We start from the raw sequence: 72,089 nt of genomic DNA on the forward strand, positions 1-72,089 counted from the left end.
TCTCACATTTTGGTTTATCCAAGAAATTCCAGCCTCCCTTGGGCAAAAAATGGGACTTGCTTCCTCGAGGGGTGGGGAATGCGGCGACAATGCCAGAGTCTGGAAAAAATAAAAAAGAACAGGATAAGGGGCACCTGGATGGCTCCATTGGTTGAGCGTTTGACTTTGGCTCAGGTCATGATCTCAGGGTCCTGGGACTGAGTCCCATGTTGGGCTCCTTGCTCCGCGGGAAGCCTGTTTCTCCCTCTTCCACCGAAACTTCTCCCTGTTCCTGCTTTTGCACTCTCTCTCTCTCTCTCTCTCTCTCTTTCAAATAAATAAATAAAATATTTTTAAAGAAAGAAAGGATGAAAATGTGCCTGTAACAGCAGTTTCCTTTTGTTTAAACATGACATGGCACTTTCCAAAGTCCATCTTAAAAATCCATCTTCAAACACAGAACCAAAATGTTTCCCCTTTTTTTGTTTTTCGTTTGTTTGTTTGTTTTTTGTTTTTTGATTTCTTCTGTGCTTACTCACTACTGGGCTTCCTTAGAATCTAACATGAAATCTATTAGATTTCAAAGAGATTTGAGTCTGAAAACTTGTTTTTTGCCTGTTATCTCACCTGTTATTAATTGATAAGATTTTTGTTTGTTTGACAAAAAAAGAAAAGAGCCAAGAAAAGAGCAAATCACATGTTTCCCTAAGCTCAGAAATCTGGGAGAGGAGGATAATTTGAGAAAAAGCTACCTTAAAATCATATATTATATGAAACAAATTATTGAATAGAAATCTTTACACACCCCTAGAAACTTACGGAGATGCAGCAAAAGGCAGCGCCTCTCCATTCCAAAATTGGGGACAGGGGAAATTAGAAACAATTGAGTTAGCAGATTATTAATACTAATGTTTAGACAATGGTAGGGACTCCACAAATGCCTTGGGGAATTTACTAGCGCCTAAAATCCTGCGTTCTGTTTTGTTTAAATGAAGGCTTTCCTTTTTTTTTTTTTTTTTTCTTTCCCTTAATGTGCACAACATTACCAGGAAGGAGAGACAGCACCAGACCTTAATGGTTTAATACACTGTGTAGAGGAAAAAAGCCTAAAGAAAAAGCAGATGGCAACCCCTTTTGCAGGAGCCATATAATTTCATGGTGCATTTTCTCTTCATGGCTTCACTGAAATTCAAGCCCAGGGGCCAATTCTTTCTGGCAGTGGGGATGGGCTGGGGGGGGGGGGCACGGAGGAAGCAGCAAGGATGGGGAAATCTTAACAAAAGGTGGGAGAGTCAGATCTCCCCTTCCTGGTGAATGTCCACTGTTTCCTTGATCAGTGGCTTTTGCCCAACCAAAGCCCCTGATGAACACGCCAGCCCCGTCTCTGCTGGCCAACAATCCAGCTTCCCTCCATGTCACTTCATGCAAATCCCTGGAGGATTGGTCGGCCTCACCTTTGGAGTGAGGTCATACAAGTCAAAGGTCAGCGGCCAATGTACAGATGGATGCCCCTTTAGGTCAGCACCTGGTCATTTAGGAAAACAAAGGCTGTGTATGGTTAGATCCCCCAGAAGAATAAATGGGCCGGTAGCCACCCTACAAGATATGGTAAGTAACACTTGGATAATCAATGAACTGAATCCCTTCAACAGTGGTTCTTAAAGTGTGGTCCCTAGACCAGCGATGCCCACACCAACTGGAAACTCATTACAGAGACAAATCCCCAGACTCTGTCTCAGACATAAGTGAATCAGGAGCTCTGGGATGAGCCCAACAACTTTTTTCAAAGCCCTGCAGGGGACTCAGAAACACATTCAAGTTTGAGAATTAATAGTCTAGAATGATCCCCACGTGTCTTCAAGCTCAGTGCAGCAGCAATGAAGGTGAAGACAAATTTTATCCACTTCAGAAGACCACAGACTAAGGTCCATTGATAGACAAATGGATAAACAAAATGTGGTCTGTACATACAACTGGCTATAAATTAGCCTTTAAAAGGAAGGTGATAGTGATGCATGTGATAACATGGGTGAATCTTGACAACATTATGCTGAGTGAAATAAGCCAGACACAGAAGGAAGTAACTCAGACCAGTCAAATCCATAGAGATAGAAAGTAGGTAGAGGGTAGCCTTACCAGGGTATAGGCAAATGGAGAGTTAAATGGGCACAAATGGTTTGGGTTGTTTGCAGGGTTCTGGGGATGAATGGCAATGATGGTCACACAACTGTGTGAATGTAAGTAACACTACTGAATTATACACTCAAAATGGTTTAAGTGGTACCGTTGATGTTATGTATAATGCATTTAAAAAAGAAAAATAGAAGAAAAATCAACTATGGACCAGTGGCACCTGGTCAGCCAGTTAAGCATCTGCCTTCAGCTCGGGTCATGATCTCAGGGTCCTGGGATCAAGCCCTGTATCAGGCTCGCTGCTCAGAGGGGAGTCTGCTTCTCCCTCTCTTGTTCCTCCCCCTGTTTGTGCTTGAACACTCTCTCTCTCAAATCAATTAATTAATAAAAACAACAGCTCTGGATGGATACAGCGATCCAGCCAAGATGGCTCCTCTCAATCTGCACTCGGTGGAGACAATACACAGACATGATGCCAGAGGGATCTATAAGAAGGGGTAGGCTGTGTTGGTCAGAAGAAGGGGCCGTGAGTGACTCAGTAACTCAAGGCAGCCACACCACACCCAGAAAGGAAGCATTTGTCACTAACGGCACAACTCTCCCTGAGTGTTGTCCTCCTCACTTGTTGGCAGCCCAAGAAATTCGAAAACCTGCACGTGCGCGCTTCCTATCTGCAAGTGAGGGTCTGACTGGACCTTCGGATGGCAGGCAAACCTCCATCTTGGGAAAGATGTGAAGAGAGAACTAGTGGGGGCCCACAGCAAGGCTATCCTTGGCTCATCGGTCCCCCACCCTCATTTGGGATGGATGGATTTTGAATCAGAAATGCTGCATCTCCACGGGGCTACTGAGGACATGCCGGCTGGAGAAAAGTTTACCCTCATCCGTCACCACAAACACACGGAAGGAACCATTCACCACAACGGCGACGTTCCTGGTTGTACATCTTCCTTAGCTGGTAGAAGCTTTCTGCCAACACCTCACCAATGACTAGAGACCACACTTCACAGCATGCAGACTCTGCTTTTCCCACCTGAACATTAGAATCTGCACACCTACAGTCTAGATGTCACCACTCACATCCCTTCTCAAGTAAAGATGAACACACAGAAAAATCACCACACCTCAGAAGACATTTGATGACTCAAAATAAAGAGGGCAATTCAAAGGTTCAGTACAAACTCCACTTCTTCTGTGACACTGAATAATGCCATAAAGTTTTTTTTTTTAATTATTTTTATATTTTCAGTGGAATTTGACTAAGTATTGCATTGGCCATGTGAGCCATCTGGTCATCAAAAAATGGAAGAACTGTGCTAGGAAAAACAAACTTGTCATCATTTCTTAATAGATTTAAAGACCCAGGAAAAAAGATAAAAGATTTTTTTAAAAAAGGAAAAAAGTGAAGTAAACCCACATGTACTCACCACCCAACTTAAGAATAGAATGCGACCCGAAACACACACCTCTCCGACATGTCCCTCCCCAGGCACCTCTGTCCTCTCTCCAGGTTGAAGCACCTGCTTACAATCTTAAATTGTGACCATCCAATTTTTAAACATGGAAGGGACAGGAAATAGGTCATATAATCTAGAACCTCAAGAAATACTTGCAAAAAAAAAAAAAAGGGGACAATGATTTGTTGCAATGTTTTCATATTTTATAGAGACTTAACTCATTTTCAAAAATGTTAAAAGATGGTTCTTGAACAAGTAAAATTTGCTTCAGAGATATAACGGATTTGTTTTGTTAGAAACCCTATAAAATTTCTTGGTAGTAAGTCTAACAATACAAAATGTTCATTGATTGTGAAAATGCCCATAAGAAATATCACTAAATTTAAAGTCCACTTCTTATTTAAAAAAAAAAAAAAATCCATCATAAATCACCAGTCAGAGCATTCTTTTTTCTTTTGTGAAATATGGGTTATAGTAACATCATTTGACAGAATTCTAAAGCACCAGTCAATGCAATAAACACACAAAAAAATAGCTATAAGAAATCTAATCTTATTTGTGGATGGTAAACACTCAGAAAATCAAGGAGAATACACTAAAATTAATTGAAACTAAAAATAATTCAATAAGATGGGCACTGGTAAAAGCAACATGTAAAATTTAATAATGTTACCACATATCAACAATGGCTAATTGGAAAATACAGGTTTTATGCTAAGTAAAATAAATCAGAGAAAGATAAATACCATGATTTCACTCACATGCGGAATTTAAGAAACAACAGAGATGAACATAGGGGAAGGGAAAGAAAGAGGGCGGGGAAGAGAGGGAAACAACCCCATAAGAGATAAGTCTTAACTATAGAGAATGAATCACGGGTGGATGGAGGTAGGGGTGCAGAGGAAGGGCTAAATGGGTGATAGGTATTGAAGAGGGCCCTTCCGATGAGCACTCAGTGTTGTATGTAGGTGATGAACCACTAAATTCAATACCTGAAATCAATTTTACCATCTCTGTTAACTAATGAGAATTTAAATAAAAACTAGAACTATGAATGAATGAATCAATGAATGAATCAATGAATAAATTCTCCTTGAATATAAAAAAGGGGATAGAATGATGGAAATACATGTGTCCGTTATGCTAGCCTTTTTGCTTGGATTTTTAGAATATTTCAAAATTGTGCATAGACAGACAGATGGAGGTATAATTTGAGGATTCATTTGGAAGAAGCAGCTTGTCTTATTGCCAGCACCTGTCAACTTGAACTGGAATATAAACTCACAGAAAGAAAGTGCTGTTTGAATGTCGGTGTTGTTGCATGGAGTTGGGGACCGAAAAACGAGGAGTTGGGGCTTGAGTTTCTACCTTCCTTAAGATAGGTGGTACACCTCCTAAAACCTTCCCAGATTGAGAGGGGTCACCTACCCTGCTTTCTGCTTGAAGTTAAGAAACACCTGGGTCCATAGAAGAGTGATCAAATTCAGCATGTGGAAGATGTTCTTGAATTTAATCTCAGATGACATCTATCATTCCTACTTAATTATTCCCATTTATTTAACTAAATGGAAGGAACAGACTTATATCACAAGCTGAAGTTATGGATATGGGTTATGGCTTAAAGATGTGGGGGTATGCCAAATCCTGAACTATTTTATAATAATTTGAGCTTCGTGTGCTAACCTGGACCCCATTTTTTTTAAAGGACTTTATTTATTCATTTGACAGACAGAGATCACAAGTAGGCAGAGAGGCAGGCAGAGAGAGAGGAGGAAGCGGCTCCCTGCTGAGCAGAGAGCCCGATGTGGGGCTCTATCCCAGGACCCTGAGATCATGACCTAAGCTGAAGGCAGAGACTTAACCCACTAGGCCACCCAGGCACCTCTGGACCCCATTTTTAAGTAGAGAGATACCTATGTCCAAGAGGGCTTGTAATGATCATGTCTCTTCTGGGACTTCTCCAGTCACTTACATTTCCTTGTTTCCAAAGTCATTGTCTATTTTTCTGAAATGATCACTTCCAGAAATTAGAAGGCACTTCTTAGAACTTCAAATTTTAATTGTCTTTCCTGGGCATTCAAGTCTTCTTATTTCCATTTTGGGGATGTTTGAGACTATCCATGTTTTCCAACCTTTGAAATTTTCCAAGTCTTCCAGTTTTAGAAGTCCCAAGGTGAAAATATTTCAGCCCTGAGGTCTAATCCACTAACTGGATGAGTTACGGTTCTCCAGAGAGGTGGGACCAATAGGATATGTATAGAGATATACATAAGAGGAGATTTATCATAGAATTTAGTTCATACAGTTACGGAAACTGAGAAGAATGCTGTCTGTAAGCTGGAGAACCGAGAAAGCTGGTGGTATATGTAATTCAGTCAGAGTCTGAAGGCTTGACAACCAAAGGACTGCTGTTTTGTTTCCTGGGGTCCAAATGTCTGATGCCCAAGGTCAGGAAAAAATGGACATCCCAGCTCAGGAGAGGGAACTCATCCCTTTTTTCCCTCTCTTTGGGATCTTCAGGATTGGATGATGCCACCCAAGCACAGTGGTGGGGATTAATCTTCTTTACTCCAATGTTAATCTCTCCCCCAGAAACACCTTCACAGGCATATCCAGAAATAATGCTCTACCACCTATCTGGGTATCCCTTACTCAACTTGAGCCCACTCAAGTTAACAGATAAAATTAACCATCACAGTAACCATTATACTATATCCTGTGGTAAAACCTAGATTGCATTAAATTTTTACATGAGCTATGAAACACATTTTAAGTGCAGCAATTATATTTTTATTGTTTGAAACATATTATTTTCTGTAAACTTTATTGGAAAATAATGTATCACACACCTCATATAATCTGTTCTCTTAAACATCTTAAACTGTCATGGTTCCCACAGACCTAATTTGTATCAGTTAACCACAATTATTGTCTGCACTGTGATCTTGGATAAGGGGCAGGGATAAAGGGAGTGTGTAAGCTGGCCCCTTTGTCATTTCAGGTCTGTACCATATATCCTTGATACCTGGGCCTACACTGATTTTCTCCATGCTAAAGTATGGAATCAGTTACTTCCCAGGGAACCCTGGCTACTACATGCTGAGTATCAGCATTAATGCTCAACACCAGGTCCTTCTGTGTGTCTACGATTATCCCACATGAAGACTGGGGATAGACACTCCTCCTAGATTTCCTTTATAATTGAGAAAAAAAATTAATCCTCTTCTAAAAGGTAAATTCATATTGATGTTTGTTATAGCTGATTTTACTAAATTCTAATTTAGTCTTGTTCTAAAATCTTTTTACTACCCGTTTTCAGCAATCAGCTTCTCAACAGCCATTTTATATCAAGTTCAATATACCATGCATTTAAATTGTACATCATTTAAATTTTAGGAACTTCATTTTCTAAGAAATACTTGGAGAAGCTTAAATATGTAACCCTCTCACCTAGACTAAAATTGTGCCCATACTTTCCATAATCCTTTTATGTCTCATTTATCACTGTTCCATAGCATACACTGTTGACAGAAAAAGAGCAACAAAATAATGCCAAAGAAAGAGGAGGAAAGGATTTAATAAAGATAAAAGGAGAAATTAATAAAAAAGAAAAAAAAGCAGAACAGGTACTCAATAAAACCCAAGTCTGGTTCTTTGAAAAGAGCAACAAAATAGATAAACCTTTAGGAAGTTGAATCAAGGATAAAAGAAGAATAGACTATTTATAATAAAGAAGGAGATATATCTGAAAACAGATGGACTTTGGAGAAATTTTAAATGATAGTTCTGATTGACAGTGAAGGACACAGACTCTGGAGTCCAAATGCTTAAGTTCACATGCTGGCTCTGGTTTTTTGCTGTATATGGCTAAAAGTCACTTAACCTCTCTTTGCCCATTTGTTTTTATGAGAAAAGGGCAGATATTTATATTACCTACTTCTTAGAACTGTAGCAAGAACCAAATGAGTTAATCCATGTAAAGCTCTTAAAGCAGTGTCTAAAATATAGTGAGTGCCCAAATTGTTCCTTTCCTTGGTAATTAGCACCTCCATTCTTCCAGTCTCCTGATGACTAAAAAATTCTAAAAGCTATCCAGCATGCAATTTCTCACCCCTCCACTACTATTACCCTACTTCAGGTTATCTGTCAGCTAGATTATGGATTATGTAATTAATAATCAGTAACTTCCTATCTGATGATCACTTAGTCTCCTGTATTCTATTTTCCATGTAGCAGTCAAAATGAACCTTTTGAAAAGTAAGTCAGATTAATGTCAATCCTCATTTCAAATCATTCCTTATTTCTCAAAGGTTTTAGCCAAAGTTTTTACAACACTATCCAGAGGCTTATCTGATTTTGCTTTAGGCTATCCTTTGACCTCACCTTCCACTACTTTGAGGTCTTTATTCACTCCACTCCATTTTTTTTTTTTTTTTTTAATCCTAGCTATTTGCTGAAATGCCAGCCTGAGACTTTCCTGAGGGCCCTTACACATGATCTCCCATCTTCCTGGAATGCTGTTCTCCCATGTAAATGTATGGCTGCCTCTCATCTTCTTCAGATCTCATCTTCAAAGTCACTTTCCCAACAATATAAAGTAACTTTTCATTCATGATAAAATCTCTTAGTGAACTAGAAATAGAAGAGAACTTCCTCAACCTGATAAAGGGTATCTACAAAAGCTTACAGCTAACATCATACTTAGCAGTGAAAGAGTAAATGTTTCCCCATAAAATTGGGGATAAGGCAAAAATGTACATGTTCACCACTCACTATTCAACTGCCAACTGAAAGCCCTGGTCAACAAAACAAAGCAAGAAAAAGAAATAAATGCATACAAATTGGGGGAAAAAAAGAATTATGTTGTATTTATTTGCAGACAACATGATTATTGATGTAGAAAATCCAAGGAATCTATAATAGAAAAAGTCTCTTTAAACTAATGAGTTTATTGATTTTAAAGAATAGAAGGTAAATACACAAAAATCAATCAAATTACTATTGACTAGCATTGAACAATTGGAAAATGAAATTTAAAATAATACATGTACAATAGCTTATCCAAAAATGACATAAACTTGGGTGTAAATTTAACAAAACAAGATCCATATATTGAATACTGAAAAAGACAAAAAAAGAACTAACCAACTATATGGAGAATCATACCATGTTCATGGATTGAAAGATTCAGCAAAGTATTGACATGCATTCTCCCCAAATTGATCAAGAGATTTAAGATAGCCCCCTCCAAATCTCAGCAGGATTATTTGTAGGTATAAAGAAGCTGATGATAAAAATTTATATGGGAAGACAAAGGAAATAGCCAAAACAAACTTGAAAAAGAACAACAAAGTTGGCTGAGTGACAATACTTGATTTTAAGATTTAAGTCAGATTGGTAAAGAATCAGACACATAGATCAATGGGACAGAAGAGAAATCTCACAAATAGACCCACACAAATACTGTCAGTTCATTTTTGCCAATGATGGAAAGGCCATCCAATGGAGAAAGGATAGCCTTTTTCAGCACTTGATGTTAGAACAATTGGATATATATGGGGGAACAAAGAACAGCCATCTAAGCCTCAACCTTACATAGAAATTAAATCTGAATGGATCATAGCTCTGAATGTAAAATGCAAAGTATAAAACTTCAAGAGTAAAAGTATGAGAGAAAACTTTCTGACCTGGAGGGGGCAAAGAGTCTTTCAATATGACACAACACATAATCCATAAAAGAAAAAATGAAACACTGAATATCATCAAAAGCTACAACTTTTGTCCTGGAACATGTGTTGTTAAAAGTATTAAAGGACGAATTATAGAGTGGGAGGAATACTGGCAAAGTGCAGAATAAACAAAAGACTTACACCCAAAACACATAAGGAACGCTTGAGACTTACTAATAAGAAAACAAACCGCTTAATTAAAAAATAGACAAGAGATATTTCATCAGAAAGGATATACAGGAGCAATTAAGCAGACGAAAAGATGTTCAACACAATTAGTCATCATAGAAATGCAAACTAAATCTACAACGGATGCCTCCTCATACCTACCTGATTCACTAAAACTAAAACGTTGACAACACCAAGGGCTGGTGAGGACAGGGAACACGTAGAATTCTCATACACTGCTAGTGGCAATGCAAAATGGAACAGCCAGTCTAGAAAAGTACTTTTGCAGCTTCTTGGGAAGTTAACCATATAATTTCCAATGACTCAACAGCCTTACTCTTAGGTATTTATTATAAACCCAGAGAAATGAAAACTTAGGTTCACACAAAAACCTGTATGGATGTTTTTAGGCTCTCGGTTCATAATTGCTAAAGAATTACTGGAAACAACCAAATTGTTCTTCAATCAATGAATAGGCAAAAACCGTAGTACGTCTACCTGTAGAATACTATTCATCAATAAAGAGGAACAGACTATTGATAAACTCAACAGTTTAGATGACTCTCAAAGGAATCAAACTGAGTTAAAGAAACCAATCTTAAAGATCACATCTTGTGGGATTCCATTCACGTGAAGGAATCAGTTTTTTAGAGGGAGGGAACTATCATTACAAAGGGATAGCCCAAGAGAGTATTTGGGGATGACATTGTTCTGTACCTTGATTGTGGAGGAGCTACCACAAATTGCATATGAAAAAATGTCAAATTCGTGTGACTTCAAAAGTAAAATTTAAAAAGAAGTGTAGTGGGGCACCTGGGTGGCTCAGTGGGTTAAGCCTCTGCCTTTGGCTCAGGTCATGATCTCAGGGTCCTGGGATCGAGCCCCACATCAGGCTCTCTGCTCAGCGAGGAGCCTGCTTCCTCCTCTCTCTCTCTGCCTGCCTCTCTGCCTACTTGTGTTCTCTCTCTCTGTGAGATAAATAAAATCTTTTTTAAAAATATTAAAAAAATAAAAAATAATAAGAAGTATAGTATGGGGACCAGACCCAATAGTCTTTACAAACATTCAAAAAATAGAAAATTTCCTAGTTATGTAAATTTTGTAGAAAGTCAGGAGGAAGAGTTCAAAAGATTTCCAACTCATTCAATGTTGTAAACCTAACCTTTAAAAAAATCCCAGAAAGATCACAGGAAAACAAGAGAGTAATGAGCGCATGTCATTTTTAAACAGAAAGAGAAAATATATAATTAAATTATCCTAATAAACCTAATAAATCCAGTGAAGTATTTAAAATATAATGCATCATGGGCAGCTGAGTGGCTCACTTGGTTAAGTGGCTGCCTTCAGCTCAGGTCATGATCCCAGGATCCTAGGATCTAGTCCTGCACTGGGCTCCTTGCTCAGCAGGGAGTCTGCTTCTCCCTCTGCCCCTCCCTCTCCCCCTGCTTGCTCGCTCTCTCTCTCTCTCTCTCTCTCTCATGAACACATGCAAAAGTAAATAAATAAATTTTTTAAAAAAATAAAATATAACACATCATAAATAATTTGAGTTTATTCCAGATATGCAACAATGTGTTATAATAGAAAAATGTTATTCACAATGCATATGAACAGATTGAGGAATAGAATCAATACAGTAATTTCAAAAGATGCCAAACATACTTAATAGAACTTTACAGGGGAACTTGTCAGAAACCTACATTAACCATAGACTATAACTATCCTTAATAGAATTCCACATTCTACTGTAGGTACTAACAGTGAAATTAGGTTTTAAATATGTGTAATTAGGGATGCTTACCAGACAAGCCGACTTAAACATCAAAGAGACACAGCTAAAAAGCAGATTATGAGAGATCAACGGTGGCAAGGACCAGGTAGACGTCTCTTCCCTGTGCACAAAGCTGGAAAACATTTGTTAAGTGGGTCGATGTCTGAGGCAATGGTGTGGGAGGAAAGGGATATAAGCATCTTCTAAGCTTTGCCAATAAACTTATCCTTTCAACACTCCACCTTCTCTCTCACTTTGTCCATCTGTAGCCAGATGCAGAGGCACCAGTAGAGGACTCCAAGGACCTAGGGCATGACAGGGATATAAGAGAGAGGGGCCTAGATCCCTGAATGACTCCATGCAGCAGAGATCCCACCCCTGCCCCCACAGACCGACTTATGGACATGAGTGCCAAACGAACCTTTATTGTAAGAAACGGCTGAGATTTTAGAGTTGTCTATGACAGCAGTTGGTCTGTCTTGGCTAACACATCAATAAAATCACTCGATATAAAAGCAACAAACAAATATTTGTGGCTTTTCTATATACTAGCAAAAACCATTAGAAAAAAATATGATGGACAGGGATGCCTGGGTGGCCCAGTTGGTTAAGTGTCTGCCTTCAGCTCAGGTCATGATCTCAAGGTTCTGGGATCAAGCCCCACAGTGGGGAGTCTGATTCTCCTTCTCCATTTGCCCCTCCCCCTCCACGTGTGCCTTCTCTCAAATAATTAAAATCTTTTTTTAAAAATAAGAATATCACAATTATAAGACCCTCTAAACACACACACACACACACACACCCCAAAACTATTGTGTACTTGGGACTAACTTAAGAAAAAATGTGTATAATCTATATGAAAACAATTATAAATTTTGGTGAAAGACATGAAGTAAGACCTGAATATATAGAGGAATCTACCATGGACATAGATGGGGAGATTTGGTACTGCTACCTGATTTGTAGGATTGTTGATGGCCCTCATGCTATTAGCGTGATGTCACTGATCACCGAGTTGAGAAGAGATGTGTATCATTGGCTCTTGAAAGTTGATACAGTGGCTCCCAACACCATTGAACCTGCCCCACCAGATACCTGAGCATGACATAAAGCAATTTAAGCCCTGTGATTTCAGTGGAGGTTTAGACAAATAGATCAAGGGAACAAACTGAAATCAAACCATGCAAATAGAAAAATTTAGTTTGTAGTTGATTTGGAAGTCAAATCAAGACATAGGCAGGCTGATTGGTAATGGAGTTGAGACAAACATATCCTGATTAAGAGAAAAATCAATACAGAGTCTTATTCCATAGCATACATAAAGAGAAAGGATAAAAGAATATATTTATGATATTGAAAGAGAAAAATTTTTCTAAAAATAAAACATGTAGAAAAAAAGATCAAAAAGTCTATTCCCATTAAAATTTAAAACATCTACCACAAGATACAAAAGTTAAAAGATACAAAATACATGGAAATGTTTGTGACATTTAAAACATATAAAAGATTAATATCTATATAAAGAAGCTCTGAAAGGAGAGAGAGAATGAAAACAATAGGCCCAATGGAAAAAATGGGCAAAGAATAAGAACAAAAAAGTAGCCAAGGGGGAACAAAGCCAATAAACATGTAATCAGGAAATGAAAATAGGAACATAAAACTGTTTAAAAAAATTTTACTAATCATCTTGCTAAAATATAAGTACATTAATAAAATCTCAGGTTGGGGATATGTTTTAGTGATTTTTTTTATATCATTGGTAGACATCAAAATAATACACATCTTTTGAGGGTTGGAAGATGTAACTGAAACTTAATTATAAGTATTAATCTAAGAAAACATCAGAGGCATGGAGAGGTATGTGTGCAGATTTTTATCTCAATATTGTTCATTATTTTAAAAATGGAGAAAATATATTTATCTGAAGGTGAATATTTTACACACTATTAAATATTTTACTGGCCTCACAAAAAATAAAGTAGGTCCACATTTTTTGCATGCATGCAGAAAGATTACTGAGAAACAGCATGTAGAATAATTTATAATCATTCTAATTATATAAAAGTAACGAGGCAAAACAATGTATTTCTAACTATATTTTTATGTGAATGTAAGTAAATAGAAAAAGTGAGAAACGTTGCTCACCAGACTAAAAATGAGTGGGATGAGGAAGTTTTGAAATCTCTTCATTTAAAAATTCCTTTTTCTTTTTTTTCTTTTTAGGGAGTAGGGGCAGAGGGAGAGAAGGAATCTCAAGCAGACTCCAGAGCCCCCTGTGGGACTCAATCTGACTACCCTGAGATTGTGATTTGAGCCAAACTGAGAGTCAGATGCTTAACCAACTGAGCCACCCAGGTGCCCCTGTTCACAAATTCTTGTAAAAAGAAAGTACTTGTGAATTATGGATGTAGTAAACAAAGAGCCAAATCAGAAGGAAAATGGAACAATGAAAAAAGGAGCAAGTCAACTGTGTCATATGAGCCTTCCATAAAGCCCCAGCTACCTTCATGCAAGAAGGTATTCAACCTTCTGCTGTTCATAGAAAGAGAAACTTTTTGTCTAAACCTAGATTAAGACACAGAAAAAGGAGTGTGACCTGGTGATGGAGAGCAAGCTATTACCGCTGGGTTCTCTGTGTCCTCAGCTCCTCCATAAACTGATGGGATTGACCCTATAGTTTGGGTTCTCAAGACATCTATCTATTGCGGTGGGGGTGTGGGGAGGGGAGGCATTGAGGGTCCCAAGGGCTCTACTAGCTAGGCACATGGCCGAGCAGCTACAGCCTTTTTGCTCCCTAAATGTGCCTTCAAATAACTCCACCATTTGCAGATGTCCTGGCAGGAGACTCTGGACTGGGCATGGTGCAGGGGCCACACCGCACCCTTCAGGTGCTATAGACACCAACCAAAATCCCCCTCAGAGGTGTTTATGGACACTTTCCCGAACATACTGCAAATGCTGCCCCAGAGAAAACTTGTCTGCTGAGAATATCAAACTTGCCAGAGTCTGCAGAAGACTCTGCAGATACACCAAAATCAAAATCTTAAAATCAGAAGCCACAACCAAACTATTTTATTCTTTTACTCAAATGATATGAGAATGTATCTTTCTGGAAGTTTCACTAGTAGCTATCTATTCAGATCACTGTCTTTGTCTCTTATCAAAATATTTCATCAGAATTTCCCAGAGTAAATTTCCTAGGGGAAATTTAAATAACTCTTATCCAAACATCATTGTAAACTAAATTATGCAGCACACCCTGTATAACATTCCAGGTTAAAAAAAGACCCATTTGCTAAGTACCAAATTCATCCTTTGTCCTGCCTTTAAAAGCTTTCCTTTAGCTGGGTCTGCTTTTCAAGATCACTTCCCAAATAGCATAGCACCAAAGACTTCCTCCTTAAAACATAATTTACAGCTTCTGCAAAATCATGCCATATTTATTTAAATTCCTTAACTCTGTTATTTAATTTATTCTGGTATGTGTTTGGACTTAACTTGCTCACTTTCCTAAGCTCTTAGGGTCTAGCAAGAATGTATTCTTTATAGCAGAGTAGGAGGCCCATGGTAGTGACTAAACAGCATTTTGATGTCGTTCCAAACACATGATCTGGCTGAGAAAGTTTGGGTTTTTTTTTTTTCTTATTATTTTAACTTTTTGCTCTTTGAGTGACCAAAAAGCTATCTTAGGAGTAATGGGAGGAGGGAAGGAGTAGCGATCTCTTTAAGAAGTAAGCAAAGAGGGGCGCCTGGGTGGCTCAGTCAGTTAAGCAGCAGCTTTCCACTTAGGTGGTGATCCCAGGGTCCTTGGTTCGAGCCCCGCATCAGGCTCCTTGCCATGCTGGAAGCTTGGTTCTCCCTCTGCCTGATCCTCCCCCTGCTTGTGCTTGCTCTCTGACTCTCTCTCACTTTCTCTCTCTGACAAATAAATTTAAAATAAAAAATCTTTGAAAAAAAAAAAGAAGAAGAAGAAGAACCAAGCAGAAGTCCCAAACAGAAGGAGAAGGAGGAAGAGAAGAAAGGGGGAGAAAGAGAAGGCTGAGGAGGAGGGGTAGGAGGAGGGAAAGAAAAACTTAGCTGAAATTATTCTACTCTTGTCCTTCATTCTGGTTGGTGTTCAGCCAAGAATCAAACAAAGGGTGGTATGTCCTAATCAATTAAATATCAGGGTGGATATTCTCTATTGCATCATTGAGTCTCTGATTCATGGTGCCATAAAGTTACTCAATCAAGCTTGCTCTGCCTTTTCCTTTCTTCTCTCCCTCCTCTACCTTTGACTAAACAATTTTAAACAGTATGATGGACATGGTGTTTGATTCCACTCCTCCATTTTGTAACATCCATGGCACTTCAGGAAAGAATTCCAGCTTCAGGAATGAGAAGAGTATTGATTAATCAAAGCCAAATGATTTCATCAGATGGTTTGAGGAACCTGGAGGAAATCTATCAGTATATGGCATTCCCCTAGCAGCAGGTATCGGTCCAGAGTGTGTACATAACAATCACATGGAAGGAAGGAATTTTATTTCTTGCCTGGAAGAGAGGCTCTTTTTTTCCCTCTACGATTGGATCCTATAACTGTGAGGGGAGCTACCCTAACAGAAGCCAAAGATGGCCTTTGCATGGCCAAAGAAAGGAACCATGAGAACCCATGTCCTTGGTGACAATGTCAAACTGCTGGATTCACCAACCCTAGATTCTGCTCCCTGTTGTTAGACTTCCAGTTACATGGCCATAAATTGCTTAGGATTTAGGCCAATTTGTGTGGCATCTTCTGTTTCTACTAAAAGTACCCTAACTCATGAAACCAACATCAGTGGACTTATTGAGTCAAAATGGTCTAGTGTCAATTGCCTAAAGAGTTTGGGCAACATGGAGAGACAAGGCTGGGTACATAGTTGCAGTATTTAGGTTCTGAATCTAGAAAACATTATTTTGCACATGGGTTGAATGAGTATGTCTTTTCTCTGGCCACAGGCCAACTCTCGGTTCTATGTTTTCCTTGGAGCATTAGAGGGAAAGACCAACCGTTGAGCTGTAGACTCAAGTTCATCACTAACCAAACATCGCATCTCAATGGTGGAGCTGTGATTTCCTTATTTTTATCCACAGTAAAAAATAGCGATTAGCTAGAATGTAAGCTAATGAAATGAGCAAGGATGTCTTCCTGTAGAAGGTGACCGTTCCTTTATTACTGGTCAATTCCACGCAAGCAGCACCTTCCAAAATGTAGGCTTCTCCCATGAAAGCATAGCTTGGGCCATGCCCTCCGTTGCTAATTTGTGTCTCTGCTAAGTCAGCAGCAATTTAGAGTTGAAGTATAATTTATTACAAGAGATTTATGGGTAAACAGCTAAGTCACAGGGCTTAACCTACCCCTCCCCTGGCGTTTCACTCCCACTCTGCTTACTTCCTGCTCCACCACCTGAATCCCTGTCCTTCAGCTGAACTAGAAGCACCAACTCCTCCCAGTATTTGAAAATGCTTTCTTTGGAGGCTACTTTCAGTTTATGGCTTAGTCTCAGATCTGAGCTCATGAACAAAAATTACAAGATACACAAGAAAACAGTCCTTAAGGAGAGTGAGCAGATGAGAAACCAAACAATAAACCCAAGGAACAAGAAACAATCCAAACAGAATATTAATTAAACTTGTTAAAATTGTTGAAGGAAGTAGAAAGAAGTGAATTTCATAAGCAATAATTTAAAAAAAGATCATTTGAAAAAGTGTCTGAAAAACCAAAACTTGCAAGCCCGCAAACAATAAAAAGATAACTAATATAACATAAAGCTCGGAATTTTGCCTAATGGAATATAATGTATGTGAAGATAGAATTCGTTTTGTCTGCCTTGTCTAGTGTTTAAGCCTTAGCACTTGAGATAGTATTTGCATACATACGTAGATACATATGTAATCGATAAATACTTTAAAATATAGTGAATAAATAATTCGGTAGGCTAAACAGTAGAATTGGCGAAGATTAGTAAATTGGAAGATAGAACTAAAATAATATCACACAAAACTTGCGAAGAGGTAAGACATGAGAAAGAAGGATGAAGGAACTGAATGATGGAAGGATAGAGAGACAGAAGGATGGAAGGATGGACAGAAGGAAATTTAAGAAACCTGCACAAGGGAAAGCAGTATTTCAACAACCACTTAATAGGGATTCAAAAAAAAAAAAACTCTGAATTGAGCAGAGACAATATTAAAAGGGACGTTCTTCAGTAAGTTTCCAGTATTTACAATGCATAACAAACTCCTTATAAAAAATTAATAAGAACCAACCTAGCAAAGAGAAAAATGGGGGAAAGCTAGTAAGAGACAACGCAATAAAAAAAGACCCAACGGGTTGGTTAACATATGGGAAGATGCTCGGGCCCATTAGTAACCAGGAAACTCAATTGAAAACAGTAATTAGATAGCGTATCGTTCCCATCAGATTGGAAATAATTAAATAATCTGATAACATCAAGTGTGGGAAAATGGCAACTTTTATGCATTGCAGGGATGGAGAAGTATGATTTGGAACAATTAATTTTGACATTAATTAGCCCAACTAAAGATGCTCACCCTACAACACAACAAATTTGTTTCTAGTTTCTACCCCAGAGAAATTTTCATATATGCATCCAAGGTCACATATATAACAGAATTGATTGGCACATTGTGCAGATTTGTGAATGTGCAAACGGGCAAACTGCCTTGGGTGAGGGAAATCAACAGTTAAATTCTATCGTGAGACTCTTATAGCAGCAAGTAAAATAAATGCACTAGACCTGCGTGTGTCAATGGAGATAATTTCAAAGACACGTGAGTAGAAAAAAATGCATGTAGGCTAGATACATTAGGACACGAAACAATACTCTACATTATTCACAGAGACAGGGCATATATAGTAAATATATAACAATGTGCATGAGAATAATACACACCTACTTCAAGACAGTGGTTTTGTCAGGAGGAATAGGCAGGGCAGGGAAGCAGGGAGAGGAAGAATGGGAAGTGAGATTTTAGATGTATTTATACAGACTTCCAAAATATAAGAAGCAAAAATGGCAAAATGTTAACTCAAACTCAGTTATGTTACTGGTTGTGCTTTCTGCATCTTTAACATATTTAATAATTCAAAGTTACTTTTAAAAGAATGAGAGCAAAAGAAATGGCAATCTGAAATAATAATTAGAATATTTATATCCAGATAATAATATTTTCAAGTCTGCAAATATGGAGAATTTAGAACATAAAGATCCTCGCTGAAATGTTACTGATCATGTTGGAAAATTTAAATGACTATGGACAGTAAAAAAAGTGATTACTACCATTAATTATTTGCTGTGAAATAAAACATGAGTAAAATAGTAGCTAAAAATCACCTGAAAGAAGGGAGAATGGAAATCAGAAAAAAAATAACAACTGGTTTATTTCTTAATGTGTTCAGGGGAAGGACCGATATATTACCTTTAGAATTTGTTAACAAAACATAAGTTCAGTATATGTGGTAGAAGACCTAAGGTGATAGCTAAAAGCATATGAATAGAAGAGATGATTTCAAAATCAATACCAAAAAAAAAAAAAGAGGGAACTCTGAAAGGCTTTATTAATTCAACTGAAGGCAAAGAGCAAACAAACACAAACTAAACAAAGACAAAATACAAATATAATCACCCACATAAATGTGAGTAGGTCTAACTCACACTTTTAAGAATCTGAAATTTGATACAGAAAAAAAAGTATTGTGCTATTTATATGAGACATCACACCACGACTAGAACACCATACTTGCAGTTTTAAAGCAAAAGACCAGAAGGTTATACCATGAAAAGAGAAATGAAATAAAGCAAACAGGTCAACAGCAACAGAAGAACCCCACCAACAATTACAATAAGACAGAAGGAGCAAAAGAGTAAGAAATTGGTATAGCATTAATAACTTCACATAAAACAGAAAGCAAACTAAAAACACTAAGAAGTATAGGGAAAAAAATCTAAGTTGTGTACAATGCCAACTGCTGGTAACAGTCACTATTATTATTTGTACATGTGTCTCCAAAACTGAAATTCCAGCAAACATGTTTTTATTGCTTGTCTTAGCCATTTATTGACCTATTAGCATTTCATCATTCCTGGAAGTTCTTCAACGCCATAGCGTTTACTCTTGTCTACCATATGGATGGTCTATTGTTTACTTATTATTTTTGGGTTTTGGATCCTTTTTTTTTTTAAGATCCTTTCTAAATTTTTTTGGTGGTATAAATAACATTGTAGTGAACACACCTTTGCACAAATCTGTACGTAGTCTTCTGAACTGTTTTCCATGCCTTTAGCAGACAAAGAGTAGAAGGAGCTAAATATATGTAGGTGGGAAATTATTTCTGTTTTGGCATCTTCGGGTTAACCCTTGTGTGATGCCTGGGTCTGACCTGGTTAGGTAGAGGGACAAACTTGATTTAACAAAATGTTCCCCTTTGCTGGTGTAATGCCAGAAGGAACAAGAAGAACCATGTTGGCCCTTCCTCCCAACAATGGGCTGAGGAGTTGCTTTGGTCCAGTCATCAAGTCAAGGTCTCTGCAGACACAGAGATGGAAAGACAGAATCCTGGTCCTCATAGAGTCCAGACCTGTCTAAGAAGACAGGAAGAACAACATGACAATTGCTGCAAGGGAAGGGTCAGATCACTCCAACGTGGCTTTTCAGGCTTCTGGTTTACCTTTTACTTAAATCAGGGGCAGACTTCTAACATAATTGAATTATTGATAGTACTGATTAATACATATAAAGCACTGAATGTTAGAAGTACTCTCTGCATATTTGCATTCTCTAGAAGCATAATCTTCTAAATAAAGCATAATCTTCTAAATAAACGGCAATAACCATATTGCAGTTTCTCAAAGAGCAACCTGTGTCTCATTCTGCCCTTCTACTCTAATCTACCTGCAACCTGAGAGCAGCATGACCCTAAGACTTACACAGTTCACCCTGGACCTGTGTGACCAGCCCCGTGTAATGGATGCCCCAGCAACGTCCCACTGCAAATGAAATTTATGAATGTTACACCTGTCCTCATGCCTCTCCCTTTCCTGAGAATAGAGACTGCCCCCCAGTGACATGCAGGGACATCCCAGGACACATTGCATGTTTTGCTAACAAGATAGTTCCAGGAAATGTGAAGACAAAACCAAGATTTAGAGTAAAGGTATAGACTTTTATCACCACAGTGGATTTTTACTGCAATTGCCTTGCCAGCAAAAAGGCCGATGATGGGGTGATGGGGGGAGCAAGCAGTGCCAACAATGGCTTCACCATAAACACCCCCAAAATGTGGTCCATGTACTTGTAGACCAGCCTTCCAGAAACCTGGGCAGCTCCCATCACAAGTTGGAGAAGACATTCACACACAACAAGGAGAGTTCTTGACTCATTGAAGCGGTGAGGAATATTGGTGCACAGCTGTTAGGGCATCTCGGGAAAATAACAATATTCCCGTGATGTTCTGTAAACTAAAAGCCAGTCAACAATCCTCCGGGCACTTCTGAAGCATCAACTATCATTAGCCTGAAAGGAAAGGCACATGTCGGACAATGCTGGGATTGGGGCTGAATTGATTAACTTGCCAAGCAAGGAGAGCTGCCTTGTGGAAACAATCCGGAGCAGGTTCAGCAGATCTCCCCAGATGTGCGTGGGATGGGGCAGATATAAACAAAGGAGGATTCTGCAAAGTCCTTTCTGGCTGATGACTGAAAATTGAAAAGTCTCCCTTGGGACCGATAGTTCCTACAGTTTGACGTCTCTGGGGCATCTATTACATACAGTCCAGGGTGAACTGTGGAAGGCTCAGGCAGTCTTGTGTCTTGCTCACACAGTCCCCTATGCACACTGTCCTGGGACTGAGCAGAGATTCCTTTTAGTACCCACAGGCAAAGGGGAGCTACTGAAGCCTCTTGAGAAGGGCAGTCAAGAGAGTATTTTAGAAATACGGCTAAGTTCATAGCCCATTGTTGCCCATCATGTACCTTCTATTTATCATAAACATATGACCGGTATGATACCAATGTCAGTTTTAGGAATGACTTCGGTTTGCTTGAGCCAGTTTCCATCCCTTGGTTATGTTTCCGTGCCCTAATTATTTATGGATCTGGGACTACCTCGGAAAACAGATCCTGTTCACTATACATCATATTCTAGAATTCTAACGTGGTAAGTAGAAGAATCGAGTACACACCTAGCATCCACCAGCTCTCTTCCCTGCAAGGGGAAGGGCAAGGTTGTGGGCTGCTCCTCCGGTAAGGGACCCTCTAGGCTGGAGCAAGTTCAGGCCAGTGCCTGGAGGAAGTGGGAGCAGGGGGCATCCGAGCCAGGAGGCTGAGGCAGGACTGAGGCTCCAGAGCATGGGGGAGGATGAGTTTAAGGAATCCTGGAACAATGCTCGCCAAAGTACAAAGTCATTCTTGGTAAGCAGGTGTGGGGCTGGGTGTCCATGGCTAGCGGCTGGCTTTATGAAGCCCCAGAGGGCTCCAGCTTCATAGAAAAGACATGGGGTGAGGTGAATCATGATTTCCATACCGACTCTTCTTGGGACCAGACCGACCACTTCTTCAAAGAAGTTTTTTTTATTCATCACATATCCCCAAGCATCTGGCACATTGAGTCACAACCTTGGATCCTCAGTGCCTCTCAGTTACATTTTATTAACAGGCCTCTTTCTGCCACAGTTGGAAACCACAGGAGCTTCAAGGTCAAGGCTGTATTCGCAGTGTCAAAATCTCCAGTTGGCATTTTCTCCCTTCCCGTCACTCATGCCTCAAATCCCGGCTTCATGCTTACCTGCCGGCTCTCTTCCTCCACTCAGCCTCCTCCTCTGGGATGTCTGTTCCCTGAAGATCCTGCTTCTTTTCGAAGGAGCCGTGTCCCCTTCCCGGTTGCAAATCTAAACCATACCAGAACACAGATTACTTATAAACACAACTCAGCCAACCTGAACAAAGGCTTTCCATCAGAGATAAAAATGGCAATGTGGTTTTTCCACATCTGTCCTGGCTTGGGGTCAGCTCTGCTCCCATGGGCATGGAAAGGTCTGGCTGGATCTGGATCCAAAGAGATATGCCTCCCCACCCAAGGGAGCAGGCTCCAGAGGCCCTGCAACCCAGCCTCTCCTACCCCGCCCTAGGACTGCAACCTCTGAGGCGCTTTCTGATTGGAAACTTTGAAGTCCTGTGTTCTTTGTGATTGCACACTGCCCGTGTCATTTGGGGCATCTTACTACTTTATGTACCACCTCTATTAAGGTATAATTTGCAAACAATAAAATATGCCGATGTTAAGTATACAACGCTGTGAGTCTTGACAAATGTATGCCTGTGTTCCTACCACCATGATCAAGATAGAGTATGCATCCATGACCTTGAGGGGCTCCTCGTGTCCCTTTGCAACCCATCCCTACTTGAGCTCCATCCCTGAGCATTCACCGTGTCTGCCTTTTCCAGAGCTTCCTACAAATGACATCCTACCATGTGCAGCCTTGTATGTCTAACTTCTTGGACCCATTCTTATTCATCCGTATTCTTGCTTATAATGGTACACGGTTCTTTTTTTTTTTTTTAAGACTTATTTATTTATTTGACAGACAGAGATCACACGCAGGCAGAGAAGCAGGCAGAGAGGAGGAAGCAGGCTCCTTGATGAGCAGAGAACCCGATGCGGGGCTCAATCCCAGGACTCTGGGATCATGACCTGAGCCGAAGGCAGAGGCTTTCACCCACTGAGCCACTCAGGTGGCCCTACGTGGTTCTTTTTTTAAATCCTAAGTCATTTTTCAGGATATGGATATATACCCAAATATTTACCTGCTAGTGGCCCTCTGTGTCGTTTCCAGTTTGGAGCTCTTACGGAATAAAGCTGCTATGAACATTTATGGGCAAGCTTTAGTGGATGCATGTTTACAATCCTTGGGTAAATATTTAATGGAATTGTTCACTTATATGCTAAGTCTACATAACTTTATAAGAATTGATAGGTTAGCAAAGTTGGCCGTTCTGTTTTGCATTCCCACCAGTAATATGTGAGTGTTCATTTGCTCCGTACAATCGTCAACAGTTGTTATGGTCAGTCTTTCCATTTCCTTTCAGCTAGTGTCTTTGTGGGCTTATGTTGTGTTTCCCTGGTGCTCAATGCTGTTGAGCATCTTTTTTTTTTTTAAGATTTTGTTTATTAATTTGACAGAGAGAGAGAGCGCGCGCATGAGCAGAGGGGAGGGGCAGAGGGAGAGGAAGAAGCAGGCTGCCCTCTGAGCAGGGAGCCGATGCAGGGCTTGATCCCAGGACCCAGGATCAGGACCTGAGCTGAAGGCAGATGTCCAACTGACTAAGCCACCCAGACGCCCCTCTTTGTATGCTCTTATTGGCCATTCATATAATTTGTGAAGTGTCTATTTAAATCTTTGAGAAAAGTCACTTTTAAGAAGCCCTGGGGATCATGGGAAGACTCTGAATTGGGAGCCAGAGGTCTAAGCCTTGAAACTTAGCCCTATAAAACAGCTGTGGGACTTTGGGACTCGAGGTTATGGGTGTCTTCCATTTACAATTAGGAAAAATGACTAGATTAGCCTTAAAGATTTTTCTCTGCTCCAGAGACTATGGTCACAATCTCCTTTTTTTTTTTTTTTTTTTCCATTTTTAAAACAGGTACATCCCTTGGGTTCAAAGAAACACACAGTCACACAATGTGAAACTGGAAAGGGACATTGGAGATCATGCAGCCCATACCTGACTTCATGATTTCAAAGTTTCCGATCAAAAATAAACTCAGTGTCACATGTCCAATAATCACGATGAAGCAATGGCAAGGATACAACTAATCCCAGGTCTCCTGGCTCTGGTAAGTACTAAGATGAGTTGGAGAAAAAGGCATATATTCTGCCTTTCACTTCCAAGACAATCCCTGGAAGTCAGACCTGGGCAACATGGTCGTGTTTTGTTTTGTTTTGTTTCTTACCCAAACTAGCACATGTCTATTTGCACCTTTGGTGTTCATGCCAGCAATCAAAGGCAGTTAACGAAGGATCTGGAGGGGTCCCGAGACCAGGCAACCGTCTAGGGAAGTTTCTGCACCCTGGTTTTGCAGGTGCATTCCCATTAAAATGCAAACCCAGCACCCCCAGCCCGAGCAGCCTGCCTGTTTGCAGAGCTGTGACTGCTATAAACATTTCCACGCAAATTACATTTACACTCCAGTCGATAGACTGAGTTCTGTAAACTGACAAGTACATAGGGGTCAGAGTATATTCCTCCACAATTACAGCACGCCATTCCCATGGGTGTTAATGTTTATAGAAGGCTAGTTAACCTTGCACAGGATCTGGGATCACAGGGCTGTGTGTGCCGTTCCACTGCAGAGCTGGAGTGCATTTCTATGCCAGCAATTTCCAATGCCACGGTGGGGCAGAGCGGACAGTCAAGGCTTGTTCTCAGGGCTAGCGCAAGGCCCTGGCTTGCATGGCCTCCGGTCCCTTGACTGCTCGACCAAGGCTTGGAGCTTCACTTTTGCCTGAACAGCCCCAACTTAATGGACTGTGATGATTGGTCTTACACTGTAACTCTGTTCTGTGACTTGAGCAAACCATGTAGTTACACATTCGTTTGTAACTTTCCAAGACCCCCAGGAAAGAAGGGGCCATTGTAAACCTTTGAAACAGAACCCAGACGTGCTGAGTGCCTTGGAGATTGTTTCAAGTAACAAGTAACTGCTTTTCATCATGTACTCAAGGGGCTCCAAGAGGGGCAAGGCCTGGTGCTTTTGTTCCCAAAGTTTACAATCTATAGTTTTTGGTAGACAAGGCAGGCATACAAGAAAAAAGTCAATAAAACCCAAGAGGGAATGTGCTTCATCTTGGCTGGAGCGTGTGGTTGTCAGTCCAGGAGAGATTCAGAAGAGGGTGAGACCGTTGCAGTGTGGCCAAATGGAGGAAAACTTCAGGATAAGAAGGGAACGGAAATGGCCTTTGGCAAACGCTGCTGTTGGGGTAGAGAGTGGATCGGGCATGGAAATGGGTGGAATGTTCCGGTTTGACCAGAGAGACTGGTCTGAGGGAGGGAGAGCAGAGCAGTGAAGAAAAAGCCAGCAGATGCCGGGCACCAAAGAGAAACAAACGTAGAGGTTAACCAACGTCTTCTTAACTCTCTCGCAGTAGAAGTCTAAGTCCTAACGATGGCCCTACCTTGTTTGTCCCCAGCTCCCGTGACTTCCTGGGTGCCAACAGTTACTCTTTTCTCCTTTGTTCACTCCCTTCCAGCTACACCAGCTCTCTTATTCCTGCCACCCTGGGGGCAACTTCCTACTGGGGGCACTTTTGTATTTTCTCTTCCCTCTGCCAGAAATACTCTTCCCACTGGTAGCCACCTGGTTCTTGATCTCACCACTCTGTCCCCTTAAATGTCCCCACTGGTGACCCTTCCCTGGGAACTCCATTTATTTTTTTTTCATTTTTTTATAAACATATAATGTATTTTTAGCCTCAGGGGTATAGGTCTGTGAATCACCACATTTACACACTTCACAGCACTCACCATAGCACATACCCTCCCCAATGTCCATAACTCCACCCCCCTCTCCCAACCCCCCTTCCCCTGGCAACCCTCAGTTTGTTTTGTGAGATTAAGAGTCTCTTATGGTTTGTCTCCCTCCCAATCCCATCTTGTTTCATTTATTCTTCTCCTACCCCCTTACCTCCCCATGTTGCATCTCCACTTCCTCATATCAGGGAGATCATATGATAGTTGTCTTACTCCTATTGACTTATTTCACTAAGCATAATACCCTCTAGTTCCATCCACGTCATCACAAATGGCAAGATTTCATTTCTTTTGATGGCTGCATAGTATTCCATTGTAGATATGTACCACATCTTCTTTATCCAGTCATCTGTTGATGGACATCTAGGTTCTTTCCATAGTTTGGCTATTGTGGACATTGCTGCTATAACCATTCGGGTGCACATGCACCTTCAGATCACTACATTTGTATCTTTAGGGTAAATACCTAAAGTATTTAGGTAGTAGTAAAATTGCTGGGTCGTAGGGTAGTTCTATTTTCAACTTTTTGAGGAACTTCCATGCTGTTTTCCAGAGTGGTTGCACCAGCTTGCATTGAGAACTCCATTTAAAATGGCAACAGCCCCCACCTTTGGCTCTTTCTATCTTCTTTCTCAGGTTCATTGTTTTCCAGAGACATTTCATCATCAAGCATCTTGTGTATACTTTTACTTTATGTATTGTCTCTCTTCCCACATTAGAATGAAAATTGATGAGGGCAGGGGTGCGTGGGTGCCTCAGCTCAGGTCATCATTTCAGGTCCTGGGATTGAGCCCCACATTGGGCTCTCTGTGCCCAGAGGGTTCTCCCTCTGCTTCTGCCCCTCCCCTTGCTCATGCTCTCCCTCTTTTTCAAATAAATAAATAAAATCTTTCAAAAAAAGAAAATAAAACTCATGAGGGCACAGGATTGTGTCAGTTTTATTGATACATGCCCAGCACCTACTGGGATGCCCAGATATTCAGTAAATATTTGCCCAGTAAACAAATGAATAGGTGACTTTTAAAAGCACTGATCTGATAAAGGAGTTGCATGGTGCATGGAGGGGCTAGAAAAAGATGATTTCAGTGGTTTCCCTTATTAGACAGGTTAGGGCAGGCATTGATTAGCATGCCTTCATTGTAAGCAATGGAAATTAAATCTATATTAGGCTATAAGCAATTTGTACAAAAGGGACAGGAGCTCCCAGAATTGACAAGATGCCAGAAGACCAGGCAGGATGTGGAGAAGAAGACGGCCCTGGAGGCCAGGGTTCAGAGAGCATGACATGCATGGGAACAAGGTAGTTAGGAGGTTGCTGCCTAGTGGAAGGGAATGCCCACTGTTTTCAGTCTGCTTACTTCTCTACTCAAGAATTAAATGCCATGGAAGGAACATCCAATTGACCTAGCTGGGGTCACATGTCTGCCCTCACCCCTCATCGTGAAGATCTATTGTGTGTTGGTGGTCCAGTATCATCTCTTCCTAATATCATCACCAGTCTCTTCCTGGATTTCTTCCTCCCCTAGACACCATTTGAGGGGATTATAATTAAGAATTTCTCTCTCCTCTGTCAAACATTTGAGCCTGCTTTTCTTTTTTATGTTTCCACTCAGAAGGTATAACATGGGCAACCAAAGATATTTCACTATAGTGATCTTTTAAGAGTTTAAAGCAATACAAGTAATGTTGAGGTTCCTAAGATATTACTGTAGAGAAAACACTTCTATGTAGATAGTCTCATTTGAACCACAACATTTCTGTGAAGTATGTAGGCAGGTGTTACTATCTTCATTGTATAGACGTGCAAATCGAAGCTTGGAGACTTTAAGCAAATTATTCTAGTTCATAATGCCAAGACTGCTTTAAGGTTAAATTCTGTTGTAACGGTGGCCCACATTGATGACTCCTTATGGTCTTCAACACTCCAATGCACATTACCTGTCAACACAAAACTCACTTTCACACTAACCCTATGGAGTGACTGCTAATATTCTAGTGAGTAGCTAAGGAGACTTGAGGTCAGTCCATGTAACTTGCCCAAGGTGACCTATTTATAAAACTTTTTTTTAAGATTATTTCTTTATTATTTGAGAGAAAGGAGAGCACAGAGGGAGAAGCAGACTCCCTGCTGAGCAGAGAGTCTGACGCAGGGCTCAATTCCAGGACCCTGAGATCACAACAGGAGCCAAAGGCAGATGCTTAACAGACTGTGCCACCCAGACACCCCAAGGTGACATATTTACAAAGTGCTAGAGCCAGACTCTTGCCCCTGAGTCTGTGCACTGAATGCTAAGCTGTACTGCTTCTCAGGGTTTATTAAATAAATGTCAATGGCTATATGAGACATCAACAAGATGTATCTTCAGCCAAACTTCCAGGAAAAGCCATGCATCTGTGGCTCAAATTAAAGATTCTAAAGATGTGCCATGCCTGTTCCATAGTGGTCATTTGGCAAATATAAGTTGAATAAATGAGCAAACGAATGCAGGTCTTACTCTCACAGATGCTTTGCAGCAAGAGGCTTTGTCTTTCAAGTAATGTTGCAGAATTGAGGACCCGAGAGGGAGGTTTCATTAGAGCAAGGATTGGGATATTTGATCTTCCACTTTGTACGCATAGGCTGGGCACAAAAGGGAGGCAGCTCCTTTCCCTTGCTTTCCCTCCCTATGCTGTGTCCAGAGATACAACGTGCTTAGGAAAGGAAGTAAAGATATCTTCCTTCTGATCTCCTGTATCTGGTCCTGCTCTGGTCTTGATCATGGTTGTCAAGTAGGGAAAAGCTTTCTGATTTGGAAAATAATTAAGTAGCACCTTCCATCCCAATGGCTGTGTCAATGTGCCAACTTTAGAAGCCCCTACTGGTGAGTTTTTCTATCTGTGAGTGCCCTTTGCTGATGAATATCGAAGTCAGGTAGAAACAAATCCATTTTCATTTTTTTAAGCACTTGGATTTTTATCCTTTTTAGCATCATGTTAAATTGGCCATGAAACCAGGGATGGTATCACTGAATTATAAGAGGGCCGAAGCACTAAGTAAAAGTTTAGGAAGCAGTCGAAGTGAGAAGTATATGTATCTGTTCATGTGGAAGTCTTGCTGGCTGTATGCACCAGGCACGATGCTGGACTCCAAGAACACAGAGGTGAGCAAGACATGATCCTTACCTCTAGGGCCTGCTGCTGTTGCCTCTGTTTGAAAAGGTTCAAGCTGATCCATATAGAAACCATACCTTTGGGGAATATCTTTTGGGGAACATGCCAGCAAAGTGAACCTGACTCAGAACTACTCGATCAGGATGTCAGAAATTCAATTGGGAGGCTTCAGTGAGTGTATATCCATGAGAAGCTGAGGGTCTGGTAGAGTGGTCCTCATGGAAATGAGAAGTGAGGACAATCTGAAAGATGCTGAGTGAGGGCCAGGTGTTCTACATCACCCCAAATCCTTTAATAGGTATCTACTATTATGTAGTGCTATCAGACGGGCAGAGACAGAGACCTGACTGGTGTGGAGTAGGGGAGCAAATAATCATTTGGATTACTACATGCCTTTAAAAGGCTGCAAATGGACTCAAGGCTCCCTGCATGGACGATATTACAAGCTGTGGCTATAAAAAGTTACATCTCAAATAGCGGTTCTATTTCAAACAGGTATGACTGCGGGTAACTGGATGGATTGGGAAGGGAAGCTGCCATGTGGGGAGTTACCAGCCCTATTCTGTCCTAATCATTCTCAAAAAAAAACCTCAGACACTAACAAGTTAATGTGGGTTTCTCTTTGGTGATGGAATTATTTTTATTTAAACTTATAAAAAATATAGCTAGAAATATGCTCCTGAATTGCAAAATTATTTCTGACCAATTTAAACACAAGTATGTCCTTGCCAAATTCACCACCTGGATAGGTTTAAAATCTGCCTATTTCCCTGTGGAATCTAATATCAGTGTTCTATTTAGCAGATATATTTGAGTGAAGAGCAGTGACTGATCTTTAGAAGCCCCAAGGGGTGGGGGCAGCTGGCAAGCCGGCCCGAGATGCTGTCCATGGCTTTGAACTCGCTTAGGACCTGCACAGGGTTCACGTGCTTCTTCTGAGGTGCCCGTTTAATCTTGGTCAGTTGCTTTTTTCAGACGAGAATGTTGTGATGCCCTAATCAGAACATGCTTTTTTCCCTTTCCTCAGCTTCAAATGCAAATTCATCATTGGGGTTACTTCTAATAATTGCAGTGTTTCCTGCCTTGGGCTTTGCAACAGAAACCTGACAAAAAATAGTGTTTGCTTAGGCAATAATTTAAACTTTACCTTATTTGTGATTACTATAGCGATTACTATAGCTAAAAGGTATAATTTTGCTGTCTTATTTAAATTTTATGAATTTAAATGTTTTTTAAACTAACTTTTCCCAATAAAGTCCAGTATGAAACCAAAAAAAAAACCCTCAGACAATAGGTATTTCGACAGCTCCTTGAAAGACAGAATCAAGTCATTTAGCTCCATTCAGATCAGGTACCAAACATCACTTAAAATGCAAATCTGCAGCTTCAGTGTGGTTTGTAGCTTAGACCAACTCCCCTGTACTCACTTGGATAGAAATCAACTTAAGCAGATATTTTCTTCATGCTGAAGGAATGGGATGAAGAATGGAGGGACACAAAGAAAGTAATGTAGGGGAGATGGGTTGTGACCCAGGAGAGGTCAGACAACACTAAATCTAATTCAAGATTTCCATGAATTTTTTTTTTTAAGATTTTATTTATTTATTTGACCGACAGAGATCACAAGTAGGCAGAGAGGCAGGCAGAGAGAGAGAGAGGAGGAAGCAGGCTCCCTGCTGAGCATAGAGCCTGATGCGGGACTTGATCTCAGGACCCTGAGATCATGACCTGAGCCGAAGGCAGCGGCTTAACCCACTGAGCCACCCAGGCGCCCCATGAATTTTTTTAGATTTACTTTTCATGAGGAAAACCATTGACTACAAATCTGAGTCATTGAGATTTTCATATGGAAATGCACAGTTTGATTCTGAGAGGTATTTCTGCATTTTCAAGTTGTTACGGAGAATAAGCATCAATGGGGGACACAAGATTTGGATGTTCGTGTTCAAGAACAGTTTTACTCCAAGGATGGCCCTGAGTTTATTCCTGGAAAAACACATGAATTAAACTTAGAGAAAGAACCCCCAATAATAGTTCCAGATTTTATGAGTAAACCCTTCCATTCCTCAGGCCTGCAGTTTCACACCTCTATGGGCTCTCCAAACATCAACAAAAACTCCAAGGATTTGATGGAAAATGGTGTTAAGTCTCATGTTGTTTCAGGAATTTCCCAATATGCACTAAATTAACTTTGGGGCCATATGAGGCTGAGTGGTAGGAAATCGCTCCATTGGACACAGATGGCAGACCTAATGTTCCCAACAGCTGTTGTGCACACATGAAATCAGATTGGGATTAACACTTACCTTCAACGTGGTCACACCCGAATGGGATGGCTTCTCTGTAATGTACACCAAGCTTAGCTTATGTCTCCAAAACCACATGACCTCACGGGCCTTGGGAACATTTGATCCAGGAAATCTGAACCTGGGCAGAAATCATAAAGCATCAGGTACATGTTAAGCAGGAATTTATCTGCTTTTTGTCTGAAGTGGCCTCACATCCATCCAGCTTTTGTCTGCCTCAGAGTGAAATATTTATAGGCAAGCTGCTTTCTAAGGCAGAGTTACAGACCTATTCAGGTTTGGTGTGAAATGTCTCTGCCCGTTGACCACCTGCTGAAACCTACATTCCAAGCACAACCAGAACTAAGCTCTTTTGTATCACTGTGAGTTTTAGCACTGATACCAGGATGGTAACCCAAGTAGAATTTATAATGAAATCTAGCTGGTCTGTCAATATAAGTTGTTGTTGGCAAGCACAGTAAAACTTACCAGGTTTGTGATCATGTTAAGGCCCCCAAAGACCTCTTTTGTCTCGTCTTGGGAAGAGCAGTACTTCACTTAGTGGGGTTGCAGTTGTACAACTTCTGAAATTCTCCTGGACTTTATTTTCAGAATTGTGGCTCAATCATTCAAATAAACGTAAAACTATATCCTTGGACAATAGATCTGATACTCAGAAATGACCAAGGGTCATTCAGAGCTAAATCTGATGATTTAGGAAAGGAAGCAAGTTGAGTGATACCAATATATGTCAAAATGAAGTGTGACTTTTAATTAGTAAGCTGGATTTTATTGTATGGCTTATACATATGGTCTTAAGGCAATTCCAAAAACCTCTCCTTTTAATAATGCCTATATTGTAGCAACTTGAATATTTAAATTTTTCAATGTTTACCTAAAAAACTGTTTTATTAATCTCCTATTACAGTTTGTATGTGACCCTAATGAGAGCAAACATATGGCAGGATATCAGAAACCCTTCCCTTTGGGGTTAATCACAAAGAACTAAGCAACTCAGAATTCCTGACACTTAACTCTGATAGTCTTTGCTTTTAAGATTATTAGAGTTCCACATTTCCTTACTTTTCTGTCTTAGGAAAGACCTAATAAACAACTTTAAATTTCCTTCTATTATTTCCTTTCATTATCCCAATGTATATGGCTTATGTTTTGCAAAAAGACCAGAAGACCAGTAGCTGAAACCCAGCTGAGGTTTGTTTCTCTCTCATCCCATTCAAGTTTAAGCAGTCTAAGGCTGATAGGGTTGGAGAATCCAGAGTTTTGGAGGCAACAGATCCTTCTGTCCTTTTGTTCTTCTTTCCTTCACAGATGGCTTCCATCTTGTTATCCAAGATGGTTGTTCCAGCACCAGCCAATGTACCCACATGCCAGCCAATGGATTAGGAAGAAAGAGAGATCACTTTTTTTCAAGGATTCAGACTTAAAAGCAGCTATATATACTACTTTCATCACTTTTGTTTAGATTCCCCTGGCCAGAATTAATTTGAAAACAAGGCTAGAAAAAAGAGTTGAACTCCCAACCATGTATCCAGTTAAAACTTCTGATTTTGTTCTTAAAGTGAAAAAGAAAGAATGGATAGTGGGTAAAACAAGCAGTCCCTGACACACAAAATCTGGCAGGGTTTTACTGAATGTGGCCAATGGTTTTAGCTGTGCCTTGAAGAATGAGGGGCGTGGAAACATCCAGTTGGGAATGAGCAAAGCAGCCAAAGACTAGCAGTGAGATGACAAGAATGCAGTGGGGGAGCACATGGTGGAGGTGAGAAGTGAGAGAGCCAGTCAGGATGGATTTGTGAGATGGCTACTTTCCTCAGGAAATCGCCAGACTGGTTCCCTTGAACTTTTGCTGTCTGTCAGAAGGGCACAATGTATTGGTATTTAGATATTAAAGGAAAAACAATGCCAGAAAATGAGAGAATGCAGGGACAGTGAGGCTTAAGCTCATCCTCTCATTTACACGAGAATATTCCCAGTTCTGAAATAGCAACCCTTCATTCGTCAGAGCAGAAGTTCATTCTGACATGTCTGCTTTTTAACAAATGGTAACAGACCAGAAAGCGATCATGGTTAAGGGAGAGAATAATTTAAGAGCATGTGGGATTACTAGAAAACAAGTTGGAAGGAATCATTAAACTCCCTGTAGTACTTCCTTGGCAAGTGCTTGAGAGCTAGCACTTTAATTATTCCGCAAAGTGGATAGAGCATTTAATAAACTTAAGATCAAGAAATTCCACAGCATCTGGCCCCGTCACCACATTATGTGGATTGATGTCTCGACTCAGGAAATACCACTTGGCTGTCAGGCAGGATTTTTCTCCTCTGGCATCAGTTCCCAAATACTTCTGAGAATATCCCTCTCATCACTGGGATCCTTCAAGTAGCTGTACACAGAAGCCCGGAATAGTGGGCTGACAATTGTTCTCAGCATGTATGGGTTCATCATCAATGTTGCATGTGGTTTAGAGTCCTCCTTACAAAAAGACCCTTTCATGAGAGATGGAAATCAAGAGAGATGGTTCTCAATTATACACCTTAGCAAACATCAAATACCAACACAAACAATCAAGTCAAGTTGGAGAGATACATAAAGAGAAGCAATTGCTTTTGAACCATGCAGAAAAGTCAACTGATATGAAGATTTTCTAGAAGGCTGTGATTAAAAACTCAATCTTGCAGAAAGCCAACCAACTGGTAATCAGATGGTGGCAGAGCATCCAATATAATCCAAGCCCTAGCCCAAGTCCTACTTAAGGAGAAGGAGATGAAGGAGGAGGTGGAGACAGAGAAGGTGGAGAAGAAGATAAAGGAGGAGTAAGTGGAAAAGGAGATGAGGAAGGAGGACGAAGAAGACACTTTTAACAGTGTTGGAGAAGATAGGGTGCCACCAATGGATCTGTGGACCAGAAACGTTTAGGAATTCCTGAAATATACAAAGCAGTTAGACTCAGAACATATATAAAAAAACCAAACAACAAGCAAAGTTGGAAATCACAGCTCAGGAAATATGCAAAAGGAGCCTTCTTTGGGGGAAAAGCAGTTCTGAAGGACTGAAGCTAGAGCCAATGGTCACAAGAAGCAGGAGAACCTGCACAATTAGGGTGCTTGCTGTCATGGTGACAACTGGAGCAACTTATTCTTTGTTCCTCTCCTGTGGTGATCAGAAGGCAGCCGTGATAAGGGTATCAGGGACAGAGAAACAAAAACAAAAAAACCCAAATTGCAGTAGCCTCAGAAGACCCAAGGAAGCCCTACACCCGGAAGACAAGCAAGCAGTACCCCTTCCAACAACATAGGAGATTAATAGCTAAAGGATATGAGATTTCTTCCTGGGGTGGTGGAAAAGGTTCTGAAATTGATTGTGGTCACACAGCTCTAAAAGCCATTGAATTGATTGTTTTCAATAGTGTATGGTATACAAGTTAGATCCCAATAAAACTGTTTTTAAAAAAAAGAAAAACAGGGGTACCTGGGTGGCTCAGTGGGTTAAGCCACTGCCTTTGGCTCAGGTCATGATCTCAGGGCCCTAGGATTGAGTCCCACATCAGGCTCTCTGCTCATCAGGCAGCCTGCTTCCCTCTCCCTCTCTCTCTCCCTGCCTCTCTGCCCACTTGTGATCTCTGTCAAGTAAATAAATAAAACCTTAAAAAAAAAAAAAAAGAAAAGAAAAGAAAAGAAACAAAGGAAAAAAAGAAAAAAGTCCTGAATGAACCAGTAACAGAAGAATGCACCCTAATCTAATAAAGGGTAACCATCAGAAAACCACACACACACACAAAAATCTAATGAAGTTTCCATAAAGGTCAGATGAAAATTAGAACGTCAGTTCCCACCACCACCCAAGACTGAACTCAGTGTACAGTCATATCCATGCATAAAGAGGAGAAACAGAAATATTAATATTGAGGAAGAGAGGGGGCAAAAATACTCTCAGTATGTTCAGATGATAATATTATCTGTTTTACAAATTTAGGGGAATCTGACAAAACCTCTTAGATCAGGGGCAGTTGAGTGTCCAACTCTTGATTTTGGCTCAGGTTGTGATCTCTGTGCTGTGAGATCGAGCCCTGCATTGGGCTCTATGCTGAGCATGGAGCCTGCTTGAGAGTCTCTCTTTCCCTCTGCCTCTGCCCCTCCCTACATCCCACTCTAAAAAAGCAGGGGAGGGGTGAAGCCCAAAAGCTATTAGACAAATAAAAATATTCTGCAGAGCAGATGGATATGGTATCAACAGACAATAATTTTTTTAATATATTAACTTGCTAGAAAACAGTTCAGGCAAAAAACATTTCCTCAACCATAACTATAGGAAACCTAAGACCCCTAAAAGTTAATACATAAGACCTGTATACATAAAAGTGTAAAGTAGCACCAAAGAACATAAAAGAACTAAATAAATAGAAGGATACATCATTCATTGCACAAGACAATTTTATATTGTGAAGATTTGAGTTCTGCCCCAATTAATATACAAACTCAAATAAATTTTATCTAAATCACTGCAGAACTTTATGGACTGTAGCTAATTCTAAAGTTCATGAGGAAGAGAAAACGTGCAAAAATAGCCAAGAACAATGTTAATGAAGGAGAACAAGGTAGGAGACATGACCTATACTATATTAGCTTCACAGAATGTGGATTTGCTATTTTGTTTGAATGTTTAGATCTTGTTTGGCTCCTTTAGAAAGTGAAGGTGTTCATGTATTACTTTTAATGCGTATTGCCACTTAGCTTATTCCCCAAAATATTTGCCTGGAATTATGGTTGATATCAACTTTGACATCACTTAGCTTCTGAACTACATTTTACAGGCGATGCATTACTAAAAATTTGGGTTAGGGGAATAAAGAAAAAGAAAGAGCACCAGATCACAAGGGACACAAGCAACAGTCAAAATGAACCAAGAAACTCTTAAGAAGGCCAGCGAGTGTGTGACTTTTTCCACAACCCATTACCTTCCCTGAAATCCGGAGAAGTCATCTCTGATGACCGGTTGTGATGGTCCATCTTATCACCACTGTGTGTGATGGCCAATGTCATTTGTGTCACTGTTATGCCAGGATTGAGGTTGTACCTACATAAAACTGTACTCTTTGGGGGCACCTGGGTGGCTCAGTTGGGTAAGCGTCCAACTCTTGATTTTGACTCAGGTCATGATCTCAAAGTTGTGATCTTGGGGTCATGAGATGGATCCCCATGTCAGGCTCTGAGCTGAGTGTGAAGCCTACTTAAGATTCTCTCTCTCCTCCCTCTGTCCCTCCCCTTTCACTCTCTCTCTCTCTAAAAAATAACAGTAAATAAAATTTTTGGCATACTTCTAGCCAAAAATCTTTTTGCATTCCCCTGCCTCATTACCCCAGATGCCAGCAGGTGTTGGATGTTTAGGTGACTTTCACTAAGCAGGCTAAACCCTTCCACTTTATCTGAAACAGATGCATAAAATGAACCTAAGAAGAAAACAGATTTCGTGGTTTATGAAAAGATTACCTTTTGTATACACATTCGTAAGAAACTAAGTATAAATAAGCAATAAATGGAAGTGGTACGTGTTCTCAAGGCATTCTGTTCAGAACTCCATTATCAGGCTTGTCCATGATTATTTTAATTATCTGTTTACATGGACTAGCCTCATGTGGGTCAAATCACTAACAATCCATAAATACTTATCAGAAAGATGAAAACAAAAATGCAAAGGAGATGAGCACCATGACAAAACAACCAAGTATTAGTTGATCACCACATTTGTCCTTGGTTTGAGCCTATTATTTAAAGATGGATTGTTTGTCTAAAACCATCTGTGGTCAGTGGGGAACCTTCAACACTGACAATGGGGTGCCCTGCCCAAGCTACCATTCCACGATTTGGTAAAATTCAGAGGATTCATTAACTCTGGACGTCTTCTCATTTCCTTCAGCCTATGTAGGGATTGCTTCACACAGGGAGACAATCATCCCACACTCAGCGGCACTAGTCCAGCACACTCTGCCCTAATGGGAGGTCATCTTTCTCAATGTTCTCTGTCAATGCCCCAGTCAAAATATACTTGGTAACGTGCTGTTTGTTAACCTATCTAGTTTCATTCCCTTAACTAGGGCTACAGGTATCCCATTACTGTTAAGGTTAACCTGTGGCCCCCAGTGATCCTTACTCCCAAACTGTGGTCTTCTTCTCCTAGGCTAATTCACCAACACTGAGGGAACAGATTTCTTTAGAAGCAAACTCCTGCTTCCCAGGTTAAAATTGTTTCCAGTTTTCCATTAAAATATCCTCCAAAGGAGGTGAAAGACAGCACTCAAAGTGCTATAGACCAGAATTGACAGGCCACAGAATATAAGGCTCCAGGAGGAGTCTCTACTCCTGAAGCTGGGTACATAGAAAATTCTATGTACAGGACACTCTTTTCCTAGTATCCCTCTTCCACCACCTTCTTTTTATTATTATTTTACAAATGACTTAGTTCCATTCAGATGGATGGACCCCTGAGTTGTCATTGGCCACGCTTAGAGGACTCCTAGGTGTCAGCGAACTCTTTCGGCCCTAAGAACCCTCAATGAGGCAAAATAATTCCTTGAAGGCCTAAGGTACAGACGGGAAAAGGAAAAGAAAGAGTAAAGTGTGAGGAACAGAAAACTAGATCTCATTTCCTTACTCAACTGCCACCAACTGGCCCTTCACATACTCACAGAAGTCCCAAAGCCTTTGCCTGATATAAGAAGGTTTTTTGGTGAACCTATGTGTGCATTCCTCTTGGGTATATTCCTCTGAATCAAACTGCTGAGTCATAGAGTGCACACTGGATTAGCTTTAGTCAGTATTGTGAAACATTTTACGAGGCAGTTGTAGCAAGTTACACGCCAACCAGAAGGTTGCTCTACATTCTACCAACACTTGGTATTGTCAGGGCTTTTAATTTTACCAACACTGGAGGGTGTGGTGTAATAGTAACACATGATGGTTTTAATTTGCATTTCCCTTTTTATTAATGAAGATGAGCACCTTTTCTATAATTAGTGGCCATTTGGATATTTTCTTTAATGAATTATCTGGCCAAGACTTTTGTCCATTTTTCTCTTGGACTTTCTCATCTTTTCTTAATGATTCATAGAACTTCTTTTTATTTTTCTGACTGAAGTCCTTTGTTGGATGACAAAAAACGAGAGAGGAAAGAGAGAAAAAGCAGTGGAGGTGAGAAAATTTCTTCTCACTCTGTGGGTGGCTATTTCATCATTTTTATGATCTTTTTTTTTTTTAAAGTCCCTAATTTTTTTTTAAATAGTTTCATCTATTTCTTTTTCCTTTAAGGCAAGCACTTTTTGCATTCTGGTTGAAAAAACCTTTTCCTACATCAAGGTCATGAAGGTGTTCTCTTGAGATGCTTTTTCCCTAAAAGCTTTATTGTTTTACCGTTCACATTTAAATCTGTAATCCATCTGGAACTGATTTTGTGTATGGTGTGAGTTAGGGGTCAAGATATTTTTCTTTTCCATATGGCTACCCAATTGACCCAGCACCATATTGTGAAAGACCACCTTTTCCCCACCATTATTTTTTAATTTTCATACTGCTGACTCATGTTGAATTTGTGGTCAAGCGAAGAGTACAGGTGCTTTTCATATGGACTGCATTATCGGGTCTCTCCCATCCTGCGTATATTGCACAAGTGTTTTATATTTGTGTTTGTTTGCTTTCACCTAAACAGGGAATTTGATATTTATTCCTGACAAATCTCCTCCTATCTTTTTCAACCTATTATTTCCACTGATCAGGAAATTTATAAAATTTCTTGTCACCATTTAATATACTTACTATTTCCAATGAGTTTAAGAAGTATGCCTTTTTTTTCTCTCTCTTATCCAAAATACTAAAAATACTGAAGAGGCCAGCGGTGCCTGCCTAATTCAGATGGTGGAGTATGCAACTCTTGATCTTGGGGTCATGAGTTCAAGTCCAAAGTTGGGGGTAGAGATTACTTTAAAAAGTAAAATAAAAATAAAAAATATATATTGAAAAGGACCAGAGCTTACATTGTCCCTATGTCAGGTCACTCAGGAATGTCCTCAAGTAAGTAGTTCAGACAGTCTATCAGTTACTGTTTATCATCCAACTGTGTTTACTTCTTGACTTGTCTTCCATCAATTTTAGGTCACCAATAGACTTCCCCAAAATCAGTTCCTAAAATTCAAAATAACATTCTGTTAGCCTTCTGACAGCACAGTAAAATCTTCCTCACAATCCAGAAAGCAAATCTTCTCAGTGAGCTTAAATTGTGCCAGCTCCTTGAGAAATAAGAAAATCCAACAAACTCCTAGCCAAGGACAATATACAGGATCCCTACTCCTAAACCACCACCACTAATGCATACACACCATAGTTAACACTTGTCAAACAAATACCCAGTATCCTCTCCCCCCTCCTATGGCAAGTTGGTGTACTTAGAGGACATTTTAGGGGAACATTTACCACTTTCAGCCCGTGTGCTCTCAGGGAAGTTGACTCCAACTCTATTCTCCAAGGGTAGAATACATGACTTAGACCAAAGCCAGTTGGCAAACTTTTTCTATAAAAGGCCAGATAGTAAATATTTTAGGCTTTGCAGGCCATAAAGTCTCTGATGTAACTATTTAAATCTGCCATTATAGCTCAAAACAGACATAGAATACACATAAACAAAGAAGTGCAGCTGTGTCCAAAAACACCCTATTTGCAAAAATGGCATCATTTGCCAACCCCAGACCCAGACTAAGCTAGTTAGCACATTTCATACCATTTGGCCACAGTGACTGGTTCAAGTCAAATCAATTAGGACCCAAGAGCCTCCATTCTAGAACTTGGAGACTGGGGGAAGCAGAGACTCCACTCCCTTGGATTGGATGCTGTGAACATGCTACGCTCAAGCTGCTGGGAACACAACAAGGCACCTTGGAATGGAGCCTTCACAGAGGGAGTCGAGGGGAAGAACAGATTTTAAGTGCATCCTTCAAATTGTGCCTCTAGAAACACAGAAGTTGTCATGTACCACACAAACATATATCTCCCTTTTTTGTTTTCCTTAATGTACTTTGGTTTGTTTTCTAGTCCTTGCAACTAGAAGGGACTTATCAGACACCCATATCAACCCCTAATCCAGATCTCCCACATTCTGCTTACCAATCAGGATCCTAGTAGCTTCAGTGCTTCAATATGTGTCCCTATGTCCATCCTCATCAAATTCCAACTTTCTGTTTACCCTGGTTAAGCCTTACCTATTCTATAAAGCCCAGGGGAACACACTGAGAGGAAGGGAATCTCCTTTATCACCTATATTTTGTAAAGGTGTCCCGGCAAATGTATTTATAAGGCAGGAGGATTTAATAAAAATTATCAAAATGGTGATTTCTTTGGGGTGCTAGCCAACAGGTTTATGCAAAATGGATTTTAGTGATAGGACCTTAGTGAAGGTAAGGTAGACATTTAAAGAAAAGTTCTCTCCCCAGAACAAATGTGGGTCCCATTGTTCATGGCCCACCAAACTGCCCTCTCTATCCTCTTTCCCTATGGTCCCACACCTGGTTTTGTTCAGGTTGTGGGGAATAGGCCCTCCTCTCAGGAAAGGCACTGCCTCTGCCAGGCCTGGAGACATAACAGTCATGGTAATCTCTCTCTTTTCCCAGCTTCCCCTCCAATAAGGGGTGGGGGGTGAGGGGGTTCATGAAACACATTTCTGGACAATAGGTCCTGGGAAGTTTGGAATATGTGTTTCTGCGAAGGACTTCCCATGAAGACTAAGAAGACAAAGCTTTAGGAGAAAAAAACTTTTGCTTCTATCCCTTCATTCTTACTTGGGATGCCAGTCTAAGGACAAAGGACTGGTGCCACTGCAGCCATCTTGTGACCATGAGAAAAAGAACAAGAGCACCACAGAGAGGCTAGCCCAGCATGCTGCCATCACTCCTGCACTCAGTCAGCCTTGCTGGTTCTTACCACACGAGATGATTCCACATGTTCACCACTGGAACCACCATATCTGCAGATGTTTTGTCACTGGCAACTGAAAGTATTACTGACACATCAGAAATTCAAGAATATGCTAACCCTCCACTAAACAAGACTCTCCAAATTTGGGGGTGGGACTTGAATAGACACAGATAGAATATTAGGAAATATGATCATTCCCTGGAGGATTCTGAACCTTTACAAAAGGGTCAGATGCTGCTCCAACCTCTTACCCTACTCCTACCTACTCCAGTCATGCCTGCCATTTGGGGGGTCACCCACAAACTTTCCACATTTGCATTCAGCCAGCCCGAGAGATAGGTATGCCAATTAGACAAGGTTAAGAGAAGAGCAGCCCAGCTTACTATTATGGTCCAAGGGCTGCATATTTCAAAGACAATGAAGGCTGTCATGTAATATATATGTAATAGGAATCATGATTAAAGAATCATGAGAACCATGAAAAAAACACAGTATACATGTGCTTCCTAACATTCACATTTATTTACAACCCTAAGCCAACCAAGGAAATGCATGGAGGGCAGGAGGGCAGATCTGTCCTCCAGACCCTCTAGGGGTAGAGGGTTATCACTAATTAAGGTGTTTATATAATGTAGATCCAAACTAGAACACTTAGGGGACAACAGAGGCAAACTGGGACTCCCCCCAGGCAAATACACACACACACACACACACACACACACACACACACACACACACATGTATGTACATATATACACATACATATGTATGTATGTTTACCTGGGGCATATGTATGTATGTACATACATATGTGTACATACATATATACACACACATATAGATAGATAGATAGATAGATGCCTGGGATTCCCCCCAGGCAAACATACATATATGTGTGTATACACACACACACACATGTACATACATATATATGTATGTTTGCCTGGGAGTCATATGTATGTATGTACATACATATATACACATATACACACACACACACACACACACACACACATATATATGCCTGGGATTCCCCCCAGGCAAACATACATATATATATATATACATATATACACACACACACATACATATATGTACATACATATATACACATACATATATATGTATGTTTGCCTGGGGGCATATGTATGTATGTACGTACATATATGAACATACATATATACACAAACATATAGATAGATAGATAGATAGATAGATATATGCCTGGGATTCCCCCCAGGCAAACATACATATATGCGTGTATATATATATATATACACATACACATATATGTACATACATATATATGTATGTTTGCCTGGGAGGCATATGTATGTATATACATACATACACACACACACACACACACACATATATATATGTATATATGCCTGGGATTCCCCCCAGGCAAACATACATATATATATACATATATATACACACACACATACATATATGTACATACATATATACGCATACATATATATGTATGTTTGCCTGGGGCATATGTATGTACATACATATATGTACATACATATATACACATGCATATATATATATGTATGTTTGCCTGGGGGAAATCCCAGTTTGCCTCTGTTGTCCCCTAAGTGTTCTAGTTTGGATATATATATATATATATATATATATATATATATATATATATATTAATAACAATATTCCCATGAGGAAGGCAAGGTCGGATTTATTTCTCATGGAGTTCTATTGGGGGGGCAGAGTGAAGTACTTAGCCAGTTCACATCCCTCTTCAAGGTGAAGAAAGCCCACAGAACCCAGCCTGACAACCACTTAATGCAACGGCAGGCTCAGAGAAATCATTAAGCTGGCATGGTCTAAGGGGCACATCCAATGATCGTCAACTCAGTCCTTTTCTCACTCCACCACCAGGTCTCTCTGAGGCTTTTAGAGAGGCATTTCCAGGATGGCGGCTGCTTTTTCCGGAGCTCTGGTTGTTTTGAGGTCCTTAAGTGAACATGGCAGCAACATGCTGTGCAAACAAGCAGACTGTAGTCTTGGAAGGTTTTCAAAGCCAGCCAGATGCACAGCAGCCCCCAGTCCCAACTTGAGGAGGGCTCCTTCTCAAGCACTGAGGCTTTGCTCCACAGCAGATGTCAAAAGGAGCCCTCAATATTAGAGCCATGCAAGCCCACACATGGTGAGCCCTGGCAGAGTCCAGAATATTCCGAAACTGCCTATCAGAATGTAAGGTGCACATCCCACCTGGAGACACACCTCCTGCTCACACGTGGGGTCCTTTGATGATTTTGGAGCTGGAAGGGCCCATCTGTTAGGACTATACCCCGCTTCTTTCCATTACCAGGTCTCATCCCTTGAACTATTTCAGCTGCAGCAAGCCTACAGAATCCCATGCCGTAAAGGGAAATAAATGTGGGCATGGAACACAGGGAACCAAGAATCTGAGGCTCTTCAGTATCAAAGAGAAAACTGAAACCCCTCTACCCCATGACATTCACAGCTGTCAGATCTTCAAAGTGATTGCATCTTTTGGAATGAAGAAGAAAATTTAAACTCCTCAGGAACGGAAACTGCATTGTATCGTTCCATCACAAAATTCCTATCATCACAGTAGTGGGTACACAGTAGGTGCTCAATAAATGTTTCTTGGATAATCTAAAGAGAAACATTGGAAGTAAAAACTTTAAAGGGTGGAACATCATACATTCCCTTCTTCCTCTCCCTTCTGCCACTGCATAAAGGAACCGCAAGTTCTATACTCACTTAATTTACATCTTCAGCTGTGATCTTTTAAAATTGACTCAGCAAAACTGCCCTCAAAAGGAAGCCTATGGTCAGCCAAGCAAGGGGACAGAAAGCTGGGAGAGAAGGAAGCAGGGCTTCCCAGAAACATATTATACCAAGTTTTATAACAAAGGGGTTTGTGGCGTGCATATTTGCATTTCAATGGGGCAGAAAACATCACTTTTCTCTGTTTTCCCAGACTCTCAGGAGCTCTTTCTCCTTGTAGCTTGATTAATCATTTCAAGCTTCATGTCTTTTACAATAATACCTTTCACTGGAGAAAGTAGTGGGAAAGGGTCAGGGCATAGGAAAGGAGGGAAGAACGCAGCAAAATAAGGACACAGCAGCATTTCAGAAAAAAGCCTCAGCACAAAGGTCTGTTGTGAGGTGTCCTGTAGTCTTACTATGGAGAAGGTGCCTGAGTGGAGTCCTGGGCAGCTGATTGGACACCAAGCCCATAACCAGCAGGGAACAAAGTCATATTTACCTGCCCTTCTTCCCTGAAAAGAATGGCAGTTGAGAGATTGTTTTTTCGTTACTTAACATCACAGATGAATTTTGAAATTTATGACAAATTCTATCTGGGGGCAAAATAAGCCATGTGGATGCTAATATTTAACAAATATCCAAAATATCATTTTTTTAAAGATTTTTATTTATTTACTTATTTGACAAACAGATCACAAGTAGGCAGAGAGGCAGGCAGAGAGAGAGGGAATCAGGCTCCCTGCTGAGCAGAAAGCCCGATGCAGGACTCAATCCCAGGACCCTGGGATCATGACCTGAGCCAAAGGCAGAGGCTTTAACCCACTGAGGCACCCAGGCGCCTTATCCAAAATATCATTAGTGGTCATAGCCCCTCTCCACAACTTTCACATGAGATGTTGAGAAGAATCCAACGGACATGGAGACAAGGACAGGCCCCAAATGTCTCTAGTGGTAGGCAAGTCATCTGTTCTTCTAACTTCACGCAACAACAGGCAAGGCTTTTCCCCTCACTTTTTGTTTACATTGAGATGAAATTCACATAACGAAATTAACCATTTTAAAGTGAATGATTCAGGCACCTGGGTGGCTCAGTCGGTTAAGCATCTATCTTCCGCTCAGGTTATGATCCCAGGGTGCTGGGACTGAGCCCCACATTAGGCTCTCCGCTCAGCGGGGAGCCTGCTTCTCCTTTTGCCCAATGCTCCCTCTGCTTGTGCTCTCTCTCTCTCTCTCTCTCTCTAACAAATAAATAAATAAAACCTTTTTAAAAAAATAGAGGGCACGTATTGCATGGAGCACTGGGTGTGGTGCGTAAACAGTGAATTCTGAAACACTGAAAAGAAATTAAATAAGTTATTAAAATAAGGTGAATGATTCAGTGGCATTTGGGGCATTCACGATGTTGTGGGATGATCACCTCTAATTCTAGAACATTTTATCACCCCAAAAGGAAACTCCAAGCTCATTAGGTATCAGTACCCATAATCTCTACCCCACCCCCTGGCAACCACCAATGTGTTCTCCACATCTATAGAGAGACCTATCCTAGATGTTTCACATAAATGAAATCATACAACAGTCAACCTTTGTGTTCAGCTTTTCTCATTTAGCATAATGTTGTTGAGGTTTATCCCTACTAGCATGGATCAGCACTTCACTCCTTTCATATGACTATTAATGATATTCTACTGGATGGACATGCCACATTCTGTTTATCTATTCAACTGTTGATGGACATTTGGGTTATTTCTACTTTCTGGCCATTGTGAATAAAGCTGTTATGAACATCTGTATACAAGTTTTCATCTGAGCATGTGTTTTCAATTCTTTGGGGTATATACACAGAAGTGAAATTGCTGGGTCATGTTATAATTCTCTATTTAACTTCCTGAGCAACCAATAGGCAAGATTTCCACACGTCAGTAAGGGAAATTGCCATGAATGGCCTTATGGAACACTTACTAGTGAAGGGAACTCGTGATTCAAAGAGGTCAGAAGTGCTTCCCTGCCCTCTGAGGCCCCTGATGTCACCAGAGAGGGAGGACAAGAAAATAGAATGGGAAAAAATAGAAGCCTGGGTATTTTGAGTGGCCATGAAGAAAGAAGTTTCTCTAAAGATCTTCAGGAAGAGAAAAACCCTAGGGCTACACACCCACTGAAGTGTCTCAGCTCCTCTAAAGTGAAGGTAACTGCAGGGGAAACAACCTTGGGAACTTTGCCTTTGGAGATGCCAGTTTCACCAGGGGAAAGGGCCTGAACAGAGTTGTGGAGGCAAACAGTTCCCTTTTGTTGGGAGGATGTTGGGCATCTCCTGAGTGGTGAGACTGGAGTGATAGGTTGGAGCCTAATAGTGGAGGGCCTAAGAGCTGAGCAACAGTGTTTATGAAACGGGAAGCCACCAAAGACAAGGAAGCAAGAAGGAGAGGCTTCCACTAGGTGGTGTTTTTGAAGAAGAAAATGAAACAAAAGAGCCTAATGAGAACATTATTGCAAAAACCCAAGCATGATGTGATGAGGGCCTCCTGAAAGATATACCATAGGAACAGAAAGGAAACAAGAGTCAGAACAAAAAGAGAAAGAATTCTTGTAAAGCATCTACAAAACATGGTGATGGATCAGAAGAAGTTAGAGGAAAAAGAGGAGGGACAAGTTCAAGATATCAAGCCTCAAACACTGGGATATGTAAAGGCTGCGAGAGAGTTTGAAACCCCAAGATAATTTTACCATCATAGAGGTAGTGACTTTCAATCACCCAAATGACTCTGTTCTTCCATTCAGTTATTAAATTACTAGGGCACTTGGGTGGCTCAGTCAGTTAAGTGTCTGACTCTTGGTTTTGGCTCAGGTTGTGATCTCAAGGTCATTAGATTGAGCCCCATATCAGGCTCCTTGCTCAGTGCCGAGTCTGCTTGGGATTCTCTCTCCCTCTGCCCCTCCTACTCATGTTCTTTCTAAAAATGAATAAACTTTTTTAAAATTGTTAAATAATTTATTATTTAGTAATATGAAATTGTTATTGCATTAAATTATTAAACTATTAATTAAATGGTTGACTTATTAAATTATTGATTATTTTCCCAATGCCAGCAACAGTTTGAGCTGCATCTCCGAGAGCAAACAATACCAAACTCCACCTTCTGAATGAGAATAGGGCTTTATTTTCTTGCGTCCTAAGAGACTACTCTCATTAAAGTCCAGTGCTTTATCTGGAGACCCATTAAAGTATCCCATCTCTTCTGAAACTAAAAAAAAAAAAAAAAAAAAAAAAAAAAAAAAAAACAACTCCAGGAAAAACAACTTTGGGAACTTTTACCTCATAAGTACCTGACACCATCAATTCTAACTAAAAACAAACAAAAGTGCCTACAAATGTGCTAAGGATCCAGTGCAGATCCTAGAGGAACGTGCATTGCTTCCATTCAGAACAATGTTTTGTGGAACCTGAGCAGTGAGATCTGGTTAAGATCTTGTTCTAAACTCTGACTTTCAACAACCATGAAAGACCCTGAAAATTGAGAGTCTGCCCCAATATCTGTGCCTGAAACACCTTAGAATCAAGCCTGCAGAGGGCCAATAGCAGACAGAAAGATTAGCCTGCATAAAACTTTTAGTATCTTCACATTGCAAAACAACATTAACCATACCAGAGGGCAGGCACCAAGCTGAGAAGAATACTTGCAACAATACAAAATAGGCAAAAAAGCAACAGCATCCTTATATATCATTAGAAAAAAGAAAGTACCAGACTCGAAAAAGAAATGAGCAAAAATATGAATAGGCAATTCACAGAAGGAAAAATACAAACGGCCAATGAGTATTGAAAGTGTTCTCCCTAGGGGTGCCTGGGTGGCTCAGTTACGTGTTGGCCTTCAGCTCAGGTCATGACCCCAGGGTCCTGGGATCAAGCCCCACATCAGGCTCCCTGCTCAGCAGGAAGTCTGCTTCTCCCCCTCACTCTCCCTCTACTTCTCCACCTACTTGTGCTCTCTCTCTCTTCCTCAAATGAATAAATAAAACTTAAAAAAAAAAAAAAAAGGAAAGTGTCCAACCTATTTGTAACAAAAGTTCAAATAATATGATACCATTTTTGTCTGTTAAATTGGCAAGACTTTAAAACAATTAAGAAGAATAAAGATCTCTATTTGGCCACTGTACTGATAAGCAGACATTTTATATACTGCTGATGGGAAGTGTAAATCACTACATTTTTTCTGTATTCACTTAGATAAGATGTTTCAGGAGCCTTGAATAATGTGCCTACCCTTTATTCTTATTCTGCTTTGAGAGATTAATGCCAAGGAAAATATCATGGATGTTCTTCAAACACAATGTGAAAACAGTAAATGGCCTAAATGTTAAAAAAAAAAAAGGCTGATTCTAAAAACTATGGTGGGTCCATATGATAGGACACTATGTAGCCATTAAAAAGTGAGGTGGGGGACGCCTGGGTGGCTCAGTTGGTTAAGCCGCTGCCTTCGGCTCAGGTCATGATCCCGGCGTCCTGGGATCGAGTCCCACATGGGGCTCCTTGCTAAGCGGGGAGCCTGCTTCTCCCTCTGCCTCTGCCTGCCATTCTGTCTGCCTGTGCTTGCTCTCCCTCTCTCTCTCTCTCTCTGATAAATAAAATCTTAAAAAAAAAAAAAAAAGTGAGGTGGTCGGGGTACCTGGGTGGCTCAGTGGGTTAAAGCCTCTGCTTTCGGCTCGAGTCATGACCTCAGGGTCCTGGGATCAAGCCCCACATTGGGCTCTCTGCTCAAGCAGGGAGCCTGCTTCCCCTACTCTCTCTCTGCCTGCCTCTCTGCCTACTTGTGATCTGTCAAATAAATAAATAAATTTTTTTTTTTTAAAAAGTGTGATGGTGTTGTTGCTTATATATATAAGTATACAATACAAATAATATGTATATAAGTATATAATATAAATAAATAAATTATATATGAGTGTGTACATAAATATATATATATATATATATATATATATATATATATATATATATAGCCATGCTAAGAGGCATGCAATACAATAATGGTTTTGTAATAGAAGTTGGAGAAAAGTAAGTGCATTATGATCCCTTTTATACTAAAAATATAAATATTTATGGATATATGTATACATTCTCATTGGGTTTATGGAAAGAAAAAGTGTCTGGAAGGCTGGATGTTAAAATGTGGATAATAATCTGTGGATGGAGGAGTTATCAATCAGTTTTTTCTAAAACTTCCTCAAGAAATATAGACTTGAGAAAAGCTAGATATGACCTTAAGTCTGGTTCTGCAATAGGTCTTCCACCATGGTTTTGGATCCAACAGGCCATGTCTGGTCTCAGACCAGCCATGCACTGTATAAGCAGTCCTCACTCTAGAATGTGTCCATTACCATTTCTTTCACAGACAAAATTTCTCTGGCCCACCATGTGCCTCTCCCTCCCTGCCTTCTCCTCTAAACAAATATTGACACTAAGGGAGGGCGGAGTTCCATACTAATGAGCTGTGCTCTTGGGAGGGCAGCTGTGGTGCAGACTGCAGCTTCAACATCTGTGCATCGGAAACCGCTGCCCCAGGAAGTGGGAAAGACCTCACAGTAGCCAGAGTTCCTCAGGACAGAAGAATTCCGACAGAAACTGCAGCGTTTAGCTTTGCAGGTTGGGAAGGTTTAGCATAACAACCCAATCCCTTTGCACACCTGGGAATTCGATGAGTGACCACAAGAGTTTTGCAAAGCTCTGGAAATGAAGTCAACCTGAAGTCAACCCCAAAGCCACCAGGTGCTCAGAAGTGTGCATGTAACCAGGAAAGGGACACATAAAGTAGCTGGAGAAGATGGGGAAATGTCCCTTGATCTTAAGTGTGGACCATTTCCACAACTGGGCTCTGCGGTTCCATGCAAAGCATCTCCCCAAAAGCCTGGGGTGGCTCTGAGGGGCGTCACTCCACCATGAAGGAACTCACCCCCTTCCAGTGCCTAAGAGTGAGCCAATAAAGCCTTTCCAATCCTGCCAGTAAGAACACTGGGGGAAGTAGATGCTGGGATATGGGCTTCCCAGCCCATCTCACTAGCCTCTCAGTCATACCCTATGGTGGGATAAGCTCCTGCTAGCTGTCAGACCAGCCTAGAGAGCCACTTCTTGTTGTCCTTGAGGGGGGTGCCCAAGGATCTCTGAGGATCCCAAGAATCACATGTCCTGAGAATAATTCATAAAATTGGAACTTGACAATACCAGAGCCAGGAAGAATCTGAGGGAAGGTGTGACCTTCACAACCACAACACCCCCCCACCCCAGAATCTGTAGACCTCAGGGAGAGGCAGAACCTGGAGCTATGAAGGTAAGGACAGGGAAGTGACTGCCTGTAGGTCACACCTTGTAGGGGCAGACCCAGTCTTAGAATTTACATCTCCTAATTGCCAGCAGCTTCTCTCCATGGCCTGGCTCCTCGCTGTGTGGTTTGTGGCCCAGATGCATCAGCCTCACCTGCCAGCTAGTTAGAGAAGCTGAATCTTTCCTCAGCCTCGCCACACTTTCTGAATCAGAATCTGAATTTTAATAAAATTCTGAGTCATGCTAAAGTTTGAAAAGTACTTCTCTGAGGCAGTCGCTCTTCAACTCCAGGGCATGTCAGAATCGCTTAGAACACCTGCTAAACCATGCTCGCTGGGCCACACCCTCAGAGCTTCTGATCCAATAAGTGGGGGAGGGGGGCTGAGACTGCATTTTCAGCAAGTTCCCAGGTGATGCTGGTAGAGTTGACCACACTCTGAGAACCTCTAGATTCTCCACCGCATGCTATTGGCAGTCAACCCCATGAGGGATAGAGAGTGGCCTGCCCAACAGGCAACCCCTGGGTTCTCTCTGAGGTAAGGAATTTGATGGCCTGCAGCAGGGGGATCCCATCTCCCATGAGAAGCCAGGAGCTATGAAGGTAAGAACAAACTCGGGTGCATCTTCTGATCACCCAAGGTTTAGTTTGGATCTGTTTTTAAAGCCTACCTCTGCTGCCCTAACCGTAGGGGCAAGGGGTGCACTTCCTCTGGAATCTCCACATGCATGATGTGGTCATCACCAGAAAAATGTCTCAAATTTGAGTCAGGCTTTTGACTTTCCATTTATTGCTTCCTTTGATCCTTTCCATGAGTGGAGGAAGGGAGGTCGAATATGATTGACCCCCTTTGCGAATGAGAAAAACCACCAGGACAGGGAGTGAAAAGGGCACTCGCCTAATTGCTCACAAAACTAGAATGAAAAACCATTTCTCAATTCTTACTTCATTAATTTTCCCCTGCAGTAATTCATTGCCCTTTTGGGTTCTATCCGAGTGAGTATAACTAAGGTGTTTCTGATCATATTCCAGGTGGGGCAGGTACATCACTATTCCAGATGAGCAGGAAAGAACCATTCCACTCATTTTATACATAAAACACACACACACACACACACACACACACACACACAAATATACATATACACAGAGCCATTAAATGACTTTCCCAATGCCAAAGTGCTAAAAACGTATTGAACTCAGTATCAATGCCTGAAGGATCAAAGGCTTTCAAAGGAGAAACCATCCCCAACAGGAGAAATCTGGTACTGATTTAACTCCACATTTTGCCTTTCATAAAGTTATAGGCAAGGCCAAAACTTTTTAAAAGCGCTGTGCTCCGAAAGTACAGTTTTAAGTCAATTTCTTAAAGTATAAAGTGCCTACAAAGCATGTAGTATACAGTGGACATTTGAAAATTAGCACGTTTCTGTGAAAATTATAATGATGTAAATGGCGGAGATCATTCCCAGACCGGTCCATAAAATTCAATATCCCCCACAAGATACCTGAAATATCACCAATCACCCTGACAATGTCTTCGGGGAAAGATTGCAGTCAACCTTCTACTTCAAAGCATGAGACATGGAGCTTCTCACGTTTGCTTCATGTGGTGACAGAGATTTCCACTGAGACTGGAATTGCTTCATTACTTGCCTGTCTTCTCTTGAAGGCAAACAAGTAGGGACCATGCCTCTCTTGTTTATCATGGTACCCCTGGTGTGATGCTTGATACTTAAAGATATTTAATGAATGAATAAATAAAGGCTATTCCTTGGGCCCAGATGCTCTTTGATGGACTAAGTCTGACTCCCAGTCATACAGCCAAGCCTCCTTGGCTCTCCATCAAAGTCAGATGCCCACCCATGTCTCATGCTTCCTGTGACACCCTCTACTACCCCAGTCAAGCGGTGACCACACTGTATTTTAAATGCTTCTCATTTCCCTCAAGTATCTTCTTTCAAGACTATGCCCACATGCCCAGACCTTCAAATTAGCTTTTTTTTTTTTTTTCTTTTTTAGTCCCTCATGCTTAACACTGGACAGCTACAAGGCAAACCTCTAAGATCGAGACTAAAACAAACAACTAAAAACAACAGGCAGGAAATAAACTGCAGGAAGAAGACAGCCTCGGGAATACTGTATAACATCCTCAGGGGAGAATGTTGGAAAAGCATTAATTCTATGAGCTATGTATAAGCAGAGAGACGGGATCCTATATTTAAATAAAGGAACATTCAAAGAATAAAACAGCAGTCTTGATCACTGAAACATCATATCAGAAATTAGAAAGTCAACAGAAAGTTTGGAAGATAAAGTTGCAGATACTGTCTAGAGAAGAGAAAGAGGGAAAACAATAAAGGAGAAAAGATAAGAAAATAAGCAGAGGAGTCCGTGGGATCCAACATTGAAATAATTGGAGTTTCAGAAAGAGAAAATGGAGACAAGACAGTTGAGAGTCAGCATCATCAACAATAAGGTCAACAAACTCTTGCAGAACAGACCTGAAAGAGGTAAGTTTCCAAATGGAAAAGGCAAATTGGAAGAAAATCAGGATGAAGTTTCAGAACAGAAATGACAAACCCTACAAACTTCCAGGAGAGAAAGAGATAAATTACCTTCAAAGGGTCAGGGTTGCTAATGGCATTTAACTTCTCAACAGCAGCAATGAAAGAACACAGAGGAGCAATGTTCTCAAAATTCTGAGGGGCAATGAGTTCCAGTTCAGAATACTACATACAGCAAATGGATTATCCAAAACAGGTGTGATATAGAAATTTTTAGGCTTAAAATATTCCAAAACGTTACCTCCCATGCAATTTTCTAAGATTTTCTCCATGAAAACAAGGATATTTGTATTGGATATCCAGGACACAGAAAGTAGGAAATATAACACAGGAGTGTAGGGATGGCAAGTTCCAGAATTGTGTGGAGGGAAGCTTCAGGGTAACAGCTGTGCACCAGCCACATCTAGATGGTCACTGGTCCAAACGGAGCAGACTTAAGACAGGGACATGGAAGGCTAACATTACCGTGCCTTCTGCTGTTATCACCTTGACTTGAACAATTACTGGAGGATATATTTCACTGAAACAAAGGAGCTAAAACATGAGAGCTAAGGAACAGAGAATTCAACCCAGAAGAAATACAAAGAGAATTCCAATAGTTACAGAAAAGAAAAGTCCCAGGACGATGACTGTGTAGTTGAAACAGGAAAAAAAAGAGAGAGAGAGAGACAGACAGAGAGAGAAATGTATTTTAGAAAAAAAAATTTGAAACAGATAAATCCCTGATGTAAGCAATCTTGTAAAAATTTTTGCTGAGACCCTTTAGGAAGGGGTGAGTGTATGGGGGAGGGAGGTGTTCAGCAATAAATACAAAGAGAACCACGTAATTAAAAATAAATATGAGTGTGAGTGATCGGGGGTGTACCAGGAGGGTGGACCTGGAATTTACAGCTTATAGGGAGGACTGACTGTGTGGCCTGATCTTAAACACACAATATCTAAAAAGGCATTCTAATGTCTCAAGGCCCCAGCTGCAGAAACTTCTGGAGTACAGAAAGCTAAATTCAATAAAATAAACATCAAAGATGTTAAGACAAGAAAATTCACGAGTTGAAATTCTTCAATAAACTAGGACAGGGCTACAGTCTTCAATGACCCTTTTTAGAGTTTGTCCCTAACAAACCTCATACCGTAACAAAGTCATATCTTGTTTCAGACAGATGGTTCCCTGCGGCAGGGAGGCAGGAGCAGTAATCAAAGAAGAGACAACGAATAAGGGCTGAGGTCATCTCAAGGTCGTTAAGTCCAGGTCCCAAACGTTCTGTAAGGTGCCAGCCCAAAGCACACCAGAGACAAGAGGACATCTTTAGAATAAAGACAGAAGGATCACTGCTGTTGCCATGGGACTTCTCCAAAGGTACCCTACTGCCGGATGCTGCCTCCCCAGTGCAATGAGTGCTGCCTTGAGCAGCCACTAGGACCAGAGGTCTTGGACCAACACCAGCAGAGTACACTTCTCTCTGTGCTTCCAGGTTCTGGGAACAACAGGCAGTGATGAGGTGTTTCCTAATGAACTGTTCTATGAGTGCCACACACACAATTTTTGTGATACCTGGGGACCACCTGTAGAAGAATTTATTTAGTATATTTTTTGTTTAAATCAGACTACATCTTGGGACACCTGAGCTGAGAAGTCAGTGAAGCATCCAACTTTTGATTTTGGCTCAGGTCATGATCTCAAGGTGGTGAGATCAAGCCCCCTGTGGGGCTCTGTGCTCAGCAAGCAGTCTACTTGAAATTCGCTACCTCTCCCTCTGCCCCTCCCCCTCCTCACTCTCTCTCTCTCTCTCTCTTTCTAAAATAAATAAATAAATCTTTAAAATAAATAAGTAAATCAGACTACCTCTTTAATACTCGATTATATTAATTTGAAAGGGTAGATTTGCAACATGGCCCATAGAGAACCAGTATCCCACTCAGTGGTAGTCAACCTCCAAAATGGCCTCTAATGATTCTTGACTCCTGATATCTGTGTCTCCATGTGGCCCCTTCCCACCCAGAGGAGGGCTGATGCTATATAACCAGTAGGATCCTGAAAGAAAGATGAATTGTGACTTCTAAGGTTAGGTCATAGAAAAACATTTTCTTTCTGCTTTGCTCTCCCTTGGATCACTCAGTCTACGAGTGCCAGCTGATGTGTTGTGAGACATTCTAGCTAGCAGCCCCGTGGCAAAGAGCTGAGGTCTCCAGCCAACAGCCATGTGACTGAACCACTGAGGAAGAAAACCCCCACCCCACCTGACCCTGACCCCAGGCAAACCTTCAGATGACTATAGACTTGGCTGACACAGTTGTGACTGTAACCTGGCAGGAGGCTCTGGGCCAGAAATGCCCAGGTAAAACACTCCTAAATTCCTAACCCACAGAAACTACATGAGATAGTAAATGTTGACTATTGCTTCAGAACACTGAATCTTGGTATCTCTTACAATGTAGCTGTAAAGAACTAACACATTTCCTATAAAAAGGGAATGACAACAAGCCAATGCTATTTAAATTCTAGTTGTAGACTGTTTCTTGATGAAGGTTCTGAGCGTAAGATGTGTTGTCTAAGAGTTCAAGGGGGGGATTAGCAAGTATTTGGGTTGAAGACTAGCCCCCAAACGCAGACTTTTTCCCCTTAAGATCTCCTTTGCTAAGTAAATCTTAGAAGTAAATCTTAAAAGTTCTCATTGAAAGAAATAAAAGGTGCAACTCTCTATCATGATGGATGTTATTGGGATCAATAACGTCAATATCAAGGAGCAACACAATGGCTTATTGTGTTGATCATTTCTCAATATAAACAAATACCTTATTTTTAAAAGACTGCTTTCTGCAGTGACTAGGAAAAGATACTAGGGGTTTCACTTCCCAGAAAATTTTTCCCTAGAGTATATTTGCATTGAAATAAATGCTGCAAGAATATTTGTAATCAAACGAGATACACAAAACACATGCGGGTATGTGTGTATGCACAAGCATACACACACACACACACAGTCAGTTTGAGCTATAGGAATGGTTTCTTTAGCTGAGAGTGTCTTGAGTGGCGGGACTGTCGCTGATTCATCCTTGTGTTCTCATAGTTTGCGTCAGAATTTTGAAATAAGGTTGGTACCATCAGAAAGAGAAAAGATTTGGAAGAGCTGTCAACCTATGTGGTTCAGTTGTGTGATCCAGCGTCCCTGTGCCATCTAAAATGGCTTCAGGAGCCAACAGTGGTGTTTCATGCCTGAGGAGAGGCAGGTGGTAGATGGCAGGTTAGAGGACGGTGTCAGGCACAGTATCTAGTTTTGACAATCCCTTGTGAGTGACTTGGCATTCAGGCACAGATGGGCTTCAATCTCCTCCTCTGTCAAAGGGAGACAGAACCAAGTGCTGCCTGAGGTCCCTTCTCGTTCTTGTAATCTTAATTCCAGGTCAGTCCCAAGACATAAATACTGGTACCATTCACCAGAATGTCAGAAAAGAGATATGGCAGCCCGCAGAAGGTAGTCTGCAAAACTGCTTTTTTACATAGCGCAAACCATTTTTAATGTGTTTTCATAAGTGTCAGATTCGTTCATTCAAGATTTGAAAAATAAATTTGGTCACATGCTCCAATTAAAAAAAATAAACAGCATTCCTGATTGATTCATCAAGAGCAGTTCTGATCATTGCTAAAAATAAAGCCTTTAGCCTGAGTCACTTCCAAGTCATAATAATTAAATACCAAAGAGCAGAAGCTTGAAAAGGGTGAGGTCTGATTTCATTCCAGATGTGCATTTTTCACTGAGTATCAAAGTCACAGAGTTTCTGCGTGAGAGCCAATAAGGCTCTGTGCCAGTTGGAGCATTTTCTTTGACCTACAGAACGCTAACCTGCTGGACCTGAAATTCTGAGGAGCTGAGCTCATTTTCCAGAGCAGCCTAATGTTTTAATGACCCTAAATTGACTCAAGCCTACTTCTGAACATATGTGTGATCACAGCAACATTTCAGCCTAGTATTATTTTCATAATATGTCCATCTTGTTGCGTCTCACGTCTTAGATGAAGGCAATGAGGTATTTCCCACAGAGTAGCCTTGTCCTCTGTTAGTCAAACATCTCCCACTTAACATCCATTCCAGAGGTTAACAATACCACAAGGTCATTTCCCCCACAGGCTAGTTTCAGTGCAAATGGGAAGAAAGACTCTCTCATGAGGCCCTCTGAGAAAACTGTATTTGAAGATTATGTATTAATTTTAAAACAATTTCAAATTTTAGTGTGACTGTCTTTCTGTGTCGAGATGGATATGGACCACATTCAACTTGGCTACACCGGAGGTCAGAGCTTATAAAACTTGATTCAGTAAATGTGGATAATAATCAACATGAAGGGAAAACAAGGAGAAAAGGAGAAAAGAGGAGGGAAACACCAACAAAGATGAGTGGAACAAGGAGGGAGTGAGAACAAGAGAGTAAAGGAAAGAAACAGAAATAATGGATTAGAACAATGGAGGAACAAGGGGAAAAAATGAGAAGGAAAAGCAATACTTGACTTGTCCTATCACTTCAGCTTCTCCCACTCTTCCCTTGAGCACACAATGACTTTCACATGACAACATCTTTATGATAGCAATGGTAACACATACCCAAGATCACCCAGTTCTAGCCCAACCTGCTCCTCATCGATGGGTCTGCCCAAGGACACACAGGCCAATGACAGAGCCATGCTTTACATGACCCTCCCTCTATGCACTCAACCCTACAGGAACTCAGCTCTTGTTGAATTTTTGAAGAAGTCCCATATGGTTCTTCAGACGATCACACAATTGTCCTGCACTGCCTTGAGAAATTAAAATAATAACAATAATCACATTAGTGAGTTTGTGAAAGGCAGATGAGACTTCATCAAGGATTTGTGTTTTCTTTTCCTACCCTGCTAGGTAGCTGTGAACCTCTTATAAACATCCTCCAAAGCCTGAGGAAGGCCAGGGCAAGTGAGGAAACCTTGCTCTGCTCATTTGTCTCAAGGAAACCCAAGGTGTCCCTCTGTCATTTCTTTAAAAAAAATTAGTATTTGGGGTAAATTTAGTAGGATGGTGTATTGAATTATTAATTTAAATTTGTTTTCTATTTTTCTTCTCTTCCATTTCTAAGTGGTAGCCAGTGTTGTATTTTGCACTTTCTAGAAAGCAGAAAATCTAGCACTGCAGTTCTCCCTATCTTTTATAAAGCCGAAAGTTGTTGACATGATCATGACAAGTGTCTGAAACGAGGAAAGGCCAGCAAGATGGGAGGAAGAAGTGTCTGGGTTTTCCCCTACGGAGAAAGAGGTGTGTAGCTTCCTCAAGGGCCTAGACCTGAGTCTATGTGGTCATCCACCCAGGAGACCAGAGCTCAGAGGGATGACACAGAAGGACTCTAGTCATAGGACCCAAAGACAATGTGAAACAGGGACAGTGAGTATCTTAGTGGGACTGATGGTCCATGAGTCTAAGAGCATCGCTATGCTTTGCTGCCACCTCAGACCAGGTATCCAGGGCCACCATGTACAATCACAGGATTGGTGTCCTGCACATGCCCATAGGAGCAAGCAGTAACCAAAATCCATCCCGCACTCACCCTGACAAGCAATACACCACAAGGCAGGTGTACCTCTCCTGGGTGGAGGGGGTACCATTTTCTAATATGCACCAATGTGCCCTATGACTTGGCAGAGGCCTTGCTGATACCTTAGTCCTGTCCCAAGAGAAAAACATCTCAAATGACCATGAAGGAATTTTTTATCACTAGAGTTTAAAGGGCAGGCATTGGTGGGGAAGGGGCTGGAGTCCAATGTATGTGGTTTAAAGAGAACAAAGAAATGGAATATATATTGTGGACAGAGACTCATATTCCCCTAAAGTAGGGGTCAGCCTTTCTCACCTCCAAAACAGAGAATGGTGATCACCTCCATGGCAGCCTCTCTCTGTCTCAAAAGCTTGTCTCCCAGAGGGGGTATCCTTGATAGACACACACAACCAAAGGAGACAAAGATGCCTCATGAGTTTCCAATCCCAGAGTAGAAGAGCAATGGACCCCTATTAGATGGGACTCCAGCTGGGTAAACTGGGAACCCTCAGACCCATCATTGAATGCCAGCAGCTGGAATGAGAGTGGAAGGCCACCACTCATGAAAGCTGTCCTTTGTAGGGGAGGCACCCCTCGCCACTGTCCCGAGGCACACATGGACGGCTATTCATCCAGGGATCCAGAATGGATGTCATCCTGTCTTAACGGCAGCAAGGCCTCTGGTCTTTGACCCATGCAAATCTCAATTAGCCAAAATTATTCAACTGTGTCAGGCTCTGTCTTCCTTCAAAACACCTAATTGTGTGAAAGCCACATTCCTTTGAGCCACGGCCCCCACCTCTGTGATCTGACCAACCCATCCCCCTGCCTCTCCCAAGGGCATCTTTCGTTTGGTTCCTTCTATTAATGAACTGTGCCCATCATTGAGGAAATCCTACTGAAACCTTATTACTCTTGGCGATCTTTCACTCATTAGCCAGTGAGCCAAGCAAATGTCCACATTTATAGCTACTCCGACTCCCAAACCCAGCCAGGCACTTCAAGATCCCATCAGCTTTCCCATCCACCCTGCTGAGAAAACACAGTCGGGCAAACACTCAAGAAACATAAAGGGATGTTAATATTGTACCAAATAACAGTGAGCGAATCTGCGAGCTGATTATTATACATCCGTTTCCTCACTCGAGGTCTCCTTCTCCTAACCTCTGTGGAATAAGTAATTAGAGGTTGAGTAGCTTAATCCAGAGCAAATGTTAGAGATTCATTTGGATTCCCCAATGGCAAACTCTTCAAAACGTACCCATGCTGATTTGTTGATGCAATTGAATACCCCTCTTTAGCTGTATCTGTGTTTTGGCAGGAGGCTGGGCATGCTATAAAACCAAACTGAGACCTCATTACTGGGATTCACTTGTATTAATAAGACATCATTCTGGAAGTTGTGCACAGAGACCCTACTGACCATGTAAAGGCAAAGATCCAGGAGATCACAGGCACCTCCCCACGCCCCCAGGAAGCAGAAGCTAGATACACCCTAATACAACATCCAGAAAGAATCTACCCTGAACCAATCCAGGCTAGATAATGTCCAAGTTCTCAAATTTATTTCGGGCTGTTGAGAAAACAAAAATTCATAGAAAAAAAAAAAACCCTCATTACAGTCATCACAAACAAATCAAAATAAGGCATTAAAAATAAACTACTTTCTCCCTTTGCTTCTGAAACCACTTTTCTTGCTTCTTATAAAACCACATCAGGCAAATGAAATCCCCCTTGAATAAGCAGAAGTGGAATTCCATTAAGCAAATGAAAACAGCAAATGTTAATTCTGAAAATTCACATGAGGTCACTTTGGCTTCATTCTCTGTCTCTTTAGGTAAAAAAAAAAAAAAAAAAAAAAAAACTTGTTTTCTCTGTTCTGTGATTCAAGTTGCTAGTTTGCTGTGTCAGGAGAAAGTGCTGATAGCCTAGCTAAATTTAGGACCTTAGGATTTTATGCTACCTTGCCATGGTGGGTCAACCGTTCCTTCTATCTATTTGCCCAGTTAAATCCCTACTGGATATGGGGCTGGAGCAAGACCAGCTAGAAAAAGGAGAAAGCAATGTGGCAAGTGAGAGATGCATCATGGGTGATTACAGACTATCCTGTAGGCTGAGTATGGTCCTAGGGGTGTCCAGGGAGAAGGAAAGGTGACTGCAGTGGGACCTACTGGAGCTCCTCTCCTGTGGACCAGACTTCACATCCAGGAACTCATGCTCTGCTGTAGAGCTAGACCCAGACCAGCCCAAGCCTGCAGAAGGGTAGGAGAAGAGTTAGGGCTGACACGAGCCTCTGGGGTGGATTACCCAACTTGGCTGTTCCAAGTCCTCAAACTTCCTTCTAGAACAAAGAACCTTGTAAATCAACAGGATCAGCATCACCTGGGAGTTTGCTGGAAATGCAGAACTTCAGGCCTGGTGGCCTGAAAATCAAGGATATAAATCAGAATCTACCTTTTGAAAACAGGAGTCTTAGGCACATGAAAGTTTAAGAAACACAGGATTTGGAGACAAAGGAACAAACGGCAACAAAAGCCTAACCCTGTGCCTCTAGGGAAATACAAGCATAGAAAGGGAGAAAGGATGGGTGAAACACATCAGCATAATATGTATTAAAGAACCTATAACGAGACATATGAGAACCAAATATCAACTCCGTCTACCTAGTGGGACATTGGTTGCCTTCTCAAATCTGCTGCATTTTTCCCCAATTGACAGTTACAACACACACCCACCAGCGCTCATTCACCCTTCCCTTGCCACCTCTTGTTGAAGTTCTCTGAAAGCCTCTGGGCTGGCTTCCCTGCCTGTAGCCACTTCTCACTAATGCCCAAACTAATCACCTGCAGGTCAGTCTTCCCTGCACATTTTCCGGCTGTCAACACCCCACAGCTCTCTCCTAGCCCTACAGTGGCCGCCTGTTAAACATGGCAGATTGAACTCACATGTTTATCCCCCCCACTCTCTCTGGAAACCTCATTTCACGGAACAAAAGGACTTAAAAAAAAAAAAAAGGTAGAAACCAATGGGAATGAAATAATCAGGAGAAGATACTTCAGTTTGGGGGAAAAAATTCATGAGGTTTTGGAAGACAGAAAGCAGAGAGCGAAATGATGAGTGGAAACTTCATTCTTTTGACTTCTGAGGGGGACGCCAGTGCTATGAGGGCTGGTAGACTCAGAGGCAACACAGAAAGGTGGAGGAGGCAGAATGTGCTGGAAAGCAGGGGTGGAGGTAGGCTCTGTATATTTAGTGGTTAGACCACAGGTCCTCTCCTCTGGTCCATCTGGCCCAGCAAACACACTCACCCACCCCAGCACCTATGGAGACCTGTGACTGATTCTCAGAGAAATTGAACCATAAACATTCCAAGCATAATACAGGGAAAAGGAGGACTGAATTAAATTTACATTACCATCCGAAAAGAGAAGAGAGGACTTTTCTCTGGAGAGGCTAAAGAGCCTGGGAGAAAAAAATCTACAGCTGACCCACCCAAAGGGAAGGGTCACCAGCTGGTTACCTCTTGGTAAAGCCTAACAGCAAAAAATACAGAGTCCCCAGTTCACTTTTTTAGGTCCTCAGGCATGTGTCAAAAAGGATAGACTTGGGGATGCCTGGGTGGCTCAGTTGGTTGAGCTGCTGCCTTCGGCTCGGGTCTTAATCCCAGGGTGCTGGGATTGAGTCCCATGTCAGGCTCTTTGCTCAGCAGGGAGCCTGCTTCTCTCTCTGCCTCTGCCTGCTGCTCTGTCTGCTTGTGTTCTCCCTTTCTCTCTCTGACAAATATATAAATAAAATCTTAAAAAAAAAAAAAAAAACATAGACTTGGACCATTCAGATTTGGGGAGAGCTACCAAAATCAAAGAGAAAGCCCCCCAAAAAAATAATTTTTAGGAAAAAAAAAAACCACACAACTTAGAGGAAACAGGGATAATACTTGAAGTGAAATGAAACTTATGAAAAGAAACAACTGTGGAGGGGAGTTGGGAGGAGGGATGGGGCAACTGGGTGATGGGCATTAAGGAGGGCACTTTATGGGATGAGCACTGGGTGTTATATGCAACTGATGAATCACTGACCTCTATATCTGAAAGTAATGATGTACTATACATTGGTTAACTGAATATAAAATTTTTTTAAATGTCATAAATACCCTCTAGAAATAAGGTTGTCACCAGGAAGCAAGAATAAGAGGAAATATGAAGGAAACAAGAAGAATGACCAGAGAACAAGAAAATGTAAAAATTTAAAATCTAAGAGTCAAATTTTTTAAAATTCTGAAAAGGAGGAAAAGGCCAAGTTGAGACAGTCTCTCGTGAAGTAGAACAAAAACAGAAAGAGTTGGACAATCCATAGGAGAAAAAAAAGAAAGAAAGAAAAAGAAGAAGAAAAACACCTGAAGGTTTAATTCAGGAAGCCCATACCCTCAAATAAGAAGCTCAAGAAAAAAGAAATGAGCATAGAAAGCAGTCAGGACATACTTATCAAAAAAGATAACACAGAAAATTTCCAGAGCCAGGACATGGGTCTTCAGATTAAAAAAGAAAGAAAGGAAGGAAGGAAGGAAGGAAGGAAAGAAGAAGAAGAGGAAGAAAGAAAGAAAGAAAGAAAGAAAGAAAGAAAGAAAGAAAGAAAATAAATCCATCCATCACCCAGCAGGAGAAAGACAAACCAAGATACCAAAAAAAAAAAAAAAAAAAAAAAATCTTAAAATCTCGTGGAACGTAGTGGGCAAAACCAGAGAAATGTCTTCAAAACTGTAAGGGTAAAGTATTTCCAACCTAAAATTCTACACTCAGCCAAAGTAATAGTCAAGTGTAAAAGAGGAATAAAGACATTTTCTGACATACAAGGAATCCAAAAATATGCCTCCCATGTGTCATTATTTTCAGGAAGCTACTGCAGGATGTCCTCCATCAACATGAGAGCATAAATCAAGAGAGAAATGGTTAGATCCCCAGGAAAAGGGATCTAACACAGGAGAGAAGTGAAGGGAAATCCTGGGATGGCCATGAAGAAAAAGACCAGAAGAACTCCAAGCAATGGGGCCACAGAACACACTATACAGATTGGGGCGGAAGGCGAAAGAACTCCAGGGGAAAAAACAAATGACCACAGTAACAGCAACAACAAAAACAGAAAGAAACTACTGGATTACTGGATGCATTTATTTTTTTTTTAAAGATTTTATTTATTTATTCGACAGAAAGAGATAACAAGTAGGCAGAGAGACAGGCAGAAAGAGTGGGGGTGGGGGAAGCGGGCTCCCTGTTGAGCAGAGAGCCCGATGCGGGGCTCGATCCCAGGACCCTGGGGTTATGACCTGAGCTGAAGGCAGAGGCTTTAACCCACTGAGCCACCCAGGCGCCCCAACTGGATGCATTTAAAACACAATTTTTAAAGGCATATCGACTCAAAGGAAAGCACAATGTCGAAAAAGAAGAAAACAAATGCCAGGACCAGAGTGCATTTGCAATGTTGACATGGTCGCAGAACGACACATATGAATAATGATTTCACTAAAATGTATAGTAAAACTTTGTAAGGAAGAGATCGGGAGTGGGTGTTGGTTTGGGACATCGTGTAGGGCAACATAGGGTGAGTATAGAAGAGCTGCATCCTCAACTCCCATCATAGGATACCAGAAGATAACTTCAGCATTAGTAAATCAGGAAATGTCCATATAAGCATGTATTTGGAAATACAGAGGAGAGAACCATGGAAATCATCGGAAGACTTCATTTCTGGAGCATAAGCCTGTGCGGTAGGAAGAAAGTCCATAAAGGGTTTACTATTTTCCTTTTTAAGTTTTCAAGTAATACTTAACTTCTTAACATATGAAAATAGACACCTTTGATGAAATGAAGATTAATTGGAAGAAGGAGGAAGATGAGAGAAAGAACAGGGATGGAGAGAAAAAGAAGAATCTGGAGATGTATCTCTGTCCTCAAGAATGAGGTCTAGGTCTTCTAGGTAAGGTGACAAAATGATCATGGACTTCCATTTGAGTTCTCCAAATGCCCATGGAAATACCCCCACAAAGCACCCAAACATAGTGAAAACCCACAAGACAGCCCTGGGAAGGATGATTATCTCCATACATGATCCTGCAAGGGATTTCTGCTGCCCAAAATACAAACAGAATGGCCAAGAACGTCTCCCCTCTTCCATAGCTTGGCTTCTGGGTTTCTGTCATGGGAAAGAACAGTGCTTGACAAGAGATAGGCACCATGAGAGAGCCTCAGCCCACCCAGTTACCCCATTACCACCATGGCTTTCTGCTGGTTGCATTGGCTAAACCGCCAGCTGGCTGCATCCTGGGGGACAACATGGGGTATGTTGTCCACTTCCTGAGCTCTCCGATCCTGTCAAACCCTATACTGGAGCATTTCCTCAAGGCTTTCAGCATGTTTCCAGCATGTTTCCTAGTTTCCAGCATGAATACAGACTTTCCCCATTTGCAATACCCCTGGTTCACATCTATTACAATTTAGAAGGCATGGTAACAGTCAGGCAGGGTTAACTACCTATGAGATGGAAGTCTCATAGGTAACTTCCCCCTTCTCTTTGGTAAGTTACCTAAGCTTGACAGTGAGACAGTGATGCTTGGGATCCTGGCATCACCACTTGGTGACCTCGGGAAGTCACCTTGTCTCTCTACACCTTGGTGTCCTTATCCGCAAAATGGGAGACCTGATACCAAGCTCACGGGTTGTCTAAACCAAGAGAGCTAATATACATTCCATGCTAACATGCATACAATACATGAAATGTAAAAGAAAGCATTATAAATAAAACAAAACAACGTTTCATAAAGAAGAGAAGCATTTATCAAGAATTCAACACCTGCTGGGATCCGGAACTGTAAAATGTACCCGCTTTTCTCTCTCGAAACATGATCTCATCTCTGTTCAAGCAGATGTCCCTGCCAGCCTTTTTTTCTAAGGTTCTCTGAAAATGTCCCTGTTGGAATGAGCCCATCCTTTTCTGAGCCCATCAGAAAAACAGTGTCTCCAGTAGGATTAAGGAATAGCTCTTTCTGGATTGAAATACCAGCTTTGGTAGACTCCTCCCATCCATACTCAAGGAGAAAGAGAGTTTCCCATGGGTGGAGAGGCCACCTAGAAGTCCAGTGAGTGGCCAAAAAGAAACAAGAGAGTCCACATGCCCAAGACCCAAGGCGGAAACAGAAACACCACTAGAGGGCCTTGAGTTTTCAACAAGTCCTCCTCCCACAGTCACCTCCCCAAAGGACTATAGTCCCAGTATGAAGAGTGCTTTTAGGCACAACATTACAGTTTTGAAAGCACTCTCTCCATCTTTGCTCCTTTCGAATGCTCTAAACAGGTATTTGGGCAGGTGTTATGGCCGTTTTTCAGATCAGGCCAGACTGAGGCTGACCAAGGTCAGATGACTTGCTGGATTTCCTATGGCCAGTGAAGACCAGAGCAGGGAGGAAAACGAGAGGTCTTGGCAAACCCCAGGGCCCTTTCATGGCACCCCAGTGTCCCTGTAGAGGCAGATAGGTGCCTTCTGGTCGCAGAGCATTATGGAGACAGCGCTGGGAAAGTTGGCATGGAACTCTGATTGGTTGCACAGTCCACTGAGGAAGGAATGTCCCGTCCGCTTGTGACAAGGGACACTGTGCAGAGGGCATGCAGGTGGCTGTCCTTGGAGAGCACTTGGAAGCCAGAACACACTTGCCTGGCTGGAGTGGCTTGCTTTGGAACTGCTTGGGAAAAAAAAAAACGAGGGTGTATGCAATCACTTCGTGCCATATGGAACTCGTTATCGCGGGAGCCCATGTGAGTCAAGTATGAAGAGGTTAAAGAAGGCTTTGAATGATAATATGGTCAATTGATCCAAATTGGATTATTAAGAAAGGAGCTGGGTCTATTAGAGTGTCCCCCTTGTGTTGGGGATGATGCTGAGAGAAAGGAGTGCAGTCTAACCCCAGGACGGCTGATGCAGGCTGGTCCACAGCAGAGTTTTCCATGCAGACAGCTCTTGTGGTTTGGAAAAACAATCCCCTGGAGAACTATGGAAAATTCTTTGGCTTTGTGACAAGGTTAACGTCAACAAGAGTATCCCAATTATATACCTTCTTTTCTTCCATTCCTGAATTTGAAGATTATAGCCTTTGGAATTACTTCATTTCTGACGAATTAAAAAAAAAAAAAGACAAATACAAAAGGATTGGTTCAATAAGTCACATTTCCAATGAGATGTGCTGATCTCTGTAGCATTGGGGTTCAAATCCTATGAAAGGTTTTCACCTCTGTTAAGGACAGTTGCAGTCTGGGGGAGAGAGAATTTGGACAAATTCCCTTGCACTAAGGAGACCTCTTTATATTGATCTTTTTTTTTTTTTTTTTTTAAATCAAAAAGCATCTGGGAAGCAAAAGGTGAAGAGAAGATGTAATAAGTTACAGACACAGAGCACATAGCGGGGAAAAGAAAATATAAGAAGCTACATAAGGGGTACCGGGAACAGAGCCTCACCCATTACGTGCCTCTGCGACAAAAGGTGAACGCAAAATTTAAATTAATTTAGTGGAAAATTCTGAATGGAAAGAAGGAAGCTGCACAGAGATCTAGGAGAACAGGCAAAAGGGAAGGAAATAATGAACACCTTGGAGAAGAGACAGATTGGAACTTGACGTCGAAGGTGAATCATTCCAGTGGGCAGCACTGGGACCCAGACAGAGGGACTCTGAATGCAATTAAGGAAGGAACTAGGGAGGATGAAGGATTGGGGAGAGGGGCGGGGGTGTTCCTAGAGACCGAGGTGAGTCGGTGAAGTCTCCGGGAGCTCTGCCCCCGATAAAGTCTCCAGCGATCGAACATGTGAATTAGTCCAGATCCTCTCACCCACCGTCTCCCCCATGACAATCATGCGCATTCTCATTCCGAAACTATCTCTCTGGTTAGTCTGTCTGACACACACTGAGCGGGCCCCCTGGATGGCCACAATCTAAAATAAACAACAGCTCTGAAGGCACCGTGATAGTGCTTGGTCCTAATCGCCCAAGGCTCTCGTGGTCCTTGTTACTTGCTATCAGCAGCCACTGAGCTGAGAGTCCTGCCTGGTCCAATAATCCTTCCCCTGATAGGCGGTAGCTTTCCCAAGTAAAAGCCGTAAATCTCTGTCGTTCCTCCTCCAGCCTTCCAGCTCATTAGAGCAATTAGAGACGCACAGAGCATAAAATAACAGACCCTCCACCACCAGGCGATGGTGGAATCCTGTTGCTATCTGACCACAGCGCTGGGGGGGGGGGGGGGGGGTAGTGCTGGTGGTGGAGGGAAGGACAGTTCCAGGGATTCCAAGCCCCGAGACCATCAGCGGGATGTTGGAGTCAGGCAGCTCAGGCAACGTGAAGGATGGAGGGAAATGAATAATGCAGAGACGTTCTTCAGGGCTGAGTCCTTCCCAATGGAGAGGAGCCAAGATGCAAGAAGTCTTTCCCCAGGGAGGAGGAGGGAAGCAGCCCAGGAAATTGATTCTGAATCCCCAGAGTGAGAGAAGACTAAACCCCCCGTCATGTGTTTATAGAAGACATAACTGCCCATTTCACCACTCTGTCTCCCAGGTACCCAGGACCGGGAGCTTGGAGTCCTCTCTTACCTTCGCCTGTGGCTCTTTCTCCCTTGCCAGTGCCTGGAAACTTTTATATGGTAACGTCGGCCACTCTCTCCATCCCCAGAGTCCCAGGCTCGGTTGAGTGTCACACTCTCTGATCGGAACTCTTGTCATTGCTTTGTGACTAATACCCCTGTCCCATCCCCCGATTCTCCTACCCGCTCACCCTTGGTGCCCGTGTCTTCCTAAGACAGAACTTTCTTCCCTTCTCAAGTAACCTGGAGAGTAGGGCTCCTCTTCTGCGACTGAAATCAAGACCACTTTATTCTGGTACCCAAGTCATCTCCATACTCTGGCCCCACATACATTTCCACCGTGCTCCCCCACATACAGTCAACTCTACCCAGCAATTGTCCTCACTGTCCTTCACACACACAGGGTTCCCTGTGGCTCTGCCCTGCTTGGCTTTCCCTCTGGGGCTATCTGACCAATACGGCAGCTCCCCCCTCACCCCATGCCAGTCTGAACTGACATGCACTGGCAGGCGAAAGAAAAAATACTCCAAATCCTAAAGGCTTAATTAGGAAAGAAAGCAAGCAAAGTATCTTTTACATGTTGACCTGAGATACATCATAAGATTTCAAAGACTTTGTACCAAAAAAAAAAAAAAAAAAAATTCATGAAAATACCTCACTAATTATTTTTATAGAGATTGCATGTGGAGATAATAATGTTTGCATATATTAGGCTAAATAAAGTAGAGTATTGCATTTAATTTTACTTCTTTCCTTTTATTTTTAAATTCAGCTACCAGAAATGTTTCAATTCCTTGTGTGGTGCTCTAGTGTGACTTGTAATATATTTCCACTCAGCAGCACTGATCTAGAACGACTGTCATCCCTAGCTCTGCACATGCCATCCAACCTGGTCTTCAAAGCCCAAACCGAACCTATTCTGCATTAAGATTTGACTGCAGTGGGGCACCTGGGTGGCTCAGTGGGTTAAAGCCTCTGCCTTCGGCTCGGGTCATGATCTCAGGGTCCTGGGATCGAGTCCCGCATCGGGCTCTCTGCTCGGCAGGGAGCCTGCTTCCTCCTCTCTCTCTGCCTGCCTCTCTGCCTACTTGTGATCTCTGTCAAATAAATAAATAAAATCTTTAAAAAAAAAAAAAAAAGATATGACTGGAGCAGGGAGGCTTCACCCACAGAGGCCAGATAGATATGAAATTCCATACGGCTCATCCACTCTCTTATCATTTGTCCCTTGTACATTATAATTATCTCTGTCCATACCTTCCTATAATACACCACTGGTCCCTCAAAGGCAAGAGCCACTTCTGCTTCATGTCCCAGTTTCAGTGTTGCCTGGTGATGGAGAGCATCTGTTTCTATACCCTGCAGACACAGGTGTGAATAGTGACTCCATGGTTTGCCAGCTGTGTGATATTGGCTAAGTTACTTAACCTCCCTGTACCTTGTTTCCACATTATCAAGCAAGAACAACAGCAATGCCTGTTTTGTAGGGTTGTAGTGCGGGTTAATGAAATTATATTGATAAAGCACTTGACATTGAGCTTGGCACAGAGCAATGTGAAAGGAAGTGGTAATAGTTACTATGATGCCCTTACCCCTGGTGTTTGTAGGGTAATCCAGAGAAACAGAATCAGGGAATCAATGATACATATCTGTGTGTATGTATAAATATATTAAATATATTTATATTATATATTTATATATAATATATTTATTAAATATAAATATATTTAATATATTTATTAAATATTAATATATTTAATATATTTATTAAATATTAATATATTTAATATATTTATACTTATATAAAGTATACTTATATACTTTTTTATTGGTTAATATTGTAAATATATTTATTACCTATAAAGAGTTTTACATCAGGAATTGGTCCACACAATTGTGGGGACTGGCAAGTCTGAAATCTGTGGGGTAACCAGCCAGCTAGAAAGGTAAGAGTTAACATTGCAGTCTTGAGGAGAATTCTTTTGAGGGGAAACGTCAGTTTTTGTTTTTGAAACCTTCAACTGATTCGATGAGGCCCACCGTATTATAGAGTAATGCTGTACTCGGTGTGCACTGATTTAAATGTTAATCATATCTAAAAATAACAACAACACCCCCTTCAAAAAAGCAACCTTCACAGCATTATCTACATTGGTTTTGGACCAAACAATTGGCCATCACTCTTTGCCAAGTTGCCACATAAAATTGACCATCACATCCATCATAGAAATGCACTATTTCTTAAGCACGTTAATGAAGGTCTGTTTTTCTTGCATCTCAGATCCTTAGATCAGAGAATGAAGTTCATTAACCTGCTGCTTCCCGATCCCCAAATAATCTTTGCAGGGGGTCCATCGATCAACAAATACTGCATTTACTGAGCACTCACGTACAGCCAACTGCTCAAAGTGATGGGGGATGGGGTAAAGAAGGCAGTAGGAGCTTATGTTCTGGTGGGTGGAAGCAGATGGAGAACATGTAACATCAGCCAGTAAGACCTTCTGGGTACAGAAAAGTGCTAGGAAGGATGTACAGCCATTAATGTGATAGGGTTGGGCACAGTGCAAGAGGCAGTTACTTTGCTAAGTGACCATAGTCCCATAAGTCCCTGTGAGAGGCATAGAGTTGAGGCCTGAGTGCAGTCAAAGAGGCCATGCAACACAGGGACAGAGAGCTGCACAAAGCACAGGGATTGTCCCAGAGCTCTTCGGCATGTACTGAAGACCCAGACACCAGTCACTGGCAAAGCTTTCTGGGTGCCAACTTCTGGGGCCGCAGAGGCTTCCAGAGCTGCAGGAAAACACAAGCTCCCCGCCCCCCCAACACCACCCCCCACATATGCTCACATACACTCCCCTCCTCTATGCTTACCCTCTCATGCTTACCTCTCAGCATCAAAGATTCCTCCAGGGAATGAAACAAAAGTGAACACAATAGACACCAGCCCTGGAAGAGACAGGGTGTCCTCCAGCCCAAAACCACAACTCTACCAGTTCGTTTCTCCCCCCTCTAAGCTCATCCTTTCCACAAAATGAGGAAAACTGCAAAGACCTGGAAAAACCACCTGCCAGCCTCCTGGCTTCCTGCACCCCACTCCCGGCTCCCTGCCACTGAGGCAGGAATTCTGTGCTGTGCTGCATGGGACTATCTGCAAACATGCCTCCAGTCTGGAGCATGGAGACCACTGGCCTGGTGTGTGCGTAAACATGCCTGTGTGAATACGCCTGTGCATGCAGGTGGGTGTGTAAGTGGATGACTGTGGGTACGTGTGTGAGTGAGTTTGGGAATATGTGTATAAGTATGGGCGTGTGAATTTGTGCAAGCGTGAGTGTATGTGTTTGTGTGCATGGGCATGCGTGTGTGAGTGTGAATGTGTGTGTACGAGCATGTGTGTCAGCATGCATGCATGCATGAATTGTGAGCTCTAATTGAAAGCCTGGTTCATTTTTCCCTCATCTTGAATCCTTGGCTATCAGTAAATCTGTATGGGGCTCATTGATCCAGAAGGGGACTTGTTATTCAAGGCAAGGAAATGTGGACCCTGCCCACACCTGTGAAGGTTCTTTGATGTCCCTAACATGCTAAAGGGAGCCAAGGAGCTTCTACTGAAAACTCTTGAGTTTGCCTACAGCAGGGGAAAGGGGTAGAAGGATATTACCGTCCAGGACAGACGAGCACATGTATGTGGCCAGTGTACACCACCAAATAACAGCCTGAATTTCTCTGCTAGTGACTTTTTGTTGCTTTCTTCTGCTGACAACATCTCAGAGGATTGCCTGGAAGCCTTACATGCATATGGTCCCACGTTCATCACTGTTGGGAGCTAAGATCCTACATTCGACACCCTGGGTGCACTCAGCTTACTTCTCAGCATCAAGTTTCCATCCCAGTGTTATTTAACATTGGCTGTCCTAGGATAGAGCTTACTTGCTCTTCTGAATTCTTCTTTTCTCTTTGGTTGGTCATGTTCTAGAACATTCCGTTTGGGGGGTGGGGGGGAAACAGTGTGAAAATGGAAACTAACAGCTGATGAGTTTCCACAATGTAATAGGCACTTGCAT

General features: G+C 41.5%; 1 long non-coding RNA gene across 1 annotated transcript; it reads right to left on the reverse strand.

Moving 5' to 3' along the window:
* Positions 1-22,094: 22,094 nt before the first annotated feature.
* Positions 22,095-39,420, reverse strand: LOC132003813 (uncharacterized). Its single transcript, XR_009400325.1, has 3 exons — positions 39,282-39,420; positions 31,261-31,381; positions 22,095-22,164 (listed from the first exon to the last, which is right to left on the reverse strand). It is a non-coding gene; the product is annotated as an uncharacterized LOC132003813 (long non-coding RNA).
* Between the last annotated feature and the right edge of the window lie 32,669 nt (positions 39,421-72,089).

This window comes from Mustela nigripes, chromosome 16 (assembly GCF_022355385.1).
Source record: "Mustela nigripes isolate SB6536 chromosome 16, MUSNIG.SB6536, whole genome shotgun sequence".
Taxonomy (NCBI): Eukaryota; Metazoa; Chordata; class Mammalia; order Carnivora; family Mustelidae; genus Mustela; species Mustela nigripes.